The 72,089-nt window shown below is 25.5% G+C and overlaps 1 protein-coding gene and 1 pseudogene across 1 annotated transcript; both read left to right on the forward strand.

Moving 5' to 3' along the window:
• The first annotated feature begins 19,376 nt into the window (after window positions 1-19,376).
• Window positions 19,377-31,938, forward strand: LOC145829128 (mRNA-capping enzyme-like; annotated as a pseudogene).
• A 17,794-nt stretch (window positions 31,939-49,732) lies between these two features.
• LOC145829879 (histone H3.3 type 1-like) lies at window positions 49,733-50,628 on the forward strand. The gene is made up of 2 exons (XM_082937754.1): window positions 49,733-49,865; window positions 50,351-50,628. Exons 1-2 carry the CDS (start codon window positions 49,733-49,735, stop codon window positions 50,626-50,628), a joined length of 411 nt encoding a protein of 136 aa, XP_082793880.1.
• The last annotated feature ends 21,461 nt before the right edge of the window (window positions 50,629-72,089 follow it).

The following is a 72,089-nucleotide window of genomic DNA, read 5'->3' on the forward strand; positions in this document are numbered from 1 at the left end:
ATTCAGTGGTAACTTCAGGTACTTCAGTTACTTCAGTTGTAAATTCAGAAACCTCAGTAGCTTCAGTGGTATCTTCAGAAACCTCAGTAGATTCAGTGGTAAATTCAAAAACCTCAGTAGATTCAGTGGTAACTTCAGAAACCTCAGTAGATTCAGTTGTAAATTCAGAAACCTCAGTAGATTCAGTGGTAACTTCAGAAACCTCAGTAGATTCAGTGGTAACTTCAAAAAAACTCAGTAGATTCAGTGGTAACTTCTGAAACCTCAGTAGATTCAGTGGTAACTTCAGAAACCTCAGTAGATTCAGTGGTAACTTCAGAAACCTCAGTAGATTCAGTGGTAACTTCAGAAACTTCAGTAGATTCAGTGGTAACTTCAGAAACCTCAGTAGATTCAGTGGTAACTTGAGAAACCTCAGTAGATTCAGTGGTAACTTCAGAAACCTCAGTAGATTCAGTGGTAACTTCAGAAACCTCAGTAGATTCAGTGGTAACTTCAGAAACCTCAGTAGATTCAGTGGTAACTTCAGAAACCTCAGTAGCTGTAGTGGTAACTTCAGAAACCTCAGTAGATTCAGTGGTAACTTCAGAAACCTCAGTAGATTCAGTGGTAACTTCAGAAACCTCAGTAGCTTCAGTGGTAACTTCAGAAACCTCAGTACATTCAGTGGTAACTTCAGAAACCTCAGTAGATTCTGTGCTAACTTAAGGAACCTCAGTAGATGCAGTGGTAACTTCAGAAACCTCAGTAGATTCAATGGTAACTTCAGAAACCTCAGTAGATTCAGTGGTAACTTCAGAAACCTAAGTAGATTCAGTGGTAACTTCAGAAACCTCAGTAGATTCAGTGGTAACTTCAGAAACCTCAGTAGATTCAGTGGTAACTTCAGAAACCTCAGTAGATTCAGTGGTAACTTCAGAAACCTCAGAAGATTCAGTGGTAACTTCAGAAACCTCAGTAGATTCAGTGGTAACTTCAGAAACCTCAGTAGATTCAGTGGTAACTTCAGAAACCTCAGTAGATTCAGTGGTAACTTCAGAAACCTCAGTAGATTCAGTGGTAACTTCAGAAATCTCAGTAGATTCAGTGGTAACTTCAGAAACCTCAGTAGATTCAGTGGTAACTTCAGAAACCTCAGTAGATTCAGTGGTAACTTCAGAAACCTCAGTAGATTCAGTGGTAACTTCAGAAACCTCAGTAGATTCAGTGGTAACTTCAGAAATCTCAGTAGATTCAGTGGTAACTTCAGAAACCTCAGTAGATTCAGTGGTAACTTCAGAAACCTCAGTAACTTCAGTGGTAACTTCAGAAACCTCAGTAGATTCAGTGGTAACTTCAGAAACCTCAGTAGATTCAGTGGTAACTTCAGAAACCTCAGTAGATTCAGTTGTAACTTCAGAGACCTCAGTAGATTCAGTGGTAACTTCAGAAACCTCAGTAGATTCAGTGGTAACTTCAGAAACCTCAGTAGATTCAGTGGTAACTTCAGAAACCTCAGTAGATTCAGTTGTAACTTCAGAAACCTCAGTAGATTCAGTGGTAACTTCAGAAACCTCAGTAGATTCAGTGGTAACTTCAGAAACCTCAGTAGATTCAGTGGTAACTTCAGAAACCTCAGTAGATTCAGTGGTAACTTCAAAAACCTCAGTAGATTCAGTGGTAACTTCAGAAACCTCAGTAGATTCAGTGGTAACTTCAGAATCCTCAGTAGATTCAGTGGTAACTTCAGAAACCTCAGTAGATTCAGTGGTAACTTCAGAAACCTCATTAGATTCAGTGGTAACTTCAGAAACCTCAGTAGATTAAGTTGTAAATTCAGAAACCTCAGTAGATTCAGTGGTAACTTCAGAAACCTCAGTAGATTCAGTGGTAACTTCAGAAACCTCAGTAGATTCAGTGGTAACTTCAGAAACCTCAGTAGATTCAGTGGTAACTTCAGAAACCTCAGTAGATTCGGTTGTAAATTCAGAAACCTCAGTAGATTCAGTGGTAACTTTAGAAACCTCAGTAGATTCAGTGGTAACTTCAGAAACCTCAGTAGATTCAGTGGTAACTTCAGAAACCTCAGTAGATTCAGTGGTAACTTCAGAAACCTCAGTAGATTCAGTGGTAACTTCAGAAACCTCAGTAGATTCAGTGGTAACTTCAGAAACCTCAGTAGATTCAGTGGTAACTTCAGAAACCTCAGTAGATTCAGTGGTAACTTCAGAAACCTCCGTAGATTCAGTGGTAACTTCAGAAACCTCAGTAGATTCAGTGGTAACTTCAGAAACCTCAGTAGATTCAGATGTAAATTCAGAAACCTCAGTAGATTCAGTGGTAACTTCAGAAACCTCAGTAGATTCAGTGGTAACTTCAGAAACCTCAGTAGATTCAGTGGTAACTTCAGAAACCTCAGTAGACTCAGTTGTAAATTCAGAAACCTCAGTAGATTCACTGGTAACTTCAGAAACCTCAGTAGATTCAGTAGTAACTTCAGAAACCTCAGTAGATTCAGTGGTAACTTCAGAAACCTCAGTAGATTCAGTGATAACTTCATAAACCTCAGTAGATTCAGTGGTAACTTCAGAAACTTCAGTAGATTCAGTGGTAACTTCAGAAACCTCAGTAGATTCAGTGGTAACTTCAAAAACCTCAGTAGATTCAGTGGTAACTTCAGGAACCTCAGTAGCTTCAGTGGTAACTTCAGAAACCTCAGTAGAATCAGTGGTAACTTCAGAAACCTAAGTAGATTCAGTGGTAACTTCAGGAACCTCAGTAGATTCAGTGGTAACTTCAGAAACCTCAGTAGATTCAGTGGTAACTTCAGGAACTTCAGTTACTTCAGTTGTAAATTCAGAAACCTCAGTAGATTCAGTGGTAACTTCAGAAACCTCAGTAGATTCAGTTGTAACTTCAGAAACCTCAGTAGATTCAATGGTAACTTCAGAAACCTCAGTAGATTCAGTGGTAACTTCAGAAATCTCAGTAGATTCAGTGGTAACTTCAGAAACCTCAGTAGATTCAGTGGTAACTTCAGAAACCTCAGTAGATTCAGTGGTAACTTCAGGTACTTCAGTTACTTTAGTTGTAAATTCAGAAACCTCAGTAGATTCAGTGGTAACTTCAGAAACCTCAGTAGATTCAGTGGTAACTTCAGAAACCTCAGTAGATTCAGTGGTAACTTCAGAAACCTCAGTAGATTCAGTGGTAACTTCAAAAACCTCAGTAACTTCAGTGGTAACTTCAGAAACCTCCGTAGATTCAGTGGTAACTTCAGAAACCTCAGTAGATTCAGTGGTAACTTCAGAAACCTCAGTAGCTGTAGTGGTAACTTCAGAAACCTCAGTAGATTCAGTGGTAACTTCAGAAACCTCAGTAGATTCAGTTGTAACTTCAGAAACCTCAGTAGATTCAGTGGTATCTTCAGAAACCTCAGTAGCTGTAGTGGTAACTTCAGAAACCTCAGTAGATTCAGTGGTAACTTTAGAAACCTCAGTAGATTCAGTGGTAACTTCAGAAACCTCAGTAGATTCAGTGGTAACTTCAGAAACCTCAGTAGATTCAGTGGTAACTTCAGAAACCTCAGTAGATTCAGTGGTAACTTCAGGAACCTCAGTAGCTTCAGTGGTAACTTCAGAAACCTCAGTAGAATCAGTGGTAACTTCAGAAACCTAAGTAGATTCAGTGGTAACTTCAGGAACCTCAGTAGATTCAGTGGTAACTTCAGAAACCTCAGTAGATTCAGTGGTAACTTCAGAAACCTCAGTAGATTCAGTGGTAACTTCAGAAACCTCAGTAGATTCAGTTGTAACTTTAGAAACCTCAGTAGATTCAGTGGTAACTTCAGAAACCTCAGTAGATTCAGTGGTAACTTCAGAAACCTCAGTAGATTCAGTGGTAACTTCAGAAACCTCAGTAGATTCAGTGGTAACTCCAGAAACCTCAGTAGATTCAGTGGTAACTTCAGGAACCTCAGTAGCTTCAGTGGTAACTTCAGAAACCTCAGTAGAATCAGTGGTAACTTCAGAAACCTAAGTAGATTCAGTGGTAACTTCAGGAACCTCAGTAGATTCAGTGGTAACTTCAGAAACCTCAGTAGATTCAGTGGTAACTTCAGAAACCTCAGTAGATTCAGTGGTAACTTCAGAAACCTCAGTAGATTCAGTGGTAACTTCAGAAACCTCAGTAGATTCTGTGGTAACTTCAGAAACCTCAGTAGATTCAGTGGTAACTTCAGAAATCTCAGTAGATTCAGTGGTAACTTCAGAAACCTCAGTAGATTCAGTGGTAACTTCAGAAACCTCAGTAACTTCAGTGGTAACTTCAGAAACCTCAGTAGATTCAGTGGTAACTTCAGAAACCTCAGTAGATTCAGTGGTAACTTCAGAAACCTCTGTAGATTCAGTTGTAACTTCAGAGACCTCAGTAGATTCAGTGGTAACTTCAGAAATCTCAGTAGATTCAGTGGTAACTTCAGAAACCTCAGTAGATTCAGTGGTAACTTCAGAAACCTCAGTAGATTCAGTGGTAACTTCAGAAACCTCAGTAGATTCAGTGGTAAATTCAGGAACCTCAGTAGCTTCAGTGGTAAATTCAGTAACCTCAGTAACTTCCGTGTTAAACTTAGTAGATTCAGTAGTGACTTCAGCAACTTTAGTAGTCTTTAGAGCTTTAGTAATGTCAGGGACTTCAGTTGTCTCAGGTACATCAGTAGTTTCAGAATCCTCAGTAGTAACTGTAGTAACAGTAGACTCAAAAGATTTTTGAGTCATCTTTTGATGAACTTTATCTGAGAAAAAAAGTGTTATTAAATTTTCTTTTTTATTTTATTTAAAACTTTTTCGGTGTTAAACTGCTTATTTGATCATTGAGATCAATTTAGTATGGTATAGTACAGGGGTCGGCAGGCAGTTGATGGTCGCGGGCCAAATTTCAAGTTTCCAAAGTCTTCGCTGGCCGCAGTTTTAGTTTTAGTGACATTTGAAAACTCGTTTGGTTTTAGTCTTAGTCACACTAGAGATAAGTTTTACTTTTATTCAACTTATTGTTTTAAATGACTTTTAGCTATACGTAGAATGCCTATCTAAATTAATATTTATTAGAATAGAATTTACATTGACTAATAACCTTAAGTGTTAATAAACTATGTACTTTCAGAAGCACTTAATAAGTTAAACTTAATATTCTTACAACCTAACTCTCTATAAAAACCTAACTTGAAAGACAATTTATGGGTTACTTTTATACATTTGTTACATTATCAACCGTTTTTTCAAGAATATTAACTTAAAAAAAATTTTTGCGTGTTAAATAATTTACACTTACTAAAAATTTAATGATCAGTTAACTTAATTAAATTAATACCTGTTTGTATTTCAGAAAGCTAAAACAAATTCTTCAAAATAATTAATTCTCGAATACTTTGATAAAATATTTTATTAGTAATTAGTCTTTTAAATAGTTGCTATTTAAAAAGCAAAAATCTCTGACTTGTATCAAACCAGCCTAAGTTTATTAAAAGTTAAAAAGGCTAATAAATAGTTGTTATCAACCTAAAATACCTAGTTAAAATATCATCATTATTAAAAAGTACACAAAGTGTAAGAAAACAAGAAACAAATACAATTAGTAAGCTACACTACAGTCATAAAAACTATTCTGAGAATGGGAAGATTTCTTTAAAGTGTTTGAAATAAAAGTTTCACAAACATTTGATATTTTAAGCTTTTATAACAGCCTGTTTGTGTAGCAACCAAATTCTAAAAAAGTTCACAATATATAGAAATAACGAAGGTTATTAACAGTAAATAAATTACTTGCCAAAAAACATTTAAGTTAGCTGGAATGGATAATTAAGTTTCTTAAACAAATTTAACAAAAGTATAAAACTTTATTGAGTCATTAGCGAAGTAGAAAAACTTATTTTCTATTAAACATTATAGCAATTCTTTATCTGCAATATAAATATTTCATTTAAAAATAGTAATTGTAAAATATAAGACGAGCTTAAAATAAAATTAGTTTGGAGTTATTGCGAGAAAAATTAAAATCAAATCACCAAAGTCAGTTCCAACAAAGCACATGATTACCTTCAGTAACTACAGAATGATCAGAAAAAAATGTTAAGTTATAAAGTAGCAAAATTTATTACTTAAAATGAGATACCGTTTATAGTTGAAAACTTTTTAAAAATTAATGTTGGCGGTAAGTAAAAACTTTTGTTTATTTCTTTAATTACAACAAGAAGTGGTGTTTAGGAAATTCATTAAGGTTATAAAGTCGCATAAATCAAATTAGGACTTTAATCAATCTGTTAACATGGGAGCAGAGATAGAAAAACTATTGCTCATCTGAAAATGTTAATTAGAGATGTTTTTACTAAATTCGACATTTTAGTAGAATTTCTTGGTTTACTTCCAACACAAAGCACAACAATCGGTGAAATTTTACAAATAAAGGTGAAAAGCACCAATACAAAGTCTTTGGAAGTACAATTCCTTCTTTTATTTTTTTGTAGAAAGTTTAACTAAAGTTTAAAAAATGTCTTAAAAAATATATCTATATTAAACAATACTGTTAAGTTACTTTAATATATTTTTTAATTTAAAAAAATCATTTGGTAATTTTTTTTTGCCAAATCGAAATTTTATTACTTTACATGTAAAAGTTGTTTGAAATTCCAGGTTTTTCAAAAATTCTCAAATTCAATTTTTTTTCCAAAATTTTAACATAAATTTTGAAATTCAAAGCTTTTCCGAGATTCAAATTTTATGGCAACACTGATTGTTCACACTTAAATGTACATAATAATATAAACAATATGTTGAATTATATTAGCTGCAAAACTTAAAATTTAACATATATTACAACTCAAACTAACACTGTGGATTGAAAAAAAACATACATCATAAGTTTAATTTGCCACTCTTTTAAGCAAAAAACCAGTCTGAGTCAACAAAAACTTTCCTGATATTTTTGTATACAAAAAGAATTCTAGTCAAAAACTTAAAAAATGACATAGTTGGCCTGAGATTTGTAGTCTTCAAGTAGTGATAGTCTGAGTGTGTGGCAATGTTAAATTGTTTATGTGCTTGAATTTGAACTATTTTGATTAAAAATGTACAAACTTAATAAATTTACCATCCCTAAATCTAGTTTATATTAAATAGATAGCTCCAAAAAACAGCAATTGTGTGAATTGATATGCAAGGCATTAAAATTAACTTAGTTTGACAAAAACAATGTTTGAAAAATGAAAATGTATACATAAAAAAAACTATATTAATTTCTGTCAAATATATTGTTTTAAATGTGTCTGTACAAATTTAGATATTACATGTTGAAACAACAATGTAGAAAATTATGCATAAACTAGACTTAAACTAACTAATATTAAAGTATTAAATAAAAAGTGGTTTAAAATATGAGCATTTTTTTAAGTTGGTGTGCATAGAAATTAATTTAAAGTGCAAAAAAAACTTCTAAAAAGTTAAAATGTGTCGAAACAAAAATTAAATAAACCTTATTTCTTATTACTATGTTTTTTTTTATATGTTTTTTCACTAAAATATAACATTTACAAATAAAAAATCTACAAAAGAAACTTAGGTATAAGAAATATTGAAAAAGAATATCTAAGATATAAAGAAATGACACTTCAGTTAATTACTGTGCATTACTTTTGTACAACATTGAAAACACTTGCATTTAGTTTGTTCAAAAAATAGGTATTATGTAACTAACTTATTAATCCCAAGCACTCTTTACACTCATTTTTCAGATAACTACTTGCTGTTGTAAATAAGAAGTTATTATGAAACTGAGAAAAAAATCCTGTTAGAATGGTAATCTGTCTTTTTCTAATTTTTAAACTAAAGCAGTAATTTCTTCTAAATATTTTTAAATGTTATACAGAGACTTAAAACCAAGCTAATCAAATTAAGTCGAATTACCGAAAAAAAATTAATTTGAAATATATTTTTGCTCAGCGGGCCACATTTACATGCTCACAAGCCACAAAAATTTCTTTCACGGGCCGCATTCCATTAAAAAAAATAACGTGCTCGCGGGCCGCAGATTTATCCTTCGCGGGCCGCAATTGGCCCGCGGGCCGCAGTTTGCCGACCCCTGGTATAGTAGTTAATTCATTTAATTCAATGGTTTTAATCAAAAAAATTGATTGTTTAAGCTGATCTCATATATATTTAATATAATGTGTACATATACTTCAGTTTAACTTTAGTTTACAATAAGTTAAAGACTATAACTTGATATTTTTTACAGGTAACTAACCAAACACATCAAGGTCAACTCTTTTAGTTCTGGACTTGACTGTTCCGTGTATATGCATTGTTTGTTTTAAAAATATATTCTGTAAAAATTTTGAAATTTAGCTTTTAATAATACTTAATTATGAACAGTTTTTCTTGTTTTTCGTTTGTTTGAAGTTGATATGTTATAATAATTATATTGGTTTACACGATTTTGACAGAAAATTTAATGATAAAAATACATAATATAGTTTCATTTATAGTATGTTTTTGTTCAATGCTACATCAAGAAAAACTAAACAAGAACTTCACCTATATTTGTAAATATTTTAAAAACTCATAAAAAGCTAAACTTTTGTTAACTCGTAAATATCAAAATTATTTAAAAATAAATTTTATTTAAATAAAAAATAAAACTTACTCTGCTATATGAACTAAATGTGTACTGTTCAAATTTTTATAAACTTATATAAGTGTATCCGAGTTTTAATTTAAAGCAATATTTCATTTATTTATTATATTGTTTTGTGTTGTGGTCGTTTAAATGTCACGATTTAAACATTTGCACTTTGTAACGTTATGCAACTAAAACTTTTTAATTTGTTTAGGTTTAGAGCTTATAATAGTTTTTGTTTAACTGGTTTGAATTTTTTTATAACTTATTTTTAATATGAATGCATATTTAATTTTATTAAAACTTTTTTAACCTTCATATAGGTTTATATTCACAGCACATTAAAAAATTAAACTATTTCTTACATTCAAATTTAATTTAAATTTGTAATCAGTTGACAGATAAAATATATTTGTCTAGTTATGCTTATCTTCTTATTTCAAGACAATTTTTAAGTGGAAATAATTGAAGTTTGTAATAATTAAATTTGATCACATAAAATCTAAGTTAATCCCAAGCTTAAATGTTTAAAACTTATTTTAATAAAGCTTATATTTAAACATAAATCCTTTTAAAACTTCATAAGCTCTTAAAACTATAAACAGTTTAAAACTGAACAGATAAATTGAATTCAACAGACTTTCTAAACAACTGAGAAATATAAAACAATTTAACCATAAAGAATGAAAACTTTGTTTATTTGTTGGACTCTACAATCAGTGGTTACATATTATAACTTAATTGTATTATCACATTAAGTTCAAATGAACTTAAAAAGTTAGTTAATGAATAGTCTTCAAAAATAACAATTTTCAGTTTGAATACAGTTAATAAAATGCTGTACATTTTTTAACGTACAACTTTTACTGATTTTTTTTAAAATAACAATTACTACCAATATTTTTTTTTTATAAGCATTATGTTAACTTAATTCTAACAAACTTAAAAAATAGAAACTATTATACTAATTAAAAAATAACTTATAACTAAAACTATTACTTATAGAATTTTTTCAGTATTAGCAGATGAAGTTACTTTTAATTATAGTCTTTTCACAAATTTTCACGATCTAGTTTTGTAATTCTAACCGTAATATAAAGACACATAATAACTTCCTTTATCGTGAGCTTATTTTAAGTTCAATGCTTTAAATCTCTCTAATGTTCAAAAAAAGTCTCTAAATAACTTAGTGTTACAACTACAAAACAGAAATTAAACAAATGTTTAAAAAAAAAAATCTAAGCAAATGTATTTTTCTATCAAAAAATATTTTAGAAAAGCAAACGACTATTTTCCGTACTAGTGAATAAAACTATAGAAAACATACAACATTTACTCTCACATTAGATGAATAACAAGCTTCATTTAAAGTGGGCTTTTAAAATAGATAAGAAGCATGGTTTTATTACTGAGTTGTTATAATTAAGTTACATAGTGTAACTGACTTTTACTACTGTTAATATTAATAATAATAAATCATATATATATTGAAACTAGTCAGTTAGTTTAAGTACTTCAATTAAGTTATTTACCATTATTGTTCTTTTTTACTCTAATTTTACTAAGTTGCTGTTTTTTAAAATAATAAAACACATTTTTTAACTTTATTCAAATTTTATACGTTTAAACACAACATTGCTCTTACCCAGGCAAACATTAAGTATAAAACAAAAAACAACTACCAAATTAAATTGTGATCTGAATTTTTACAAAAATCCTTACCATGAACTACACACATATTTGCAACAAAATTATACATAGTTTATAAAAGAATTAAGTAAAAAAAAACTATACGCGACGATTTTTATAAAAACAGCGGTAAATTAAAAAAAAAATGCATTAAAAACATCAATGGTTAAAATTTTACAATACTTTTAATAACTTTAAGACACAGACTTTTTACTTAATTTTATTATTATTAATGTCTTGTATATAAAAACCATAAATAACAATAAAGCTTAAAGTTTAACAGCGTATATTTACAAAAAATACAAAATTACAAAATCATCAGATCAATTAGAAAAAAAAATTCAAGAAGTAACTGCAGGTAAAATTTGTTATGATCTATTGCAAATCCTAAAAAAAATATAATTCTCACAAAATACATAGCAAATACACTGATTAAAAGTTAGCATTTATAATTTTTAATTATCAGATGAGAACAATATAAAAGTTTTAATGGGTGTTGCAAGATACAGAAGAAGAAAAAAAAAACTGAGATAAAATAATAATAAATAAGAAATAAGTTCTTCCAGGTTTTTAACATTACAGATTTTTGGGTCTATTTTTAGTTTAAAGTTAAGTCAAAGGTAAGAAACTGTGTGAAACAGTAAAACAACAATGAAAAGATACTGTAAAGCTACTTTAAATGTGTTTTAAATTAAAAAATTGATGATTACAAAAATAAATTAATTTTATGATAGAGTTTTTGTGTCATATCGAAATTTTACTACTTGACATGTTAAAATTGTTAAAAAATACAAGTTTTTTTTTGATTTTGGTGCAAAATTCCAAGTTTTTTAGTTTTGTTTTCCAAAAATTCTCAAGGTCCAGGTTTTTCAATGATTTCAGGTTTTTTGGCAACTCTATTAAAAATGTTTAAAATTCCAGTTTGTTTTATTAGGAGTCACTCTTTTAGCAGAATTATAAATATTTATTCTTATTAAATTGAACAGTTTTTATACTGTATATAAACAGACTTTTCAATTGTAACACTAGTCAACTAGAAAAATTCGAATTTTTAATTTTAAAATTGTTTACAACTTTTAAATATAGAAAACAAAAATTTTCAAGGTTAATTATTATGAAATATATTTTATAGAAAACCAATTTACTGTATTTATTTTCAGGTTTTCTATGTTTTCGAGTTAATAAACTATACAAATAAATTAAAAATCCACTATCAATATTACCAAATTACAAATTAAATGTTAAGCTGGTGCATAATTTTTCATTTGAACAAAATAATCAAAACCGTCTATAAAAAATTACAAATATCACCGTATAGTTAATATATTTGAAATTGTCTGAAATATCCTAACTTTCAAATGAAGATTGAATATTGTAAAACCTCAAAAGTTTAGCTAACATTTAGACTTTTTTAAGTGTATATCTATTTATAAACATAATTGAAATAATTCTAAAGAGTTACACTCTTGCTGGTGAAAAGAAATATTGTAAAAACGTCTTTTAATTTATCTTTATCCGGCATTTTGGTTAAATTGTGTCGGTTTAGATACAACCATAATTATCAACTCCATATAATTTAAATAATAATAATAATAAAATGACTGCAACTTTCAATTGGTTTATAACTTTTTACATTTATTCAGTTATCTATAATGTTAAATATATATTTTATTTTAAGGGATTAAAAAAAATAAATTAGAATTGTAGTTGTAAATTATTATAACAATAATAGCTTTTATTTTTTGTACTGCACTGCATAAAATTACTTTACTAAGTTATTGATTTCTAAAAGACTGATTTTTAGTATATAATACCTAAAAATAAAATCCTTACAATGATTGAAAAGTATTTAGATTAGTTACCAATTAAAATCATATAACATATTTAGTTAGTCACTAATAAAACTAAAACTTTGAGATTATGTTCATGAATGCATCAGTTCAATAACCATATAATAAGGAATTAATACATAGTCAACCAATAAAACATAATTTTTAAACTTCTTAGCTGCATGTGTACATAAGATAATATTTCACATATGTATTGTTTAAAAAAACTGAACATTAACAATTAAAAAAAAAAGTGTATCAAGATTTGTGAGACCGTGTTACCTAAAAAACTAGAATATCTGTTTATGAATTGAAACTAAAAAAAAATTAAAACTTTGTATTATTTTATTTAATCTTATTTTGGAATTATTAAACAATGATAACTTTATAAGCTATAGTAATTACTTTTTGAATATTTTTATGTTATTTGCTTTAAAAACTGAAATTTATTTATTTTTTTTAAAGAATTACCACTCATCTAGTAAAAAAAAACTATGTGAAGTTAAACGCCATTTGAGTGAGTATTGAGTTGTTATAAACTTATTAATTTTTTTTTTAACAAAAAAATTAAAATAAATCATCTAAAATTAATTAGATTTAATTTTTATAACAAAATTGACTTTAAAACGTCAATATATTAATATAGTATCCAAATCCCATTTTATAAAAACTTAAAACTGGCCTTAGTTATCCTAAGAAAAAAATATTTAACTTCTTGAGTCATCCTGAGAGTTTTTCTTATACCAATAAGTTCTACTTTTATCACAACAAACATCCCTTTACTAAAGTTTTATCAATTTAGATTTTTGTTCTGTGCTTTAACCGTTTTCTTTTTTAATTTGTTGTGTTTAAAGTTTAAAACGAAAGAACACCACACAAACATATAAAACACAAAAATGGTATCAACAGATATTAAAAACAGAAAGTTCCAAATTTCATTTAAGATTTAGCAAAAATAAGCTTCGATATACTACCAAACATCATTTAAACCATCGCTTCCTTCTATACATATTAAACAGTTTTGTCTTCAAATTTGGCTACTTAACTTATTATTTTAAGTTCAACAATTTAAACAATCTTACATTCTATTGTTTTTTAAGTTTTGAAAATAACATATTAGACAGCACACAGTTTTTAACTACGTGGACTATGTAAGTTGGTTGATTATTACATATGAAACAACTTAAACACAAAACACAACTTCGTAGCTTATTTATAATTTAGATTTTTATGTTATAAGAATAAAATAACATAATCAACTGATTATAAAAAAATAAGCATTAATCATTATAACTACAAATTTGAGCACTCGTTTATTAGTATAAGAAAAATTAAATTTTATTTAAAATCATTGTATTAATATATAGTTCTATATTTGATCTTCATCAATCATTTACTTTAATTTAATAAGCAGTATTTACATTAGTAAAACTACTAAAAATAAACTTATCATTAACAGGGTTACCACTCGTTTTTTTCCAAATTTTTTTCCGGTTTTCTAAATTTTTTTAACACTTTTTTGGGTGTATTTTTAGTTTAAATAACTCCAATTAAATTCCAATTTTTTCCAGGTTTTTTTTAGTGATTTTGTTCAAAACTCCTGGTTTTTCCAGGCTTTTTTTGTGATTTTAATTCAAAATTTTAGGTTTTTCAGTTTTTACAAATTTTCAAACTTTTAGGAGTTTCCTGGTTTTTTATCGATTTTTGTTTGAAATTCCAGGCTTTTCCAGGTTTTTTTTTTCGATATCCAGGTAAAGTGGCAACCCTGCATTAAGCAATTGCTTATTTTTGATAATAATTCAAACACTTTTAATTAAAATTATTCCTAAAATGTATCAAGTTATAAACATATTTACCTAATTTTTAATGAATTTTGTTTGAAACAACTATTTACAATGATATTAAATTAAATTAAACCAGTATAAAATTGTTTTCTTTTTTACATGTTCTAAATTAACTAAATAATAACTTAAAAGTTTCGACTCTAATAGGAAATCTACATGTTAAAAATAAATACTATAAAAACTCTTGTTTTTATGTCAAACCTAAACACAGTAAAAAAATACGTTTCTTTAAATAATAACATTAAATAATAATAATTACAAGGTTACCAAATGTTTGTGGTAAGTTTTCTGTAAGTTTACAAAACTTTTCTTCAGATTTTAAAGGCACATATTTTTGGTCTATTTTTATTTAAAGTTAAGTCTAAGTTACGAGACATTGTTAAATAGTAGAAAAATATTTAAAAAGATACTGTAAAGCTACATTAAATATGTTTTTTAATAAAAATAATTTTTGTTGATGACAAAACAGCAAAATCTATATGATAGATTTTATATGATAGATTTTTGTGTCAATTCGAAACTTTTCTACTTAACATGTTAAAAATTTCAGGTTTTCAAATTTTTTTCTAAAGTTTCTCAAAGTCCAGGCTATTTTCAGCCTGGAATGACATATTACAGGTTTTTGACAACCCTGAAATTTATGATCAAAATTTTTGTTTGAGAGAAAATTGTAATGGTTTGAGAGAATAAATTACAGTTTTAGTGAAAAAAAACCAAATTTGTAATTATATATACTTATTTCAAAAATTCAAGTCAATACGAAATACTTTAATTACACATATATTTAGAAACTATAATTGATAACCTGGTTTTAATGAAGTTGTTTTAAGTATTCCTTACAAGCTGTTATAACTAAATATCAACATTTGTAATTTATTAAATAAACTCAGGGTCGCCACCTTACAAGCGTGAACTTAGCTTGAAGCGTTTTTTAGGAATTTTATATAAATGTCCAACCTTAAGACCAAATTATGTTCCTATCTTAATAGCTAATTAAAAAACTATTTTTTATAAATAAAGAACGGTCCTTTGTCTTTAATTAAAAAAAAAATCCATTGAATTGGGGTTTTAATATTTGAATGGGGCCCTTTAAAATTGTTTTTGTTTTTTTCTTTTTTTTTTTATTTATACAACCTTTTCTTAAAAAATTAATATTTTTTTTCGAAATTATTCTCTTAAACATACTTATTAAAATGAGTTTAATAATGCTATAAACATTTCTACAAAATTTTTATTTATACCATAAGCCTGAATAAACTTTTTTAGTAAAAATTCAAATTTTGCACGATTTTTGTTTTTCAGATATACAACCTTTTATGCAAAAATAAAATATTTTTTTAGTAATATTTATTTTTAACAGACTTGTATAGTTATGTTTTATCATGTCGTGATATTTTTTTCTCAGATTATTATTGCTTTCAAAATATATGACCGATATAAGTTTTATCTAAACTTTTAGCACTTGAGCAAGAAATCCCTTAAATAGTGTTGCTAAGACTTGAGTATAACTTGTATGGGTCATATATTTTAGAAGCAATAATAAACTGAAAAAAAAATATCACAACACCATAAAACATAACTATACAAATCTGTAAAAAATTAAATTTACTAAAAAATATTTTAATTTTGCATAAAAGGTTGTATATCTGAAAAACAAAAATCGTGCAAAATCGGAATTTTTCTGAAAAGTTTATTCAGGCTTATGGTATAAAAAATAAAAACTGAAAAAAAAAATACTACATCATTAAACTCATTTTAACATGTATGTTTAAGAAAAACAATTTGACAAAAAAAAAATTTAAGAAAAGGTTGTATAAATAAAAAACAAAAAAAAAACACAAAGTTTTTAAAGGGACCCCATTAAAAACGTCAAACCCCAATTCAATGGATATTTTTTTTAATTAAAGAGAAAGGACCGTAATTTAGAATAAAAAAAAAAAGTTTTTATTTATCTGTTAAGATAGGGACATAATTTGGTCTTAAGTTTAGACATTTTCAAGAAATTCCTCAAAAACGCTCTCAAGCTAAGTTCACGCTCGTCGCCATCTTTTTTAAGCAACAATAAACCGTCCTGACTTCTGAGTCATACTAAGTTTAGATAAATCATTCAAAATTATCTTTACAAACTTTAAAAATTTAAAAGTAAATAAAATAAGTGTTCAAAAAAAGAATTCTAAAAAAATTAAACTATTTAAAACAAAAAAAATAAACCTCATTCAAGCCTACAAAAACTTGACTGAGATTAAGAAAAAATTAAGACTACCTAGATATTACGACGAACAAAACAAACAAACCTAGAATTTTTTTTTTCACATCAACCTTAGTCATTTTGAAATTTGAGATTTTAAAAATTATCTTGAATAATTTGAAAGTGTGTGGTTCCCTGTAAAATGCTTAAACAAAGTTAAACTTCATTTAGTTCTAACTTTAAACGATAGTTACAATCTTAAACATACAATATACTTTTGTATTTTACAACATAATCTTCTATCTATTTTATTTAGCTGGAAGATGTAATGTATAAAAATTAAAATTTAAATAAACTTGTAACAAAAAAATCTAATTAAATTTTGTAATTGAATAAAAATTAAAATTCATAAAATCATAAAATTAATGCTTGTCTAAGCAAACTTTCTCATCATAAAATCAATCAACCATAAAAAGAAGTAAAGTTATTTTTGGATATATTTGGAATAAACTTATTTCAACTGACACCTTAAAATTACTAACTAGCTATTTTTGTTGTCAGATTTTGACAGCAAGTAGTAAATATTTAAGTTAGAAATTGCTATCTGAAAGTTATATAAGAAGTCTATTACAAATAACCTTATCAAATTAAATGATTTTAGTTAATTTCTATGTTCTGTAAATTTATGAAAAATTGTAAACAAAAATTTCTAAAAATAGTTTTTATTAAGTATAAAAATAAGATTAGTTGAATAGATTAGAAAAAAATAGTTAATTCTTAAAACATGTTAAAAGTAACCTATGGAAATGAAACTACCAAATTGTGAAAACATAAAGTTTTTATTTCAAAGAACAAATTAACAATATCATACTTATAATTTTTTTTTTATACTTTACTATATTTTAATTCTTAATTTCTTTTTATTTCTCATTAATTTTTAAGTATTATCAGATTTTTTTAAATTTAGTTTCAACAAATATAAGTTTGTACTTTAAACCCAAAAAATTTTGTTATATTTTAGAGGAAGTTAACTGTAAATTTATTTTAAACTATAAGGTATCAGTTTTTATAATCACAATTTAATTCAAACAGTTCAATATTTCACTCATGTATGAAATATAAGAGATTATCAGTTATAAAGGTAATTCTTAAAAATTTTTTGAACAAACAAATGGAAGGTATCACAAATGAAAATATGTAAAATAATAAAGTGCAAAACTTAAGAATGTAAAAAATACTGAAAAGCTTGTGGTTTTAAAAACTCATCTTTAGAAAGAAAAACATACCACATAAATAGAACTTTTATATTAAAGTTTATAGTTTGTCTCTTTAAAGATACTTAAGTTTAGAACATTTTGTTGTTAAATTTAAGCAAGTTACTACATTAACTATATAGTATAGCAAAAAAGTTTTTACTTTAAGTCATTAAGCCTCCAAAAACATTTAATTTATAGCACTTTAAACTATGTTTATTTATTTTTATTTAGACAAACTTGTGTAAAAGCTATGAGTTATAAAAATAATGAACAAAGTTTAATACCACCAAGGTGGTTACATTGCCCAAGAAAAGGACAACCAATATTAAATATTTTTCTTCCTTTTAAAACGCCTCTAGATGGTAAATTTGAAGTCGAAGATCAATACAAGTAACTAATTTGGATTTTTTTTTATTTTTCTATTGTTAAAGTTGCAACTAAATTCTGCTAACTAGTGTTAATTTTTTTTTATATCAAATTATTTTTCACGAAAAATTTAATTTTATTCTCAGGGTTGCCAAAAACTCTGAAATCCTGGAAACACCTGGAGTATGACAATTTAGGCTAGAAAAACCTGAAATTTGAGAAACTTTGAAAAAAAAAACCTGATTTTTGAACAAAAATATCTTAAAATCTTTATTTTTTAACAATTTTCAAAAGTAAAATAGTAATATAAATTTAATACTAAAAATCTACCATAAAAATTAAAAAACCAAATTTTGTCATCGTCAAAGGTTTTTTTATTTATAAACACATTTATTTTTGGCACTTTAATATTTAAGTTATTCTAATGTGGATAGACAAGTGTTAATGTTGCATTTTACTATGAAATTGTGCTTAAATATGTTTTTAAAATTTTTTGTTATCAGTTTTTTAACAACTTTATTTTAAGTTATATAGGTTTGCTACGTAAAATAAACTTTTTAATCAAATAAAGTTACGTATTAGTTTTATTGTGTGAACAGTTTAAGTCTTCTTGTCAAAATTACTAATTCATTTATTATACGACTTTAATCAATCGCCTTTGGTTTTGTTTGTTTTTTTATCAAAAACTTGAAGCTGTTCAGTATCCTCATAAAAAAGTAAGGTAAAAACTTTAAAAATAGGTGATTTCTGGTTACTCTGATATAAGTATTTGTAGTTATAAATTTAAGAAAATATCACATACTAATGAAACAGGTTTGACCCTGGGATGTTGTCTAGAAGTAATTGCAATTTAGGTTTAGTGATTGATCTGACCAACTCAAAAAGGTAATAATATATAAGTTTTACTAGCTATTACAAAGCAAATTTTTACTAAATCTACAAACAAAGTTTTATTTATGGATGAAAATATTACTAATATACTAATTAATTTTTTTTTTAAAGTTAACGTTTGTATTAATTTTTGCAATTAAAAAAAAAAGCTCACTTTATTATCTGGTTTATTAAGTCTTTTGAAAAATACGAACTATTTTTATAAATATTAATTATTATAATTTATAAATGATAAATCATAAAAAAAGGGTAATGTGCTAGTATTGTTTCAACAAAACGGAATATATATATATTAAATTGTTAAAAAAAAAAAGTATGTTTAACTTCCGTCGAATAATTTCAGAAGATAGTATTTGTTTATATTATCTAACTTTTATAATTAGTATTTACTTAACATTTGAAAAAAAAACAAAACGAATATACTTAAAATATGAGTTTAACTTGCCTAATTTTTAATTTCAAATAAACCTATTTTTTAGTAATAAAAAACAACATATTTATATAGTTTGAGAAGTAGCACTTGAAGTCCAATAAATTTTACTTCAATACAAATGTTTCTATTTAAAATTAAAAAGTCATATATATATAATTTTTGGTCACATTAGCATCATCAATTTTTTTTAAATTTTAGTTTAAACGAATTTAATACATTTATTGTCAGCTAAACATGATTTTGGCTCATTGTATGATCAGTAAGTTAGTTTTTATATCAGTAAATAGCATGGAAATTACTTTTTCAATGTTAAGCACTTTTTTAGACATTTTTTTATATGTAGCTTACAAATAATCCTATGTGGTTTGAAACGCTAAAAAAATTGATTAAACTTACTTCCAATGTCCGCGCATCTAGTGCACTCTACTGTACATAATTCTACAACACTTATAAATAACTTTAGTTATTAGTTTCACGTTGTACAATATAAAGTTGCTTACGGGTAAGTAGGTATATAAGAAGAAAAAAACAATTATAGGTTATTAGTACAAGATATTCGAGTTTATTATTTAAAAGCTAAAGTAATGTTATAACTGAAAACATAAAATTGAAGATTAATAAGCGACATAGTTACTTATAAATATCATAGAATTTAAGACCACGATTCATCTTATTACATATAATATACAACAATGTATACTTATTGTAGTTGTTTCCACAAAACTTATCAAAAATAATAGTCTTACTTTGCTGACTGCCCGAAACAAAAATAAAACCCTTTTGATAAGCACTGCAAAAATTATAATTACTTTTAATATAATAGTTTAACTATATTTAACAGGTTCTTTAGAACAAACTCAGAGATTTATATTTTATAGATAATTTTAGATTTAAACTAAATTTTTTATCTACTAAATCCAAAATTAGGATAAGTTTTGGGCTGTTTATTGATTAAATCCGGTTCCAGTCTATATAAAAGACGTAGCATTCCGTGATGAGCTATTTTAATTAAATAATTGTATCTTTGTTTAAATTTTGTTTTTAAGGAATATTTACTGATTTTAAATACCTGATTTTATGAATTAAAATTGTTATTATTTATAAGCATTTATTAAAAGGACCAAAAATTCAAATATGAAATGAACTTATATTTCAAATGTTTTTGTAATTAAAAAAGAACGTCTAGTAATAATTAAATTAGTAATAAAAAAAAAAGAACTGTGAAATTTCGTAGATTTTTTCCATTAACTGATAACATTAAAATTAAAACAAAAATAACTACTTTTTAATTTTGAGTACACAATAAAAACTTGATTTTTGCTTGAAATACTAGCTTTGAAAAGACTACAAAACTTAAAACAAAGTGTCCAGTATTACGTGGTTTACAGTGAATTTGATTCTAATTTTACTGTTACATCAGAAGAATGGCAGCTTTTTAGCTATTAAGCTGCTTTAACCTTTTGTCACAGTAAAGTAGCAGTGCTGTAGAAACAACGCATTGCTGTCAAGTCCATTTATGCATGCAGAACTAATGAACTTTTTTTTTTCATTTAACGCAAAAAGTCAACAAGGTCAATATGGTTCTACAACCATAGCAACCTTAGCAGAAAATATAAAAATAGCTTGTGAAAAAATATTTTATAGTACAAACAATAGCTCAAACTTAAACCTTCATGACAGCAGATTGCTGTTAGTCATAACAGCTGTTGACCCACGATATCAACTTTACTTTTTCCTTCCTGTTTTCTAACAGGAGGTTAAAAGGCTGTTCAATTTATAAGTAAAAAAGCATAGTTGTCGCTAGACTGATCAAAATAGTCACTTTACTTTAGTACTGCCTAATAATCCTAATTAGGCAGTACTTTATGCTCTTTTTCAACTATCTACAAATAATTTTCTTTATGAATTCTAACATTTTATTTAAAGTTTTAAACAGAATTTAGTACAACTACTCACGAAAGTGAGCAACAAGGTTCGGTTAGTCAAAAGATTAAAACATAAATTAAGGTTTTTTAAGAAAGCTTAATGATGTAAATTAAAGAAGCTGAAGTCTTTATCTTGATGAAGTCTAAGCTACGTTTAGCCAAGTTTGCAAAGAAGTATCTTTCGGCACTTCTATCTTCTGTTTAATATTGAAAACTGTTATCTGAAAATATTAAACAAAAGAAAAATCAACTGCTTTGAAAGACCGGCGAAAACTTATATTTCATTATCACTTCTTTAAAAAGCTGGACTTTAGTAATTTTTTTTAGGAAATACTTAACTTTGTATATCTTAATAGTTGTTAAAAAAGTAAATATTCATCTTTTAATTCAAATTTTTGTATATAAAACTTTTACTTTAGCTTATCAGAAAATCATATTAATTAAAGTTTGTTATGTTAGTATTTTAACATTTAATTTAATTTTCTTTTATATAATACGAGGTAAAAAACTCAAGTTTAATCTTAGAAGTAGCTTGAAATCATGTCTTAAGTTATTAACTGAGATTTAGTATCCAAACACTTTTTCGTTTTGTTTTTAAGACGTTAAGTTTTCTGAATGTTAGTACAAAAAAAAAGAATAGTTGAACAATATCATTGTGTTTCTTGTTTATAAGATGTATGATTAAACATTGAACAAAAAAGGAAAGAGAAGAAAAAATTTGAATGAAATATTTTAATTTTTATTTTTGGTTTGTGCTTTCTATAAAGAACCTATTGAGTTTAATCGCTTACATGTTGAAAGTATCTTGTAATTTTGCTAAGCGGTTGAAATTATCTCGCAGCTCAGATAAAACTCTACAAACTAAGATCAACTTGTAAAAAAAAAGATGTACCTTCCTAAGCCCTTAAATAACTTTATTAGTATCTAATAACTTAAGTAATAAAAGTTCTATAGTTAATAAATGAAAATGGTGAAACAAATATAAAGTAGTTAAAAGAACAAGAAATGTTTATTTAGTTTCTTAAAAGTATATTTTTAATAGTTAGTATGTACACTTTTGAAGATTAGTTAAAAGAAGAAAGCTCTTTAGAAATATTTCTTTTTATATACTTGTTGATTTACATTGTAGAATAATACGTCTAAGTTAAAACGGTTTTAAATACAACTAATAAGTTACAAACATTTTATGTAGATTTTTTTAATTAATTTTCTATGTAACAATGCATTTTAGAAATATTTTTTGCTTTTTAGATACTATTCACCGGATAGTTTTCAATCAGAAGGTATTCTCCATAAAAAGATTGCTTGCAAAGGGTAAGTGTTAGCTTAAGTTAAGTTTATTAATTAATTGTCTTAAGTTTAATTGCATGATTTAGATTATTAAAATTACTACCATTGAAAATTATTCTGATTATTAGCTAGATAATAATTTTAAAACTTAAATGGTTGATGCTTGAGAAAAAGAATTTTCTGTAGTAAACTTTGGTACAGGAAATCAGAATTTGTTGCAATCTTTGTAGAGTATTCATTAATATATAGTTTAAGGCATTATACCTTTTATCAGTATACATTTTAACATTTAAGGCATACAAAGTACAATCTTAAATTATATATAAGTAAAGTTTTTTAAATTTCTATTAATAATTGTCGATTACTTAAATGCTTAAAATTTATTTCACACGTTTAAGGGCAGGTGCGGAAGTAAATCATTTTTTTACAATTTAATCTTAATCGTACAATTTTAACTAACCTACAAAATCCAGTTAATAAATTTGAAAAAATCAAAATAATATTTCGGTGTTATTCTGTCAAACTAAATAGTAATAGGTATATTATAAAGTTTTAAATTTAAAAGTTTTAATATTTTATAAGTTTATTAAGACAATTTTTTATTATAATACTGCAAGGAACTTTTCCTGAAATTTTGAGATATTTCTCCAAAAACGTAGCAAGAGATATTTTTAAACAGACTTTTTATTCGCTCTTTTAGTTTTTGCTTCCCATAGACAAACTATTTTATGGTCAAAATTTAATAACCTCTATCTAAAAAATATATTAAGTTTTTAACGCCTCCTGTATAACCCTACAAAATAAGGCTAAGCTGTAAACAAATATTTATCCTTAAGTTTCCCTTTAAAATCCTTAATCTAATCATATTAGAATTAAACTTGTAACTATATGAACACAAATTTTACAGTTTAAAAAATTGTAAGTTAGCTTTCTTGAACTTAATTTATTTTATTTGATTATTATTTTTTAATATTTACCTAAAGAGTTAGGTTAATATGTTATTGAGTACTTCCATCTGGTCACGTGTCTCTAAAGAACTAAAAGCTATAGATAGCATAATTTTCGACGTTAGTAAGTACTTATAAAATTGTTGTTGTACAAAAGCTTGAATAGTTTGTTAAAAATAATGAATTATTCTAAGATTTTGGTATCATTTTCAAATTTTAGACATGGTGAATGTCCAGATGCTAACACAGTGCAACTATTTAACCAAGTTGTGGATACTTTTAGAAGAAATAATCCAGGCAAAATAATAGGAGTGCATTGTACCCATGGCTTCAACAGAACAGGATTTCTTATTATATCATATTTGGTGGAAAGACTCGATTGGAGGTAGTTTATAGTGTCTAAGCTTTTTACTAAATTTTATAAAGAAACGCATACAGTCATCAATAATCCCGTAAGGTACGAACCTAATTTTAAAATGGTTCGGATAAAAAGAAAATTGATTTAAACAAAAGAAGTGAGATCAGCGTTTCTCACCATTTTTTTTTTCATATTTTACCCCTTTTCGAATATTAACACCGAATTTACCCCTTTTAAAGGGTAATTAATTAATTTATCCCTAATACACGAATTAGTGTTTTATTTTGATGAAAATAAACTATATTTTTCGATCTTTAAGCTTATTAAATTTTAAAATTTAACTTTAATTACAAATATTAACATGGGCCCTTCTTTTAAAGCTTAAAATATATACTACAACATACTTATTACAGATTAAAAGAATCGATAAAGTTTTGAGACATAAAAAATTTTGTAAAAAAATCCAGTACAACCGTAAAGAATCAAAAACTTTCAAAACCGATTTTCTCAAAATGTTTAAAATTTCCCTAAAATATTATCTACTCATTCATTTTTAGAGAAATGTAATTAAAATTTCAAAGAAATGTACTTTAATATTACAAGCAACTTTTAAAAGCAGAAATTTTCGATTAAACTTCATTATAAAATAATTATTACCAGAATTATTAAAAAATCATTTTTTTTTATTTCAATTTGTTTTTTACAAAAACAAAAAAACTTTTTATATAACAGTTTTTTATTTTTTATTTATAATTTACCTTAAAACTTAAAAAACTTGCTCAAAAACTGAAGGCTGAGTTAGATTTAAATTGAAACAGTCTACTTTTGCCCATTTAGTTTGCGCCTCACATAAAAAACCTATTAAATATGCTATCTTTGATCGCGTATGTCTTAAAATTTACTAGAATCTTCAATAAACGGTAAAAACTAACAAGTAACTTACACTAGTTATGTAAAACATGAGATTAAAATTCAAAATAAAAAATATTTTTATCTTCCCTATGACATTTAAAAAAATATATAACTTTTTATTTTGTATTCAGTGTAGAGAGTTTCATACACAAAGCACATATTAAAATCTGTTATTAAACTAATTTGTTTACGAAAAATCCGAGAAGAAATTCACTCAATTTTAAACAATGTTTTTATTTTATTAAACGGAGTTGTAAATTGAGACACGTCCTGACAATTTGTTTTATACAGTCTGGATGCAGCGTTTGAAGAGTTTTGTATGGCGAGAAAACCAGGAATATATAAAGAAGATTACATAACTGAGCTGTACGGAAAGTACTGTCCTGGTGAAGACATTTTGCCGGATCCCCCTCAGTTACCCGCGTGGCAAGCAGAGCGTGACGATGAAGACGAAGGTTCGTAAAACTTTTCAATAACTTTAAATAGTTTTGATTATAAGATGAACCAGTATTTAAATGCTTGTTTTGATGCTTATATGTAAACAATTAAAGCAATAAATACTAATCTAAACGTGTATGACTTAATTAGACGACTATTCTGATTATTAAATTATATATTGTTTTCAAGTTTTTATTTATAGTAATAAAAATTAGTTGTAGAAAACTGATTGCTGTATAAATTTACCAAGTACTTTCAGCGATTATTTTTTATATTTAAACGTATACGTAGAGATAAAATTTTATTTCCCTATTGTTTAAAAAGTACTAGTCAAAGCATTTAGTATGAAGTATATATTGGTAACTTTTAGATTTATAAATTTATAAGGTAATTGTATCCATTTTTTAATTATTCCAGTAAATTTTTCTAAGTAACACTTTTATACATAACAAGCGTTTTTTATTCAGAAGAAGAACATGATGAGCATGGTACGCAATCAAAAATTCGAAAATTTAAAGTAAGTTTAAAGTTACAGTATTTAATTTTTTTTACAATTAATTATTTTATATCCAGATCCTTTTTATTGTCTTTGGTAACCAAGTTGCTGAAAAAATGTAATAGAAATATTACTTACTATATGAAATACAGATAGTTAAGAAATCGTTCATTGATGGGATTCAGATTTCCGGTGTCGATCAAGTTACGAATTGTGATATAGTTTTTGAAGTTCAAAATACAGTGCAAAAAATGTTAAAGAACAAAAAGTTAGTTGAAATGGCTCGTAGCTATAAAGTAGCTTTTTAGATATTAATATTTAAACTTTTGTTTTGAGTGATATAAAAAATAAGTTATATGACAACTCAAATTCTGACAGCTCAAATTATTTTAAAAGTAACTAAGAGGCCTTATATAACAAACATTTTAATTTGAAAAAAAAATGCATACAGGAAAAGTTGATAAGATTATGATGGTCAAAAAGTACGAAAGAATAATAAACTAACAATAATTGAAAATTTTCATTACTTTATAAACACCTTATTCACCATAAAAAAAATCATGTAAATTTAAATGTTAACATTGAAATCGTTAACCTTTTAGTTATTAAAAAAAACATTTTCATAAGAAAGTTATATGTTTTGATTAGTCGGAATTTGAATTGTCCAAAACGAAATCATCACGATTTAATAAAACTTATACTCTTAATTAAATGCTAAAGCGCCACCTATAAAATTATGCAAACAATGAGTTGTATTTATTTTTTTAATGTGTTTTTTGTTTGGACTTAAACCTTGAGTGTTTAAATTTTTCAATTTTTTTTTTGTTCTTAAAGCATCAAAGAAAGTACATTAATACAGCTATCCTAGAATATTTCATTCGCTATATACAAGTTTGCCATAAAACTTTGATTTTTGAACAAATTTCAATGAAAACTTTGAAGCAACTTAAAATTTAAACAATTTTCCCATGTAAAATGATAAAACTTAGATCATATTAAAAAGTGTTTTTATATATATAAACATTTTCTGTTAAGAATGTAATTTAAACAACTTTTTTTTTCAGATTTTATTAAAAGATTAATATACTTATAACTTTTTTATTTAAAAATTTTTTAAAAATAGCCTAACAAAATATTTTTAATTTATTTTGATAATTTTATATAAGATTTTATGTTAATTTTATACTTTTAAGAAACTCAATTTTTTGTATGGCAACCCTGTATATGATAAACTTAAATCTTTATTTTTTGCTTAAGGTATTTAAGTTTTTAAATATGTTTTTTTATTGTTTTGTTATACGTCAAACTACTAAAAATGAAATAAAAAACTATAAAACTGTGTTTTTGATAGAAAAGGGTTTCTAGGAGCGCAACCGGTTTCTATGACAAGAAATAACTTGGAACTTCTTTCAAAAAAGCCTTACATGGTCAGTTGGAAAGCGGATGGGACGCGCTTTCTCATGCTCAGGAAAAAGACAAAGTTTACATGTTAGATCGCGATAACGCGGTTTTCAAAGTAAGATGTTTTTATTCATTTTAAAACATAAGGAATTACTTACATAGTACTTTAATTATTAGTTCAAATAAATATGTGAAAAATAAATATTCAAAGAAAAGAAGCTTAAAATTATCTTTTTAATGTCAATTTACTATTCAACATATTTTTTTTACCCTAAATTTAGTTTTAAACTAAAAATAGACACTAAAAAGTGTAATTCTAAAAACCTGGAATAAATTTAAAAATCCTTTGGATAATTTTCCAAAATAATTTGGCAACTATCTTTTATAGAATAGAGACAGTTATTTCCATATTTTTTAACGAACCTTTTTTTTATCAAACTATTTAAAAGCTATTCGATTTTTGTCATAAAATTTTCAGAACACCTACATACCATCCATCTTAATTTTAGTTATGTAGATTTTCTGATGGTTAACATAAAGGCATTATCATACTAATTCGGTCTACAGACCACAATCTTTCGGTAGAGCAAAAACTCGGGTTTAGTTCTCGTTAAAACTCGTCAGTCTGTCTTTACGGAAAAACCTGCAGTTGCCATCAACAAACGGTTTTTCATGTTTCACGATAAATTCACTGTTTGCTGTATGATAAGTGACGTCATTTTTGTACTTTTGCCTTTGTACCTTTATGTTAATTAAAGATAGTCTCTCGTCATAGGAAAGTCCAAGCGTATCCTTGTAGACTTTTGCTATCTTTTTTTAATTTGATGGTGAAAAATACTCAAAAGTACTGATAATTTTTTTTAAGATTACAGATAAGTAGTTTTTGTATTTAGAAATCTTAAACCTCTATCCATTATTATCTTTTCAACTGTTTCTTGTCAAAAAGCTGTTTGACCGATTTCTGAATTAAGTTTTTTCATAAATTTTAACATTTTTATGAATTGAAACAGTTTGTTTTCGATATTTTTAAGTATATTTTTAAAGTTTAGGCTAGACTAAAAAGTTTATATAATAAAGGTATATATTAACGCAAGAAAAACCCTTTTTTTTCATTTTTAAAATATCAATAACTAAATAAGTATGAATAAATCTAAAAATTGCAGGTAAGTAACTTGAATTTTTTTCATCGAAAGTCTGAAGGTATGAATAGTTTTCTAGAACAAACGCTTGTTGATGGAGAACTCGTTATAGATGAACATAAAGGAGTGAAAATTCCTCGTTTCTTGATATATGATATCATCAAGTTTCAGGTTTACTTACAGAAAATTTCAAATATATTAATCTTTGTTAGACTAAGAAATTAATAAAAAAAATTATGATAATTAAAAATTACTTCTAAGTTTAATAGAACTATTATTTTAGTTTTATATCAAAATTTAATCAAGTCTTTTATTTAATTGTTGAACTGAATTATTCTAAAGTTTAATTTCTGTTGATGATACTTAGTTTAAAACGAAAAATCTAGTAAGTGTATATAAATTGTTTTTTAAATAGTTTAAAAGTTACCTTTCTTTTCAGTTTTAAGAGATATAAATTCTCGTAGTTTTTTTCTTTCGATTCAAAATCTAAAGACATTATTTTAGTTATGATATGTAGCATGGTTTGTATATTTTGGTATTTTAACAAGTCAGCAAGTCTTTTAAACATTGTTTTGTGTTACAATTATAATAATGCGTAATTTGAAATTTTGGTGAAAAAAATATTTTTATTAGAAAGTTTTAGTAAAACTAAGATTTTAAGAAACAATTAGTTTTAATTGAACAGTTTAACTAACAACTGTCTATTTAAGGGTCAAGATGTTGGGCAGTGTCCGTTTGGAAGGAGAGCCTTGTGTATAGATAAAGAGTTGATTGGTCCTAGAAACAAAAAGTTCAATGATGGTAAACTTGATAAAACTTTAGAACCGTTTAGTGTGAGAAAAAAGGACTTTTGGAAGCTTAGTACAGTAAACGTACTGTTAGATAAAAAGTAAGTTGTGTTTGTACTTTAGTAAACAGATGTTTTTTATTTCTCTGATATACATATAATATATAATTTTTAATGTTTATGGCTTTTTGTTTAATTTTTGCATAAGTAATCCCCCTTTGCTCTCGATTGACGAGAAAAAAATTAAATACTATTTTTCTTCTAGTTATTACAAGCAATAAAGCTTCTAAAAACTGTTAATAAATAGGTTTTTTTTGAATTTTTTGACTTTTTAAGCCCTTTTTTAGTTTTAATATATGTTTAAATCTATATGTAATGTTTTGGTATAAACGAAAAATATCAAAACAATTTTAAAATATCATTAAATTTTACAAAGTTTTTTTAAGAATGAGTAGCTCTGTACACATTACATGTACTTATCAAATTCAATAACATGTTATTATTCTTTTTTTCAATTTATAACTTTACAGCTCAAGTTTCTGTAAAGGACTTCCTCATGAAATTGATGGGCTTATATTTCAACCTTCTGGACCTGAGGATGTAAGTTGAAAAGTATAGTTGTTAAACCTTATAGTATTCTTGAGGCTGGTTATCCTGTAAAATCAAAGAATGGCCATTTTTCTAACATTTTATAAAATTCATTTAAAGTTAGTCTGTTTTAAAATTATAATGTACAAGCGTTATGATTTGGTATTTTTTGTCGTCTTTTATGTTGATTATTGAATATTATGGAACAAATGCTTTGGAAATTGAGGCAAAGTTTTTGTGTTTTTTTCTTTTTAATAGTTAGCTAGAATAGCTCTTCTTTTATATTTCTCTACATAAAATTATATTAAGCTGCATAATTTATAAGCTGCGTAATTCACTTATAAATTATAATTATGAAACGCTAACAGAAATGAATCATTTTAGATTTTTTGTTACATGCTGCCTTCGTCTTACAAAGAAGCATTGAGATTTACAACATATGTAGTCTTTTCCGCAATGTCAGCACAAGCTAACCACCCGCTTAACCGAATTATTACAGATGCTATACCTACCCACGAGTTAAATAATGCAACGCAATATTCGTTTTTGATTGTCATTGCAAAAGTGACTACGTTTTTACATCTCAACGATGTCAGTGAGAGCAGCATGTTACAAAAAAGCTAAAGATAGTTCATCTGTAATGAAAACCAAATAAAAACAATTAAATAACTTTTTGAAGTTTTAAAAAGAGTAATGTTATATATGTTATAGTTATATATGAATTCTTTTACAAAAGTCAGTACTAAAACAAATCTTTTATAAATATTAACATTGTATGTTTTATAAATATTATGAGTTAAATCAATTTCTAGAGTTTTTAACTTAAATATTTATACAAAAATCAAAACAAGTGTGTCTTATAAAATGGATAAATTATTTTTGCTATAAACTGTTTTTAGAGTAAAACTGTGGTAAACATAATATTGAACATGACATATTTTTTTTTGCAGTTTTATAAGTCTGGTAGATGTGATGACATACTCAAATGGAAACCTGCGAGTATGAATAGCATCGACTTCCGGCTGCAGATAGGAATGCAATCCGGAACCGGACTACTACCTACACTTCAAGGGAATCTTTATGTTGGTCATTATCAGTTTCCATTCGGTCAGTTAAAAAAGGTAAGTGTTTTTATTAATCTGCCAAAAATAAAATTTAGAAATAAACTTGACAACTTAACGAAAAATTTCACTATATTAGCTTAACTAAGTATAGACATCAGAAAAGCTACAACATGTTAATAATAATAAGATAGTTAGTAGCACTTGAAAATTTCAAGTTTTTATTTTTGAGTTTTCAAAGGTTTTAAACCAAGTTATTGATAAAATTTCAATTGTTTGTTTAATATAAAGTTTTATTTTGTAGCAAGTAATATACCAATAAAAATTACTGCTTAGAATCGTTTTAAACTTAAGTGCAATAACTAGCAACTTTTTATATGATATGATACGCTAGTTGTTTTATCCTTTAAAAAAAATGTAAACATAACTTAAAATAAAACAGTGCACAAAGAAAATGCGTGAGTACGATGGAAAAATAATCGAGTGCGCATTGGACCGTAACGGATGGGCGTTCATGCGTGAAAGAACCGACAAGAATTACCCTAACTCTTTAAATACAGCAAAGAGTTTGTTTATTAATGTTAATAAAAAATAATTAAGTTTGTTAGCTTTTCATAAAATTATGCACCTTAAAATAAACAAGCAACCAAACTGGTAATGATTAAACTGAGACTAATAATGTTTTTATAGCATTTTTTGTTATACCTTGACACTCAAGAAAATTTTGTGCAAGTCTGTAGTTTTGTGAAGTTTTTTTTAGCGAGACGTATACTAATTGTAAATTTATACAGCTTTTTCAGTGCATAAATTATTTAAGATATATAACAGTGTTAACAAACATTATATCTACTAAATTAAACTGAATTGAAATTGATAAAAGAATAAATTTAAGTTTTAGAACATAAAATGACGTAATAATTCAATGAAAAATTTAACGAAATGCTTATACTGTAGAACTTTGTTGTACTAATAAAATTGATAATTTAAAATCAAACTAAAATAAATCAGCGATGAAAATATATAAAACTGCACTTTCAAAGCTGCAATTTTCTTAACAACTTTTGAATTTTATAAGTTACATCGATATAATAAATAAAAATAGAATTAAATAAAATTAATCTTAACTTGTAATATTTTTAGGTATAATGGAAAGTATAAGAAATCCAGTCACTAAAGAAATACTTTTACAACACATATTTGAAAAAAGTTTTTGGAGTAGAGGTATTTGTACTACTTTAAATATATTTTAACTATGTAAACTTTTTAAACTTGTTATATCAGAAATCTGTATAAATATCTATAACACTTTTCATTATTATAAGTTCAAAGTTTTGTGACTTTCTTTGTACAGTTAGCTTATTTTAAAAAACTAATTTTTAGAACAAAAAAGAAAGTCACAACAAGAAAAACTTATCATACCCCCAACTAAGAAAAGTAAGATGTCAAGAACCTGATAGTATTATGAAACTTGATGTTTTTTATTTTTGATAATTAGATATAGATGGCTGAGTGTTTGTCACTTGTATTTTTATAAGTAAGTTTTGATTCTTTTAAATAAAATGTGTTTGAATTTTCGAAGTCTTTGTTTTTACTGTATTGGTTCTAGTTTCACTAGTTATTTTTTGTATAAAAAAAAAGTTGAAAACTTTATCATAAATACATATTTCTTTTTTTATTTCTACGACTGTTTTTGATACTTTAGTTTATTTGCTGATACTTTTTGAAGTATGTGTATGTTAACTTATTCTCTGAAGCTGGTAATTTGCACGAATCGTTTACTTTCAAAGACCGGCGAAAAACTTTTATTTCTCCTGTACAAATTGAAGAAACAAGAAAATTCTTTTGAAGTATAACAAAGATATATTTTGCAACTTTAAAATTAATATATTTTTTAAAGTTCGTTTTATATTTTTAAACAGTTGCTTAAGTTAATTTATATATTTCTTTATTGTAATGGTAAAAGTGTAATTCAAAGTAAAACTTAAAATTTTTTATAAAAACAGTAATTCCTATTCTTTTTTAGACCTTTACTATAGTTGGTATTATTTTCAATTTATTACGGGTCCATGTTATTTTTAGTTGCACTTTGTGTTATGAATATGAACACTTACTAAAGTTTATGTTATAATTAGTTTATGTTCACAATAATAACTAACTCTTAGATTAAATTGTTTAAAACATTGTTTGTGGTTTCTTTCCTTTCAGCATTTATTAATATCAATAACTTATTATTTTGCATAACAAAAATAGAAATAATGTTGTTTGCATGGATATGAAAATATTAAAACTAAGTTCTTGTGTACCTAACTTTTTTTTGCAAGACAATTGTCTTTTTTGGTCGCTTTCAAAATGAATTATTCTTAATTAAAAACATGTTTAATTATTAACCACCTGAAAATACTGTTTAAACTTTTTTACCTAATAAAGAATATTACTATAAGTAATTATTACCTATAAACTTTAATTGTGTTTACATCACAAGCAGCTTAAGTTTTTAGGATTTAAATTATTTAAGTCGGATTCGGGTTCGGCAGGATCAAAAGTTCAACGTTTAGATTTGGATCCGGTTTCGGCCGAATCCTAATTTGAAAATAAGATTTGGGTTTGGATTCAGCCGAATCCTAATTTAAAAGTAAAACTCGGATTCGGATTCGGTCGAATCCAAATAACTTATACCTATCATTCATTATAATATTTTTCATAACAATGTTTTGTTTAAAGCTATCAAAACTGTGCTTTAACTTTTTGATCGAAGGAATAATAACTCGTATGAAATTAATACAAACTTATGTTATTGTATTGTAAAGTGGTGTTTTGCAAAGTACAAAGTTATTGTACAAACAGTTTAAAAAATTTATAAGTATTTAAATATATACTTGTTTTTGTGTTTTTGTTATAAAATAAGGATTCTGTGACATTGTTGTACTATGATGTAAAAATTTTTGAATTTATGTTTAAGTATTTTTTTGCTATTTTTTAGTTTTAATCGTAAACTTTTACTCTTAAAATTAAAAAACTGCGTTAGGTTATAAAAAAATTAATCAACATATAGAAAATAATAATTTTCGTACAAAAAAGTAATATCAAACTTAAAGTATTGACCTTTTTGTCCGGAAATGTTTATTTTTTTAGACACGCTAGTATAAATTTAAAAACAAAATTCAATAAATTACACAAACTTATAAATAAATATGACCAGTTTAGATCACTTCAATTACTTACCTAAACAATTAAAGTACTGAATTCTGCAAACTAAATATTTAAATAAATTAATAGTAGTATTTTTTTTATTATTAATAGTTTGGGTATAGCCCGCCAGTATGCAATTTTAGCCCGAGAAAGTTTTAAAACACTAGCCACTCTGAAATTTCACACAAAATCAAAACAAAGGTCGTAGGTACAATTTTCAGCAAAGCGGAAACTTTCACCAAACATTTTTGAGTTATTACAAAGAGTAAAATGCTAATAAATTGCGGCTCGAAACCAATAAAAGCCTACTGAACCCTGCTTTTTGACTTTTTCAATTTTTTTCATGTGTTAGACTAGTCTATAACCTGTCTAATTTAAATAAAATTCAACTAACTATTTATCTAAACTAAAGCTGGCTATTTTTGTAAAAAAAAAGGAAATTTGCTGAAAAATTAACAAAACTTGTAAAAGCTGCTAGATAATATTTAGGGTTTATAATGTTTAGTATATAAGAATTTTAAAGAAACTTAAATCAGAAATAAACTGCAGAAAACACTATATTATAAAAAAATATTAATTAAAATTAGATGTAGCTATGACAGCTAAAATTAACTTTTTAAACTTTTAAGCAAATAAATCGTAGTAGTAGGAACTATAAATTGACTGATTCAAGTTAATACTGCCCAGCTTAAGCTAGTAAAATATTTTTGAAAAACTCAGCTAATTTTGGGTAACCTTGAATATTTCTGAAAACCTCAGTTAAAATATTAAATAATTCAAGTGTTCAGATTAATTTTTTATCATTAAAAAAATTTGTTAATTTTAATTTTTTGTTATTATTTAGATATCTGAGATTACTTACATCCATAATCAAAGTTTAATATTAATTGTTTGATTATTTCATTTTACTAAATGCCCAGGCGAACTTAGGTTAGTTTAATATAATTTGGCTATTTTGTGCTAACTAATGTTTTTGTTTTGTTTCTTGAAGACTTGTAGTTATTGGAATTTGATAGAATAAATAATATAGAAAATAAAGACCTACATTTAACACGCAAATTGTATAAATGTTTAACAAGTTTATTGACAACTTACTTAATATTATATTTTTTATCTAGTTTTGTTTAAATTTTATAATTATCCATCATAATATGTTTAATTTAATTTTAAAATTATCTACTTACTAATTATTTTAAACTTTATATAGCACTTGATAAAAACGTTTAGTAAAGTTTTAATAAAATTGTGAATTAAAAAAAGCAATGTAGTAGTTTAATGGTATTCATATGCAAATGGTATATAAATAATAAATACCCAATTTTAAATATCTCAGAAAAGCTATTTCATTTTAAGAATAGAAGAAATAGTATAACATGATGACAAACGTAAAGAACTTACTAAGCATTATTTTGATCCTAAACTTTAAGTTTATTGGAACTAAACCTAAAACTAAAAGTAAGAAAAAAAAAAAAAGACTTTAAATAAAAGTCTGATGCTGCTGCTGCTGACAAATTATTGGAAATGTTTTACTGTTTAATTCTAGGTCAGTAATTAAATCCTTTTTTATTTACATTTAAAGTAATACTCCAATCAGAATTAAAATGCAATTATAGAATAAAGTTATTTAAACTAGTTTATATGATTTGTTGTAAATGATCTTTTTAAAAATGAAAACTTAAAAATTATATTATAGTTACTGTATTTAAACTAAAAATTTGTATAAACATTTATTAGAACAATTAAACAGGCAATTGTATTGTAGTGTAGTATTTTTAATGCAATTGTACTTTATTTAATCAATAATGGAGAGGTATTGCTTTTGTTTTAATTTGTATGATTCATTTACAAATAATAAAAAAGAAAGTTTGGTAAACCATTGTAAAAAATTTAAAACGTTTTTGGATAAACTTAGCCCGGCATTTTAATTCTTTAATCATATAAATAAGGAAGACCAGCTTTCAAAGTAAAAAAAAATTTTTAATAGTTTTGATATATGAAATTTTGATTTGTATTAGTATTTTGGTAAGGTTTTAAATTGTTTCAAATTGCTTTTAACTTCTTGCAGTAGTTTATAATAAACTATTTACAACTTTAGTGAGTTTTTGTTAATTTTTTTTTAAATGCTTTAACTTAAATCTGTCATTTCTACATTTTTTATAAAAAAGGATTATGGTTAAAATAAAGTAAATAAATACTAAAACAATTATAAAAATAATATATTGTTCACAAAAATACAGTTACGGCTGTAATGTACAAAAACTTATGATAAGTTTTTGTATTATATAACAGTATATAAATGATGAAAAATGCTTTGAATTTATTTTTTTTACGTTCGGATAAAAACATTTTTCTTAGATTATAAAAAATAATACTCTTATTAACCATAAACGCTCGTATCAACTTAAAATGTCATGCTCTAATAAGTGTTGCGATTTTTTATAGAAATCTAATATAATTAGTTAATAGTAAGGGTTCATTAAAACTGCAGAAAATTTAATTAACAGATAACTTTTCACATTTTTGGCTTTTTGTAAAGCAAAAACTGTTAGTTTATATTTTTACTATCAAACGATTAGCTTGGAACTTTAAATATTTATACCACTAGTATTAATTGAGATTGTATTTAGTTATTTAACATGGTTGCTATATTTTAACATGGTTGCTACATACTCAAAACAGTTCAGAATATCTCAGGGTAACTCAGAAAGTTATATTTTTAAACTCAGGATGACTTAAATTAGTTTGGTTTTTCATCAAAAACCTACATTAGTTTTAGAATTTTCTAATCAGTAAGTTTTTTAAATTTAGAGTGAGATTTAGTTGTCCTAACTTCTATACTTTGAAATTCTACAGCTAAAGCTGTGTAAAATTTGGTTTATTAAGACAGTTTAATGTTCAGAATTTCATCAGAATAATCAAAAAACTAATAAAATAAAAATAAATTAGATTAATATCCTATATTATAATAAAATTAGTTCCACTTAGTGTTTTTATTTAAATATATAATTGTATTAATAGTTAAGGTTTATATTTGACTAGTATTAACAGCAAAGTTATTAAAACTTAATTGATTATAATTTTTTATACATATTTACACATATAAAGAATTACAAAATATTTTTTGTTTGTTTATAAAGCTTAATGATAAAATACAAAACACAAAAAACAAACGTTAACAAAGTATTTTTTTAGAAAAGTTAACAAAATGAGAATACTTGTGGAAATTCTTATGTTATAGTGATTTTAGTAGTTTATGCTAACTTTAATGTATTAATTGTATCTTTATTTTGGGGTAGCTGTCAAATTGAACGAGGAAACAAAATTGCACGAAGTCACTTTTGTACAAAGGGTAACTTTTGCACTAGCAGACATTTTTGCACAAGTTAAATTATTTTTATTATTATAAATCTTTTTTTACTATCACTGTTACCCCTAACCTTTACCCTCGGTCGGTAACTTATTTGATGTTTATTAGTTGATTTTTTTTGTTTAACTATTTTTTCTATCACTGTTACCCCTAACCCTTACCCTCGGTCGGTAGCTTTTATCTATTATTATTTTTTAATAATTACAACTAACCCTTACCCTCGGTCAATTACTTTTTTTTTTTATTAATTTATCTTTTTGTTCGTTTTTTTTCTTTTGTGCTAAGTTGACCCTTGGTGCAATATTGTCTTCTTCCAATTTTGTCCTCTCCTGCAAGTTTGTCTTTGTGCAAAAAATTATACGTGCAATTGTGTGCCCTCGTGCACAATGAAAATAAATAAGAAAAAATTAACAACATAACAAAAAAACACCGACCGAAAGGTATAGACTAGGGGTAATAATGATAGTGAAAATAAATAAAATTAAATAAAAAGTTTGCAAAGCTAAATAAATTAAAAATAATTTTAACCCGTGCAAAAGTGTCTTTGTTACAAACTAACCCTTCGTGCAAAATTGACGCCGAGCAAACGTGTCTTCGTGCAAAAGTGACAATACGTGCAAAAGTATTCTTTCGTGAATATTTGACTCATACCCAGAAAATTAGTCTGAGTAGTAAAGTTTTATAAAAGTCAGTTTATGTAAAATAAATTGATTTTTGATAGATACAAACAAGTCTAAATTACTAAATTTTGAGAAGTTATATAAAATATTATGAATCACATAGAATATAATATATTATGAATTAAGACTTATAAAGAACTAGTAGAAAAAGTTTTACAATTAAATTAATTATGTAGGTTTGCCAGAGTTACCAAATCTTGAAACAGCTTAGTGCAAATTTAATAAATGATTTATGCAAAATGGGTTTTTTGAACCTACTAATTTTTTTATTAGAAACAATGTATTAATATTTTTCTAGTAAATAGGAAAATGTAGAATGTTTTTCACTTTAGATTTTTCCTGTAACTGAGTAGTATAAAGAAGTATTAATTCAACTATTTACTAATTAAATGAATAGTAAGATTTGATATAGCTAAGATACAGATGTATTTTGTATTGGGATTTATGTGTCATTTGTTTCCATTTATTTTAAAATGTTTAAAATTTAGAATCAGTCAACCAGATTGCAAATTGATCTTAAGAAAATTCTCATTTCTATGATTTATCGAAATAAATCAACCCATCCACAGATAGTATGTAGAGATTATAGTTAAGACCTTCCAAATGTAGTTCTAGAACTGAACTTAGTAGTTATTTTATTGTTTAGTGTAATTTTTTTTGTTTAAATAATCTGTTTTGTTTTATTGGTTTAAATCCAAGTTAATTAGATCTTAACTTATTTATACAAATCTAATTACACATAACTTGATTATACTATTTTAATAATACTACTGTTTTTATTATCATAGCACAAAGATAGCATACTTTTAGTTTTACATTGATGAAATATTTTATATAAGTAGAAAAATATAATTATATAAAATGCTACAAAAATATTCTTAAAATATTTAGATGTAATATTAATAGTATACTTAAGACCACAAAAATCCATTTTGTATCTAAAATATTTATTTAGTATTTCAACAGCTATGAATTTAAATTAAGCAACTAGCTTTTACTATTCTATTTCAAGCACCTAAAAGGCCAATGACAGACGAGGGTTAATTAATGATCAAATACTCCATAAAAACCACAACAAATATATCTTATATGTGCAGTTAGTTATGTTTTGTGTAGCTGAGTGTAGGAAATACTGTTACTGTTCTTATCTATAACTTATCTGTGTAATCCTGTATAAGTGTTGTTTGAATATAAAATTAATATTTATACTGGAGTTTAATTCCTTAAATGAATGATTTATATGTTAATTAGTTTATTTCATCTTTTGTAGTTAATTGCTAATGTGTTGTTCTTTAGTATAATAGATACACTTACCAAAATGTCTTGTTAAATTTATATAACGTAGTCTAAGACAGTAATTAAATAGAGTTGTGATCAGTAGTACCAATAAATTGAGTTTACCATAATCTATATCTTATATAGTGAACCTTTTTCAGTTCAAATAATATTTTGGCTTTTCTCCTGCAAAAATATAAAAAATAAGTATTCTTGTAGGTAATCTATTTTATTTCATTTGAGTGAGGTTTTCCCTAGGTCACTTATGTTTAGTTAAATCTTATCTGCATAGCTTAGGCCTAACTAGATTTTTTTCTAATTATCTCTACTAAGGTTATTTACAAAATTTAAGACATATATTTTATGGATAGATTATTAGAGTATAAGTAGTGAGGACTCGTTTAAAAAGACCATGTTGTTATTTTAAGTATCTTTTTGTTTCTTTAATATAGCTTTCAGTCTATACTTAGATGCTATTGATTGTTTATTTAAATGTGTCATCAATGACTTGTGATAGGGATTAAAAAGATTTTTAGAATTTAAAAATATTATGTTATTGTGTATGTTTTGGAGAGCCTGTAAATTTTAGTAAAAACATCAGTCATAACAAGGTTGTTTATTATGAGAATTTTGAGTCTTTTTGAGAATGAAAAAGCTAAATTCTAACTTCTTGTAGTTTATGGTAGCAAGTAGTGTTAAAAACCATTTTTCGATGTTTACTACATACAAAGTTTTGAAATTGTTTTTTTTCTGTCTAAACAGCTTTATCTTAGTTTAAACTTATTATTTCAAGTTGGTTTATGTCAATATACACTTAATGTCTGCATATATTTATTATTTTTAAGTAGATTAACAATCTAATATTAACAAAACGAATTCAAGCACAAGTTTTAGCATTACTTTTTTTTAAGGTCCGAAAAAATTTATATGAAACTTATACTCACATTTTCTAATATACTAAATCATAACCTATGTATTAATATTCTAGTATTGATTGTTTTTCACAGTTTAGCTCACATTTAAAAAATTTATTAAAAACAAATCAATTTAGATCAGCTCAAGAACTTATATTACCATAAACTTTTCTATAAATTTATAATGACCATTTAATAAAAAAAAAATGAGATATACTTATAAAAAGTTAAAATTTACTCTAGTAATTTCTATCACTATAAACTAGTTTATAGTAATTCAAAGGAGCTTGTATTTTACTTAGGGTATAAATGGATCTTGTTTTTATAGTTAATACTTATAAATATAGATATATTTTATTAACATCAACTAAGGTATAACCTTTGTTAGTTAGAGTCATTTATGTTAAACTAACACGCAATTAAATCACTTAGACAATTCAATGGCCAGTTAGGATTAACTTAAACTATTTAGACTTATTTGCAATAAATTAAGACAATAATCAACAATTTAAACATTCTTCGATAAGATGAAATAAATTTTAATAAACAGCTAAGACTTATTTGTTTCAGTTAAAAGTAAAGACATGTATTTTAAACAAAATTAAAGCATAAGTCTTCAAAAGCTAGTGCATTTTTAAATCTGTCAAAATATTATTTAAAAAATTTTCAAGTTTGTCTAAAACTGAGTAGATAAAATAATTTTTTAGTAAAATAAGTTATAAATAAAAAGATAAACAAAATTTCATAAAAAATGTGGAATTTGTTGAAGCAACAAAATATATTCGCAAAACTTCATTAATATCTAACTCTAGTCCAATAAACAGTAGTTGCATTTAAAATGATTTTCTACAGTTAGGACAGGTTTTGTGTTCAGCAAACCATCCTTCAATGCATTCTTTACAAAATTCATGATTGCAGTCGAGACGCATCATTTTTCTACCAACTTCAACATCTTGAATGCAAACTGTGCATTGAACGCCTAGAGTTGAATCATCAGCTACATAATGGTGAAATTTCTTGATTCTTTTCGGGGTGAGTCCTTTGTACAACAAGTGTTGTTTCTTGTTGTAAATTCTTCGATGTGTCGTGTGAATGTACCGACCAAACTCCCTATTAAGTGCCTTAAGTTTATCGTAATATCTTTTATCTCTAATGTTTAAGTTTGACGTTTCTATTTCTATAAATATTTGTCGGTAGAAGTGTGTATTTAATTGGTAGTTTACTTCAATCGTTTCTAATTGGTAAAGATTTGTAGCATTTTGAATTTTGTTTACTATTCGTTGGTAGTAACTTTGAATATGAACGCTCAAATTTGTCAAGCGCTCAATCTGTTTATAATTTAATTTTATTCAGCATAACTAGCATTACAAATTAGATAAACGTAAAAGTTATAAAAAGTTGCAATTCTGTAGATACTTGATGAATATTTATTAAATGCAACTTATTTTACCTGTATTTTTCAAACCATTGTTTCGAAATATCAAATTCATAAAAAATTAAACATATTAAATACATTATAGTAACGTTTGATTTGTATTTTACAGCTATATAAAAAAAAAAAACTTTAAATAAAAAAATGTCTAACACTTATTTAGAGACGAATAAATAAATACACTAGTCTGTTATTTTTACATATTTTTCTCAAATTTTTTAGCTTTTTTTGTTTAATTTGCTTTTAAATTACTATACTTAGACTTCATTCGACTTGAAACTAAGGGTTGTTTTCCATTGTAATTGTTATTATACTTTTTTAATTGTAATAATATAGTCGTATTATTAAATTTTTGTTTGAATTATAAATTTTTTTAACAAAAACGTTTTACAGTTTCTTATCATGTTTACAACAAAGAAACAAAACGAAATAAAATAAATACTTGTAAATTCTAATAGTACTTATTTTTTTTTACAAAAGTGCAAGTTTCTGTAGTAATTTGTAACAAATAAATTACTTAAAAATATTTAAATTAGTATTTTTAAGTTTGTACACTTAAAAGTATAATACTTAGGTTTTAAAATTAAAAGTATCAATCATAAAAAAACATTCTGTAATTATGTCACACAATCTAAAAGTTTAGGTAAACTAATTTCTTATCTTATTGTGTCAGAGATGGTTAGAAATATATTAAATATATTTTTTATTGCTGCAAGTAAAGGGTTCAGGGTTTAATGTTTAACTTGTAATTAAAAAATTTTAAAAATTTAGTTTTCAGTTAAGTTCACTTTGTACTACAAAGTTTCACCGCCAGGCAAATATTTAGAAATAAATATTGATCTGAACATTGTGTTTATATATATATATACACTAAAACCTCAATTGAATTTTAACTTAAGTTAAAACTAAATGATAAATTAAGCTATTCGATACTAAATATAACCCTTGAGTGACTTTTAATGGTTATATTTTATATTAAAGAGCTTATCAAACACTACCTTTGAAAATTTTATCGGTAAATAAAGTCTTATCAATTTTTACTAAAATAATTAACTGATGAACACAAATCAAAACTTTTACAATAAAAACATTTACAAAAAAAATATAATTAATACAATTACCTTTTACAGGTGTTATGCACTATAAATATAGTGATGCTTTTGTTTAACTATTAAACCTTTAAATGTAAACAAGTAAAACCTCTACAAGATCTGTTGTTTTTTAAAGATTAAGAAGAATAACAACTTTGATTTAAATTAGTTAAAGAATCATTTGGTTTTTTGCAATCTAGCATGTTTTACATGCTTTGCAAATGCTATTTTAACACCTTAAATACTTTCTATATACCTGGGTTGCCATTGGTTTTTCAAAAATTCATCTATATGTTCTGAATTTTTTGCAGAATTTTGAAATTACACGTTTTTGGGTCTATTTTAAGTTTAAAATTAAGGTTGGGGTTGAAAACTATGTTATGTAGTATAACAACATAAAATGATAGTGTGAAGCTACTTTGAGCTATTTTAAACATATAAGAATATCTTTATAGCTATTTTTGAATGAGCTATATTTTATCTTTATGATAAGTTTTTCGTGTCAAATCAAAGTTTTATTACTGCTCATGTAAAAAACTGCTTAAACTTCAAGGTTTTTACTTTATAATTTCAAATTTTCACTATTTACAGGTGTTTCTATGTTTTTTAAACCTAAGTTGGCAAGTTCTAAGTTTTTCCAGAATTTAATATTTCGTGGCAACCGTGATATCGTCTTATTATGAATTTTTAAAGTAGTTTCCAGAATATTTAGGAATACTTTTAATGACCATTTAGTTAATAAAAAGTGAGATATAGTTATAAAAACTCACAATAATTAAACTTTGATTTTAAGTAAAATTAGTTTTGCTTCAAAGTTTAAAATAAAGTTTTAAGTATTCAGGAAGTTACTAGTGTAAATTTTAACATTTTATAAGTATATCTCACTTTTTTTTTTATTAAATAGTCATTATAAGTTTATAGAAAAGTTTATGGTAATATAAGTTCTATAGCTGATCTAAATTGATTTGTTTTTAATAAATTGTTTAAATATGAGCTAAAAATGTGAAAAAAAATCAATACCAGAATATTAATACATAGGTTATGATTTAGTATATCAGAAATTGTGAGTATAAGTTTCATATAAACTTTTTTTTGGACCTTAAAAAAAGTAATGCTAAAACTTGTGCTTGAATTTGTTTTGTTAATATTAGATTGTTAATCTACTTAAAAATAATAAATATATGCAGACATAAACTGTATATTGACATAAACCAACTTGAAGTTATAAGTTTAAACTAAGATAAAACTGTTTAGACAGAAAAAAAAAACAATTTCAAAACTTTGTCATGTAGTAAACATCAAAAAATTGTTTTTATTACTACTTGCTACCATAAACTACAAAAAGTTAGAATTTAGCTTTTTCAGTCTCAAAAAGACTCAAAATTCTCAAAATAAACAACCTTGTTATAACTGATTATTTTAACTAAAATTTACAGGCTCTCCAAAACATACACAATAAGATAATATTTTTAAATTCTAAAAATCTTTTTAATCCTTATCACAAGTCATTTATGACACATTTAAATAAACAATCAATCGAATCTAAATATAGACTTAAAGCTATATTAAAAAAAAAAGATACTTTAAATAACAACATGGTCTTTTTAAACGAGTCCTAACTACTTATACTCTAATAATCTATCCATAAAATAAATGTTTTAAATTTTGAAAATAACCTTATCTTAAATAATAAAAAATCTGGTTAGGCCTGAGCTATGCAAATAAGATTTCACTGAACATAAGTGACCTAGGGAAAACCTTACTCAAATGAAATAAAATAAATTACCTACAAGAATACTTATTTTTTATATTTTTGCAGCAGAAAAGCCAAAATGTTATTTGAACTGAAAAAGGTTCACGATATAAGATATAGATTATGGTAAACTCAATTTATTGGTACTACTGATCACAACTCTATTTAATTACTGTCTTAGACTACGTTAAATAAATTAAACAGGCCATTTTGGTAAATGTATCTATTATACTAAAGTACAACACATTAGCAATTAACTATAAAAGATGAAATAAACTAATAAACATATAAATCATATATTTAAGGAATTAAACTCTAGTATAAAAATTAATTTTATATTCAAACAATACTTATACAGGATTACACAAATAAGTTATAGATAAGAATAGTATCAGTATTTCCTACACTCAGCTACACAAAACATAACTAACTGCACGTACAAAATATATTTGTTGTTTTTTTATGGAGTATTTGATCATTAATTAACCCTCGTCTGTCATTGGCCTTTTAGGTGCTTGATATAGAATAGTAAAAGCTAGTTGCTTAATTTAAATTCTAGCTGTTGAAATACTAAATAAATATTTTAGATACAAAATGGATTTTTGTGTTTTTAAGTATACTATTAATATTACATCTTAATATTTTATGATATTTTTGTAGCACTTTATATAATTATATTTTTCTACTTATATAAAATATTTCATCAATGTAAAACTAAAAGTATGCTATCTTTGTGCTGTGATAATAAAAACATTAGTATTATTAAAATAGAATAATCAAGTTATGTAAAATTAAATTTGTATAATTAAGTTAAAATTTAACTAATTAGGATTTAAACCAATAAAACAAAACAGATTATTTAAACAAAAAAAAAATACACTAAACAATAAAATAACTGCTAAGTTCACTTCTAGAACTACATTTTAAAGGTCGAGAACTCTTGACTACAATCTCTACATATTATCTGTGGGTGGGTTGATTTATTTAGATCTATCAAAGAAATGAGAACTTTCTAAAAATCAACTTGCAATCTGGTTGACTGATTCTAAATTTTTAACATTTTAAAATAAATGGAAACAAATGACACATAAATCCCATTATAAGATGCATCTGTATCTTAGCTAAATCAAATCTTACTATTCATTCAATTAGTAAATAGTTGGATTAATACTTCTTTATACTACACTCAGTTACAGGAAAAATCTAAAGTGAAAACTTCATTCTAAAGTTGCTTACTTACTAGAAAAATATTAATACATTGTTTCTAATAAACAAAATAGTAGGTTCAAAAAAAATCATTTTGCATAAATCATTTAATAAATTTGGATTAAGATGTTTCAAGATTTGGTAACTCTGGCAAACCTACAAAAATATTTCACTTGTAAAACTATTTCGACTAGTTCTTTATAAATCTTAATCTATGTGATTTATAATATTTTATATAACTTCTCAGAATTTAGTAATTTAGACTTATTTGTAGCTATCAAAAATCAATTTCTTTTACATAAACTGACTTTTATAAAACTTTACTACTCAGGCTAATTTTTCTGGGTATGAGTCAAATATTCACAAAACAATACTTTCGCACGTAGGGTCACTTTTGCACGAAGACACGTTTGCTCGGCGTCAATTTTGCACGAAGGGTTAGTTTTTGACAAAGACATTTTTGCAGGGTTAAAATTTTTTTTAATTTATTTAGCTTTGCAAACTTTTTATTTTATTTTATTAATTTTCACTATCATTATTACCCCTAGTCCATACCTTTTGGCCGGTGTTATTTTGTTATGTTTTAAATTTAAATTCATTTTTATTGTGCACGAGGGCACACAATTGCACGTATAATTTGCAAATTTAATGTGCACGAAGAAAAACTTGCAGGAGAGGACAAAATTGGAAGAAGACAATATTGCACCAAGGGTCAACTTAGCACAAAAGTAAAAAACAAACTAAAAGATAAACTAATAAAATAAAATAAAAAAGTAATTGACCGAGGGTAAGGGATAGTTGTAGTTATTAAAAAATAATAATAAATAAAAGCTACCGACCGAAGGTAAGGGTCAGTGGTAACAGTGATAGAAAAAATAGTTAAACAAAAAAAATTAACTAATAAACAACAAATAAGTTACCGACCGAGGGTAACAGTGATAGTAAAAAAAATTTTTATAAAAATAATTATAATTTAACTTGTGCAAAAATGTCTGCTTGTGCAAAAGTTACCCTTTGTAAAAAAGTGACTTCGTGCAATTTTGTGCCCTCGTTCACTTTGACTGCTAGCCCAAAATAAAGATACAAGTAATACATTAAAGTTAGCACAAACTACTAAAATCACTATAACATAAAAATTTCCACAAGTATTCTCATTTTGTTAACTTTTCTAAAAAATACTTTGTTAATGTTTGTTTTTTGTGTTTTGTATTTTAACATTAAGCTTTATAAACAAAAAAAAATATTTTGTATTTCTCTATATGTGTAAATATGTATAAAATATTATAATCAATTAAGTTTTAATAACTTTGCTGTTAATACTAGTCAAATATAAACCTTAACTGTTTATACAATTGTATATTTAAATAAAAACACTAAGTGGAACTAATTATATTATAATATAGGATATTAATTTAAATTATTTTTATTTTATTATTTTTTGATTATTCTGAATAAATTCTGAACATTAAATTGTCTTATTTTGTTAAATTGAATATTAAATAATTAGGTAAAAAAATTTTTTATTAAGGTTAAAAACTCTAAAATGCTATTTTAATTTCAATCAAGGTTGCCAATTTTTGAAACAAAAAATATTTTGAGTGATCTTGAACTTTCCTGATTCATTAGGAAAGTTAGAAAATTTTTACAAAAAAACCTCTTATACTTTTGTGTATATTTCCAATAAACTTTACAATTCAAAATAAACCAAATTTTACACAGCTTTAGCTGTAGAATGTCAAAGTATAGAAGTTAGGACAACTAAATATCACTCAAAATTTAAAAAACTTACTGAATAGAAAATTCTAAAACTAATGTAGGTTTTTTATGAAAAACCAAACTAATCTAAGTCATCCTGAGTTAAAAAATATAACTTTCTGTGTTACCCTGAGATATTCTAAACTGTTTTGAGTATAGAGCAACCATGTTAAAATATAAAATTAAAAAGATTAGTGCGTAGTCTAAAACCATTATAGACAAACTACTAATTAAAATATGTTATATGTTTTATTTGATCATTCGAAAAAAAAAAACAACTATAAAAATATTGTCTCCATTTTATATCTCAAAAAACTGAGAATTGTGTAATTTAAAACTAGTTTAACAACAAAATTTCTTAAAATTTATTATTAGGTTGAACCTTTAATGACAAAGGATAAAAAAATATGAAATAATAATATATGGTATTAAGGAGAAAATTTTACTAACATAATTTACTAGCTAACAAAACAATCGTCATTTGTGTATAGCCTAGAGCCACACTGTAAAAAGAACTGAATGAACTTAAAAAAAAATTTGAGGAACTTTTACTACTTATAACTTCAATTCTTAATAAAATCCAGTAAATTAGTTAACAAACTTGTTTTTAAAGCATTTTTACCTCAACTGATTCTTTTTTTTTAATATTTTAGTGTTAAATTGAGTTTTTTTAAGCTATTGTTGAATACTAGGTCATGCGTGATTTATTTTAATTATGGCTTTGTTATCAAATGCCAGACTATAAGTTTTTTGAATAATAAATAAATATTTGTTTGTTTCACACATAATTTAAAGTTACCAAACACTTATCGCAAAAATGGTAAATTTAGTGTCGTAAACTTAGAAAAATTAGTTGTCGTTTTTAAAATTTTGAATTAATACCCCTGATAGTGTAAAAAAAGACCTAATGGTTTTTTAATCCTTAAACGTAAGGTTATGTTTTATTCTAACATTTATTCCAGTCATTACAGTATCCAAACATCGTAGTGGAATAAGCTGTTGTAAGTTTGTAGGAGTATTTAATTTTATAATTTTGTTATATATAGGTATCATAATAACATATTTTCTGCTTGTTTAATCTCATGTTTCAAATTTGTTTGATAATTTAGTCTATTTACATAAAACTTTCTATTACTTATTGAAGTTGTAAGAATTTTATAGCTAAAAACTTTAGACAATTTTAATTTCTAATAAAGTTTAGTAAATAAGATGAATAAAACAATAGAAAAGTGTGAATGGTTGTTCTAGTCTTAAATTAAAGTGTAATAAGACAATGTCAATAATAACTGCTATGACAATTAAAAAGACCATTTTCATCTACTTACTTACCATTTTGATTTTAACTTAACTTTTATTTGAAAAAAGATAACCTTTGTTTTGACTTACAAATTACATTCAAAAAAATTTTAGGCTGTTTAATGTCATTATATGTTTATTGTAATCTAATTAGGATAAAATTCAACCATTTAGTTTAACTAAAATAATTTGGCTAAGAAATTATACTTAAATTACTTAAAATTTTCTTTGGAAATTAGTAGTATCTCATCAGGAATTTAATATGTACCGGGTGAGAACATGAACACTTAGTAGCATCAGTTAACTCAGACTGTGAATAAAAATATTTGATTTGTTCAAGTTAAGTTATCTTTGACTAACTCAGGCCAACTCAGTCTAGTTTCACAACATTTAAAAACTCAGACTTTTTTCTATTAACTTTAAATTTTTAAAAACCTAATTAGATAACCAGACATTTATTAACTGACATGATTTTACTCAATTACTTAGGTTATTTGTTTAATTTTGACTAAAATAGTGAGTTACAAAATATTTATAATATAAGATTTTAATATTTTCTTCAAAAATAAATAAATTGCACTAGAGTTTCTAAATTATTCAGTGTTTAATTGGTTTTGCAGAAGAAACAGTTGCTTTATAGTGCTGTTATTTGAAGTAAAAATTGTTTTTAAATTTTTAGTATTTTTAAAGTTAAGTGTGCAGAAACTATTTAAAAATTTTTGACTAGTTTATTAAGTCCAATACAACACTAACAGAAAAATTGAAAGTTGTACTAAAATTTTATAAATAACTATTTAAAACATAAGATTATTGAAAAATTATTATCATCTTACTGTAATGTATTTATCAAGAAAGGATAAAGTTATATTTTTTTTTATTAAACCTTGATTATTAAACTATAGTTGATTTTTGATAATTCATTAAATAATAAATATTTATAAAAATAAGAAGTTTCTATGCAAGGTTTAGCTGATTACAATTATTTTAATTTAAATGTTTTATTAGAGCTATGTCAAATAAATTTCAATTACTCAGATAGTCTAGTATCAACTTAAAGATAATTTTGTTACTTATTCTTCTAAATTGTTCTAACTGGTATTTAGAACAATTTCATTTACTTAATCACAATTAGGAATAATAATAATATTGAGTACAACTAGGATAAGTTTCAACATCAGAGACTTAACCAAAAAGTTTAATAGGCATCATAACTGTTGCTAATTGGTTTTATAGTTTCTATACTAATATTTGAGAAATTTCACAGACATAAAACAAGAACTAATTTATAAAATGGCACGTACCAAGCAAACAGCTCGCAAATCTACCGGAGGAAAAGCTCCTCGCAAGCAGCTCGCCACCAAGTCTGCACGAAAGAGTGCTCCAACAACTGGTGGAGTAAAGAAACCTCATCGTTACCGCCCAGGTTAGTATAAAAATAATAGAGTGTTCATTAAAATAGCTAAAATTTTTAATACGTTAGACTATGTTAATGTTGTAGTAAATGATAGTTAAAAATACAGCTAATTTGTCATAAATTTTATACAGTATTCCTTATCTTAGTTAAAATAAACCATGGTTTCCAAATTATTTTAAAATGCCCTTAAAATAGTTATAGCCACCTCCAACAAGATTACTTAAACAGATACAATTAAAATCACCTACCACCTTTTTTTTATCACCATCTCCAGAATATTTAATGTCAATTTTAATTAATGACCTCATTGCATCCCTTTACTGCTCATAGCTAAACTAAACTTGTGTCATAGCCCTGCCGTTGACCCTAATATGTTTTAGCTGAATTAATTTCTTAACTAAGTAATTTTCATGACAAATTAGACAGTTTAGAAATGTTTAGAAATTGTTAAACAGTTTAGTGTTTTAATTTACTTAACATGATTAACTTTTTAGGTACCGTTGCTCTTCGTGAGATCCGTCGTTACCAGAAGTCTACTGAGCTCTTGATCCGCAAGCTTCCTTTCCAGAGGTTAGTTAGAGAGATTGCCCAGGACTTCAAGACAGATCTTCGTTTCCAGAGTGCAGCTATTGGAGCTCTCCAGGAAGCTTCCGAAGCCTACTTGGTCGGACTCTTTGAAGACACCAACTTGTGTGCCATCCATGCCAAGAGGGTCACCATCATGCCAAAAGACATTCAACTTGCCCGTCGTATCCGTGGTGAACGTGCTTAAGAAAATAGCCGCTCCAGAACACTTATAATTTGATATTCAATATGTTGATTTTTAGTGTTCAATAAACTTAAAGTAGAATTATGTTGTTATTTATTTTGTTTAGATAATACATTTTAGTCTAAACTTTTGATAGGTGGATCTAAAATTACTATCCCTTTTTAAGTAAGCAATATAATCTAATGTCTAATCTAATAACTTCTTCACAAAACAGCTGGAGTTAAGTAAAGGGAGGCCAAATTTCTAAAATAAAATCATTAGTTAAAATTACTACCTAAGAGTATCAAATCCTTTTTAGGTATCTTTTTAAGAGTATCAAATCCCGCATTACCTAGTTTTTATTTTTCAGCTCTGCAACTATATGCTCTCCTAAGTCTAACTTAAACTTTAAATTAATGTAGCTTATGGGTCTGATAATTTTGTCTCTTTATAAGAGACTCTTAGAGTGTTCAGTGAAGAACATTAACTTACACGTTGCGCCCATACTAGTTACTTCGAGTCCCACTTAAAGTATTTACTAGAAACCCCAGACAAAATCGTAAGTTTATAATCTGTTGTCTTTATTATTATATACTTTTTGTTGTTTTTATTATATGAATATTTAGTGTAAGTTAGTTATTCTCTAAGCTGTTTAACGATCAAATGCAATTACATACTATAACATACAACAACAAACTTACATTAGTAAAATAGCTAATTTAATATTTTCAAATTTTATAAAATTGATCCTCTTCCCCCAACATTCGTTAACACCCTCGACTGTGATATAACTATTAAGTATCTAATTAGACTTTATTCACAATTTTATTGTAGTTTTAGAAACTTTCAATTTATATTAATATAAAACCAATCTGAATAATAAAGCTATATAAAAAAAAAGTAAGCATTTAGTATTTGTTTTCATTTTCATAACAAATCCCGATAGTATCTAGCTTTAGTTTAAAATGTTAAGAACCGCTGACCTAATGTAAGTTTCCGGCCTAACGAGTCAATTTATTTTAATCATTTTTAAGCAGAAAAATAATTAGTAAAAGTTCACTAAAAATTGTTCCAACGTGAATGTATTTAGTTTATAAATAAAAAATCGCTAAAGCTAGATGAATCTCAGAAGCTCAAAGAAAAAATCGTTGTTAGTAAGCAGTAAAAGTAAAAGCAAATTTTTATGGTGTTTATTACATTTGGTCTTTGATGATTATTCCAGTTTAATCAACAACTTAGCCTTAAAATTAAAGTTGTAATCAAAGTAGTTTAAGACAATACTATCTCGAGTAAAAAGCTAAGTAGTTAATAAACTCAAGAAATAATTTAATATAACAATTTACTAGAAAAATATTGAATTAAACTGAGAATAAAACTATGATCACAAAAAAAACAATTTTTCAAAAGTGCTTCCTTTTCTATAAATAGAAAAAAAAAAGTTTTTGTTCCTTTAATTTAGAAATTATTTGAGGTGAATTCAACAGAAAATACAACAGTATAAAGTGAAAAAGACTATTATAAAAATAAAACCTTATTTTGATACTATTAATGATAGATTGTATGAGATCAAAGCGATTGGAACCAGTCAGATTGATGATAAAAATTATCTAAACATATATTGAAACATAAAGGACCACAAAAAATTGAAAACTTTACATGAAAATCAAGACTAAAATGTCATTTTCTCAGATGTAAGTAACCATTTAATTAAAAGCTATTAAAAATAGGAGCTGGCATTTTAATTTTGATCACAAATATCTTAGATAACTAAAAAATTGCAAAAAAAGTTTAATTGCTCAAATTAAAGTTGGTAGCTTTGCAAACCGAACAGGAGAAAAAGATGATAACGCCTTGACAGAAAACAAAGATCCTTCTAGATCACAGATCAATGAAGACGCAATCGAAAAGAAAAAATTCTGCGAAAAAAGTAAAGGTAAGAAAAGAAATTAAAAGATTGCTTAAATGGATGGTGCATGTTTGTTGAAGCTAAGAAGAAAATAGCAAGCTATAAAAGATAAGTGAAAAAAAAAATTAAAATTTGAAGGATGGTAGCCTCGCAAGCTGGATAAAAAACGAAAACTCATTGAGTGATCTTCTTTTGGCTCACAACAAAAAAAAGAACTTTAAGACCGTCGAAGAAAAACAGGCGTTAAAATATTTCGGAGCTGGCTGGAAGGTTACAAGTTATCATAATTAAAATTATAAATTGTGTGGAATGATTGAAAAGTTACAAAGGTCCTAATCATCATGTATTTTACATTTCAGCTAAACTTACTAAACCGGCTGATTTGTATATTTGGTAGATAGTTGATAAGCTTAAGACCAACATTTTTCCAGAACTTTTGACTCCATTGAATTGTAAAAAGATAAGCTAGAAGACATAATATAAGAGAGTTTCTGCAAGAGTGAAGAAAATAAAAAACAGGATGATAACACAAGCATTGAAATTGCGATTGAAAAACAACTATAATGTCAACAATTATTATATGGAATAAATTTCCATCAACAAAAAATACGGCGAAAGTCTGCAGAACAAAAGTCCGGACTTTCGTTTGCCGTGAGACAAGCTCAAATTTAACAAAAGGGTTGATCATGCCAATTCCATCATCAGACCACAAGTTTTTGTTGATTGTACTAAAACGAGCGTATACCAGATGTCTTGCCTAGTGGACAATGCTTTAAACGTTGCACGGCAAAGACAATGCTGACGTCGATAATCATTGCCAGCAAATGGTTGCTTCATGTGAAAGCATTATAAGCCAATTGTAGATTGACGACTACGAGTTTTTCGGTTGTGACTGACTGATGAGTCCTAATAAGGACGAAACTGGTCTCAGTCTACCGAAACTTGTGGTCTGATGATCGAATTGGCATGATCAACCCTTTGGATAAATTTTCAGATAGTGCCAGTTTTTAAAACAAATATGGTGTATATTAGTCTGACCGATTTATCTTTTTTGGCAAGAGCAATTAAACTTGTACATATACAACTTTTGTCTTGGTCTGGTATCGGGTCCTTCAATTGCACTTTTAATAAAGTTTTTGGAAGAAATATAACCCTTGGATACACTTGATTGTAAGAAGCTTTTTCAAGTCATTTACTTTGCTCTCGAACACACGTGATTTTTCCCAATATAAAGTAGTTTCAAAATTGCTAGGAGCTTCTCCAGTCCGTATATCCTGGGTTGATTTAGGTTATTTTGCTGTGATTTTATCACCTTCTTAATCAAATTTGGTGGGTAACCATTTTTTATTAAAATTCCTTTTTTACTCTCAACCTCTACATTCTAAATAACTTTAAGCAAATATATTACTTTTCACAATTTTTAACAACTAATTTCAAACAAATAGACTTGATAAACAAAAAATTTTATAAACAAAAGCATCTGTCTTAACAAAGCAAAGTTGTTTACCAAATGGCTGCGTTTAAAAGACAAACGTTATGAAATACAACATTTCAATTTTATGTCATAATGTAAAAGTTGTACAACTTTATCATTTAAATGTCATTAAGGACAAAAAAAAATAAACTCGAGGAAATTGTAAAGGAGGAATATTAGCAACAAAAAACTGTTATTGTAAAAAATTTAAACTCCGATCTCTAGCAGAGGCTACATATTCAGAAAAAAAAAACTTGATTTTAAAAATGAAGAGCAAATTAAAGAGATAAAAAAGGAATAATGCTTCATAGACAGACAATAATCAAGATAAAACCAAAAAATCAAGAATTTATATCATAAAATATTTGTCTGTTGAACTAGCAAAATAAACTTGTAGGAAGTTTCTCCTGAATATAATAAGTAAAACACAGGGAGACTTACCGATGACAAAGTTAAAGTTTCTTTAGAGACTTTGGTTACTTAAGCTTTGGAAAAAAAAAATTGTCAAATGAAATTACCAACAACGAAAGAAGTAATGCGAAATTCATGGCTACTTAATAAAAACATATAAGTTTGGTTTTTACTTTAAAAAACGTGCAAACGCCTTAGGGTGAAGATAAAAAGTTTTAACTTAAGAACTAACAGCTGTAGAAAAAAACCGAGTAAAAATGGTAAGAAGTATCTCCTTTGTAAGCTAAAAAACACTCTGAAAAGATTGACTAACTTGTGACAAAATTCAGTTTTTCTTTTTAAACCTAACCAAAGTGACATAGTTTCGAAATATTGATTGATATTTAGATCATTATAGAAGAAAATGTTCCATTGCGAATGTAAAAATGTTGTCGACAAAAGTTATTAGAAAACTTTGACGAGATAAAGAACACATTGTTGTTTAAAAAATAAAACTCCAATAAATAACTTTTAAAGCAATGAAGTTGCAGCTTTGTCAGATAACTGAACTAAAGCAAGCTTAAAGAAATATAATAATTCCGCATATTATAGTTACATGAAAAGTTGTACAAGCTGCTGAAAAACCAGACATGGAAGTGAAGGAAGTTTCAATCAAACTTAAAGTCCAATGAGTGGCACTTTCTCAAATGTAAGAAAAACAATTTTGCTTACAGACAATTTGTATAAGTAGTTATTTATGTTTAAATTATGCACATATGTTTCTATAATTTGTTTAAGATTGATTGAATGAAAAGACGGTTCAAAAGTTAGTTTAAACTTAATAATATTTAAATGAGACTGTCAGTCTCAACCAAAAAATATTTTTAAGAAATTGTTGCCTTCCGAAGATAGAAAAGGTAAGAGAGCAGCAGCTTGATGCAGTAAGAAAGAAAGTGGAGCTTGAACAGACAACTAAACTCGAATTTCAACATTCCAAGCGGAGAATAAATATGAAAATCAAGGTAAATCTGCAAAAATGAAAAGATACTAACGAACTTGTTGCACTATAAAAATAAAAATAGCAAAGTAAGCAGCAGCTGCAAAATTATTGATAAATTTAATGAGTTGTGTGTTTTTCGAATGCTTTAAATTTCTGCAGCCAAACAGCCAAGTTCCATTTCTGATTAAAAAGTTTGTCCAAACACTAGTAACAACAATTGCAAAACAATCAAAAAAGTACAAAACATCACCAGTTTTATAATAATTTTAACTCAAATTAAGAAAAATAAATGAGTTCTACAAAACTATGAAAGTACGAAAAACAATGAAAATGTAAATGCAACTTTTCAGAAAATTTGTATTAGTAGCGAATTAAGTTTCCCTAGGTTACTGATGTTTAAAGATATATTTAGATACATTAAACTTAAAAAAGATGTCAAAGTATATTTTTGAAATAAAAAGTTTAAGGTTCAACTTTTCTAAAAAATAAACATCAGAAACATTTTCATGAACAACAACTAAAGCCCTTTTGTTTTTAAGAGTTGGCATGATTCTTTTTTTCGTTATAAACATAGAAGATGTTTCAGCATAAAGATTCTTGAAATATGTTTAGTAGTCGTTTAGACAGGAAAATGAAAAAAAGCAAATACAATTAAACCACAACTCAAACTATCGACATTCTCTAGAGTTTTAAAACATTTCTTTTTTATAAAAACCAATGTGATTCTAAACAACTTCTGAATAAATAAGACTTAAAATTAAGGTATTTTATAATAAAGCTTTTGTTTGAATAAAGCAAAGATGTTTACTTAATGACTGTTTGAAAGTGCAAGCATTTTTAAACAATTCTTCGATATTACATGCGAAATTTAAATATATTACGAATTTTTATCATTTCAAGGTATTGCTCTGAAAAAAATCCATGGTAAACAAATCGAAATCTGTGACCGTAGGAAAAAAAAATTGAATCGAATTACTCAAAGACTGTGGTTGTAAAAAATCTAAAGTGTTATATACTGATAAAATTTAAACCACAAACCTATCACAAGTAAAATTTGTCTTAAGCAAAGTTCGGAAGACATTTGAATACCTCATGAATTAACATAAAGACTTAAGATTCAAAGATTAATAAAAATAGATCTCAATAATAAACTTTAAGACAGTTACATAGAAAAACAAGAAATAAGAGATTGAAAAAAAGATTAAGACAATCAGAAAAAAATTAGACAAAGTGTAGGAAGTGCTATTAAAACTAGCTCAAAAAATATATTTGAAAAACTGTCAAAAAATTTGAATCAGTAGAGATAAGGTTTTATTTTTACTAAATCAGTTATTGTATATTGAATGAATGATAAAGGTAACATGGGCTTAAAAGTATTAACCTTGACAAATAAAAATGCAAAGCTTCAACTCTCAAGCAATATGAATAACAGATATCTTGATAAATCATTTTGCTTTCTGACTAATCGAATCAGTAGATGTTCATGTTTTAATTATCTACATACGTTTCAATATAGCTTTACAAGATTTACTAAATGAAAAAGATAGTACAAACGTAACGTACAGACTTTATGTAAAAAGATTTAAAAGCTTACACGTTTTTCAAATTATAAAGATTAGACGACATTTTAGTGATTTTTGAGTCAAAAAATCATAGTATAAACAATAACTCCGCATCACAAAATAATCTACATTCTACAAGTAAATGTATTACATTCCACATACCAAGAAATTTTTAAACAGATTTTGAATAAAACAGACTTGAAATCAAAAAGTTTTATAAACAAAAACTTTTGTCTTAACAAAGCAAAGTTGTTTACTAAATGAATGTTTTAAAAGACATAGTTTCCAAAATACAACATTTCGTTATTACGTCACACTTCAAATATCGTATAAATTTAGAATAACTTAATTGCAGTTATGTTTTTTACAAAATTAAAATTTATAGCTTATTTTTAGTCTTTTAAAATCTTACGTGTTTTTTGATAAGTAAAAACCAACGTTAAAGGACAAACTGAAGTCAGCAGTTTTAATCGACGGGCCAAACTTACCAGCAAAACCTTTTGCGGACTAGACTTATCAAGATTAACTGATAACAGTCATAAAATTATGTTTTACTTAGCAAGTTATATACAAAAAAAAAAGATTCACTTCTATGGTGTTATATACGAGGTCTTCAACTGTATACTAAGTCTTAATTCTATTTAAGTGCAAGTTTGATTATCAATTAAATAAAATCTACTTGTTTCCTTAAATGTTATAAACCAACCTTGTAAGTTGAGAATTAGTTATTGTTCAACTAAAAAAGAAATTAAATACATTAACAAAAGTGAAAACTAAAAAAAACTTTACTAGTATGATATTTAATCGCTGTAATATTTCAAACTCATCATATTAAGAAACACTATCTAAATTTTATTTAAAATCTCTATAGTATAAAAGATGCTAGTTTGACTTAAAATAATTTTTTAAATTGCAAATGGTACACATTAGGTATTTTTTGATAAATTTTTAAATATTAATAGAACAATGTATTAAAGGAAATAACAACAAAATAAAATGTTCTTTATATTCTACTGTGTTTGAATAAAATTATAATAGATTGACTATAAAAATTAATGTCGCAAAAAAAATATATATTTTATAAATTTTATAACACTATACTTTTTTAAGTAATATTGATTTATTACCTTTAAAAAACTATATTTTGAAAATAACTTAATACCTCAAAAATATCCTGATCTAAACTAATCCATGTGTACTGTTTAATTTGTTTAAAATCTATACATTAAAAAGTTTTTTATTAATTTTACAAAAACTTATCATATGTATTTTTGAAAATGTTTGATTGTCTATCTTAATCAACAGCTTCTATGCAGAAATGTGTTGATAGCTACTTTAAGAAGTAGCAGCTAAAAATTGTCAAAAATTAAATAATTATTTATTCTAAGCTTTCAATCGTAAGATAATTGTACCAATGTAAAAACAAGTTTTGTTTACCGCACAATAATCAAAACCTAATATGTCACAAGTTAATTTTCTAAATAAATTGTATATTTACTTCAAGTGGGAAACTTTAAAATGTTAAAATATCAAATAGAACAATTATTGAACAGTTAAATAATGAAAAGTGTATGATAAACAAAAAATTCTTAAAGCTGTTTACTTTGAATAAAAAATGTTTTAAAATACTGATTTGTTTCTATATTATTGTGGATTTACGGTTATCTTATTATATGTTTACAGTTTAACGTCTAGCAGCATGAAATAATTGATATTAATAGACTAATCTTTAAAAGTTTTAAAGAAACTTTAAAAAATTTAACTTTAAATTTTTTTCTCATCAATTTACTTATAAGTGCAATTGCATTGAGCAACAACTAATAACCTTTGTCGCAAAAAATTAATAGAATACCCTTTATTAATAATTTATTAATAAGTAAATCTGCAGTACATTAAAAATACAAACTTATAATTATAAGTTGGCTTTTATTCAGCATAAACCCTATACACAATAAATCAATGTTCTAACTAGTCCACATAGATCAAAATAACTGACAGTCTAACATTTATTTGTCAAAACAAAAAAATATGTTGTTGTTTTTAAATGTTTATATGCAAAAAAAAATAGAGAAAGTTTGGAAACTACAAACTTTGAGAAAAGGAAAAACTAAAGGTTAAGGTTGATTTAGAATTAAGAACGATGAAAGTTTAATTAGTTCGTATCAAACAATTAAAATGCACTTTATTAGAACTTTAATTTTGTTTTAATAAGTTTTAACTTTTGATTAATAAACTTTACAAAATCTCAGGTAAGGTTTGAACCATTAATTAGAGCATGAAAACTAAATTTTGATAAAATGAAAAAAAAAAATACTGTTCAAAACGTGTAGTTACTAGTGAAAAATAAATAAACAAACGCCTTAGAAAATCTAATATAGACTTTAAAACTAAATAAAGTTTTCCTTCGAAAATGTTTAAGAAAAATAAATCAGTTTGAATGTGTGACGTTCAAAAATCTCAAGGTCCTAATTACCAAGTGATACGCATATTAAACAAAAGTTCTAAACTAACTGAATTGTTAACCTTCGAAGTTTTTTACAAATTGTGAATTAATTTATTAATTTTGTGCATTCGTGCAACTTTGACAGCCACCCGGCATTTGTTTCTCAAAAAATCAAGATTTTTATTTGATTATTTGAATAATTAGAGGTTATTTTTGATAAGTTATTAAAGTTTCAATAAATTAAAAATATGATAAAAAAATTATAGTAGTGCTCTACCGAATCAAAAATTAAGACGAATCCGGGCTTTTTGGACTCAGATTCGGATTCGGCCAAATCCGAAACTTTGGATTCGGTAGATCACTTTAAACTTTTTTATTCAAATTAATTGTTTGTAAAAGGTTAAACAAAATGTAAGACTAGTTAATGATTTCTAGCTTAATGTACTAAAAACATGGTATTTCACACTTTTAAAAGTCTTATCTATGTCGATTCAGAGTTTAGCACACAGTTTTATAAGTATAAAATATTATTCTTTTTAGACTCTTAAATAAAATTAAGAACATATTTAAGGCGTTTAATCTTAGATTTTAGAGTAACCACTCTTACTTATTCATCATATGTTTGGTTTTTTATGTTTACTCGTTGTAATAAACTGCTGTATTATTAATACAAAGGAAAAAAAACAACTTAAGTATGTAGCATTAAAGCAGATGCTTGCATACTTTTAAATGTATACTTTTTGTTAATATTCAATTATTTATTTCATTGACAATTATAATATATGACATATTTCTTATAACTTCCAACATTTAATTTTTTTTCAAACAATGTTTTAAAGAAAAATCAGTAAACAATAAAGTTTAATTAATTTGTAATGAACTGCTGCAACTACTTGCATTATTTATTGTTGAACTCCCAATATTAAAAAACTATTAGACGTTGCTGCAGTTATGAGAAATAAGACATAAAATCAATAAGAAAACATTTAATCAAAAATCTTTTGCCTATATATTTATAAAAGTTTTAAAAGCAGCTCGTATTTTTTAAATAAGAAATTTTGTAATTTTGTTGTGTGCCTCTTTTGTGTTATAGATACATAACCCGAAATATTATTCTTATATTGTACAATGTAGTCTACGGTAGTCTTTAGTATTGGTAGATAAAACTAACTGATACATTATAATAAGTTAGCATAAAAGCATTCTATATTATAATGTCCAGTTTAGGAAATACAAATAATAAGCTGCCTGCAGAGGTTCCTAAGCACAAGCGTGCTAGAAAGTCACCCCGTCTGCAGAAAAAGTATGGGCAAAAAGGTCAGGTTGGTTCTACGATTGATATGGTTGATTGAATAAATATAATAACGCTGCAAAATAAAATCTAGTAAAAGTATGTGAAATTTTAGCTAAAAATTATAACAAAAAAAACTAATAAAATTTCGAAATAAAAAACTCTCAAAATAATTGAAACAAGGCGTTGTTCAGAAAAAACTTAAAGAAAACAATAAACCAAATAAAGTTTGAAAAATATCAAAACTTGCTGCAATTTCAAAACAAGAGACTATATCTAAATTATACAGAAATTTATAGAAAAGGTAAAATAGTTTGTGAAATCTTTACGGATATAAAGATAATTTTTCTAAACTTTACCGCACAAGATGATTTTCATCAAATTACTTAGGTGAAAGTTTTGACCACATTTAAAGTGTTTTATAAAGTATGGAGACTTTATATACTTTTTAGTGTTTGCAGCTGTGGCATTATTATTATATTGTTTATTGTGCAATGTTGGACTTAAACATCAAAACCTGAGTCCAAAACAGGACACACAAAAAGAGAAAAAGAAAATATACTTATATTCAAAACTTTAAGATAAATTTTAGATATATATATCAACATAACTTAAATGAAAACACAAAGTTAAACACAATATGATATACAAAAGAACTAAATTAAAAATTCAATTAAAAAATTTCAAACTTAAACATTACTTAGTACACACAACAAAGAAGTTTGTCTAAAATCATCGCTTATAAAACAAATTCATAATTACAAAATAAATAAGTAAACTAACAGTTTGTAGGGGGGAGGCGTAGGGAAACGAATATTTTATTTTCTGTTTATAGTGAAAATTAGTGAATTTTACTGGTATTTATTGTATTTAAATCAAATCTTTTTAGCTCCAAACGAAATTGTTCTACTCCCTCACAAGATACTATATCCTGAGGTAGTCTGTTCCACATAGCTTTTGCTCTGTGAAAAAACACGCCTTGCCACGTTATAAAACACGTTATGGTTTCTAGTGTTGTTGTACTCTACATTATAACCCAAAATTAATTTTTAATAGTAGTGAAATCTGCAAATTGAAAAACTTAGAAATGAGTTGGAGATTTTCTATTTTAAATGAAAAACACCAATTTTTTTAAGTTTAAATTACTTTTTTCAACAAACAAACAAATAATTTAGGATTACAATTTAAAGATTTATACCCATATATGTATGATAGTTAATTTGTTTTTAGAAAGAAAATAAAGGGCTTTATTTGAACTAAAAATAAAAAAAAAACTATGCTTTAAAAATAAATTAATGTTTTACTATTTCACACTAAAAAGTTCTTAATATGCAAGTTTGTAGCTGTTGCAAATTCAACTAATTTTTATAATTTAAAGTTCTTTTTTCATCAAAACTATAGGGTCAGTTATTAATTGTCCATATACAATATTGTACCCGCATTTTTCGTAAAACTCCACCACATCATTTGAGGAGCTCACCACGCAACAATTGTACCCTCTTTTCAACACCCAATTCTCAGCAGCCAACATCATCCTTTTGCCGATCTGATTTCCTCTAAAAGCTTCCGATACTGTTACTAATAAATTGGAAAATAATATTTAATTTAAGGAATTAGTAATAAGTTTATATTCTTTTTATGAACTTCAGTTAAGAATTTTTATTTCAGTATATAAGCTTTGGAATTTAAAACATTTTTATTTCAATTATGACTATGTTGTTATGATTTTAACTTTCTTTAAAAGTAACCCATCTAGTTAACTTACCCATGTCTAACTCAACAGTGTTGTTTATTTCAATTAATTTTTCACCATCTTTTTTATTAACATCTATTAAGTATTTATTTTTTTCTACAAGCACATGTCCCATTATTTTATGAGGATTCGAGGAAGTATCCATGTAAGCAAGTGAAGTTGGAAGTTCATCACTACAATTTGCTAGTGAATTCATCCTAGAATAATAAAGTTTTATCTTTATTAAACAACATAGAATTACTTTAAACAAACAATTGACAAGCAGCATAATATAAAAACAGTTAAACATTTTTAGTAAGAGTTTCACGTACTAGAAAAAACTAATTTAATTTAATTTAGATTTTAAAAGTATAACACAAAACTTTAAACTTTATACAAAGTTAGCATTCTATAAATTAATTACAGACATTATAAATTTGACAGTAACTCACTTAAATTCAAAGTAGCCAGGAAATTCCATTTCGATCAGTTGATAGCAATCTTCACGAAATTGAGGTTGCAATTTATGTATAGGAATCAGCTCGTATTTGCCCTCACAAACTTTCACTAATTCTTCATTTTCACCTACTTTGCTCATTCTTTGTTAGATTTTATAGTTTTCTATTAAATATTTTTGCTAGGTTTTTTTGTTTTTATTTTTAATTTTTAGAACTACTTTTGATTATTAACTATATTGTAAGAAAACAAGACACATAATTCAACAAACATCAGTTGATTACAGAGCAAACCTGAAATTGGAATTTTTAAACTTATACACTATATATACCAGGCTTTTCCAAATTGGACGATATCTCCCTCTGGGGTGATATATGTAAGTTGGGAAGCAATAAATAGTGAAGGGGCAAAAGGCGGGGAGGGAGGGATGTAATTTTAATGTTATGATACATTAGACAGTCTTTAGTTGTAGATGAAGAGCAAAAAAAAAGGCTATAAGTGTTTTATTATAAATCTTCATACTTATACTAGATGTTCTTGAGTTGCAGATGAAGGACAAAAAAAAAAAGACAATTTTATATAAATGATAGCTTTTTGAATGAGAGCTTTTTGTTGGAGGGTGTAACAGGTTTTTAAATTTCTTTAAAGGGGGCAATTTGAAAAAAAATTGGGAAACTCTGATCTATACAGTAACCAAGTAATCATACTGTAATGTAAAGATTAATAAATGTAAAAGGCAATATGAACCAATTAAAACTAGATAAATTTACTTACTAATAAATAACTTGTAGTAAAACTGCACATCAAAATAATGAAAATAACAAGATCAATTATAAATTATTACGAAAATAAAGAAGCAGTAAAAACATTTTTGCTTTTAAGTTTTTCAAACATAACGATAATCTAAAAACTTTACAAAAATATACTTAACCACTTAAAAAACTGTCATAAACTTTTATAAAACAACAAAAAAATTATGTTGGTTTTTCAGCTGCTAAATACAAATTAAACATTCATTAGCTGTCTTGTCATATTTATACTAAAATTATAAAGAATCATCATTCATAAATCATGATTTGCTACATATTCTAAATAATAAACCACAAACAGTTTTGGTAGTAAAAGTAGAAAATACTTTAGGTAAAAATAACAAATTTATCTTAAAAACATTATGTCAAAAGAAATATTAAGACAATTAATGATGATATTTAAAATTTAAAATTTCTCTAATAAGAATATTAGTAATACACTAGCACGTTCTAAACTTAAGTAACTTATAAATTCTGTTGCGTTTTAAACATAAATAAGTACTTTCATACTAAATGCACAATTTTATATTGAATGTTTATTAAGCGTTAATATTTATCGTATTTTTAATTAAATTTATTAAACAATTAAAGTATAGTAGTTATTGACTTACACAAGTAATTATTAAATTCAAAAAAAAATTTTGATTACAAAAAATAAAATTTAAAGCTCAGTATTGCAAAGTAAAATACTAACAGTATTGCAAGTTGACTTAAGTATTAAACAGGGTTGAGCAACTCCAGTGATTAGTGATATGGCATTTAAAATATTAAGAAACAGATTAAGTATGTAAAATATGGCACTTTATACTAAATTTTACGAACCGTGCTCTTAAATTAATCTATAAAACTCAATAGTTGTAACAAAACGATAGTGTTTAGTTATTTTTAAAAATAGGATTTTTTTTTACATTTTACATTTAACTGTTTAAAAGTAAGCGGCCTTTAAAGACTTTTATTTATGTTTGCAAATTTTTTTCTAGACTGCCAAATAAAAAACGTACGTCTAATACAAACTAAAAAAAGGCTTTGTAACTAATAAAAAAAAAAGATTTATTTAACACGAATACAAAATAATTTTTGTTTTTGTAATTGTTTAAGTACTTATACTGCATGAAAATTGTACTTTATGTTTTAGAAAAGTTTAAAGCTTAAATACTCTAGAGTTTTTTCAAAATTAATTTCACCTTTCTTGCAAGTTATATTTAAAACATAATTAATTATTTATAAAATATGTTTAAAAACTACATTATAAACCATAACAAGTAAACAATAACATTAACCTAAGTAATACTGACATTAAAAGCTACTTATAAAAACTAGGCATAACACTTATTGGTTATATTTTATAAATATAACAGATGCAAACACCAATAAGTGTATAATGAAAATCATATTTTACAAACTACTTTAAATGTTGTCAAAACTTTTACACAAAAACTAAATCTAACAGAAATATACTTTTATAAATCTAAAAGCTGCACCAGGAATTAACTATTTGAACTTAAAATCATAAAACATTTTCAAGAAAAGAGCATTGTTTGAAAAATAACTTTACAATAAACAAAAATAATACAAATATCTAGTTGAACCACATGTTAGAAGCAGCTAGGTTTTCCAGAATGATTTCTTCTTCAACTGATGAGTATTTATATATGGCTGAAATTTAGCCTATAAAAAGTTTCATCAGACTAATTTTTTTATTAAAAGCTTGGATAAACACGAGTTTTATTAAAAATTTAAAAAAATTATATTTTGCAGATTGATATCTTGTAACAATCAAACAAAAGCAAAATATTTTACTTTTTAAGGCATTGGTAATATTTATTTAACTTAAAATCTCAAAAACTGTAAATAAAGTTCAACTATTTTTTCTTGGACAACAAGTTGATATTCATGGTAAAGCTAAAACATTTTTAAAACACTACAAAAAAAACAGGTTTTTATTTTATATAGAGTTTTAAAAATTATGAGTTTTCAACTTAAACGTACTTTAACCTTTGTTAGTTTTTTTGAAAAATGAAGATTTATTGTATTTTTTATCGTATTATTTGTAAATGCTGCAAAGTATCAGGTAAAGAGACTAAAAGATTGCTGCACTGGAAGGAGATAATGCATTTTAGCTGATTCTAAGAGTAAAGTAGTTCTGCAGTCTACTTATAATAATCTTGGTAAAAGAGCATCTGCTAGTTAAACTCATGCTCTAAAGTCATAGAATTTTTTTTTCAAAAATTGAAAACCTTTTGTAATAAAGAACATTGATCACATTGTATAACATAGCTGTAAAGAAAAAGCACGCTATTAGAATGTACCTGAGAAATATGAAATGTTAGATAATTTTACTATTTGTTCATTTTTCGTCCAGACAAATTGATTGATTAGAAATTTAGGTTTTAGTTTTCAATGAGTTATTTATTGCTGACATTATCTACATTAAATTTGAATTTGACGTTAATAGGTTAAAAAAAGCTCCTAACTAAAACTATAATGGAAAACCAATTGAAGCTTTTACATTTTTTTAAATGTTAAAACTAAACAAGTTAGCAAGCTTAATAATAAAATTAATTTTCCCAGCAAATATTGAAAAGTAATACAAGAACGTACAGCAAGTTAAAAATTATAAACAAAAAAACACAAAGCTAAATTTATTAAACGTAAAGTAGAAGATATGCTATCCAAAACAATGCTTGAAAAGCCAAATTATTACCAGGAAAAGACCAGCAAAAGCAATGTATAAAGTTTTCGAATATTGAGCTTAAGAAAATCCAAATGAAAAAAATCAAAGAAATTGTTGCTCAAAGAAAACACCAACCGAATAAATAGCAAATAAAAGCAAAAATTACAAAAAGTTGTTAATAACATTTTTAAATGTACGTTTACATCCTTATTAACTAGCTTAATTTTTTAATAGTTGTTTTTAGATGCTATAATTATTTTAAACTCTACTAAACTAATAACTTTATTCAAAGAACTAATACGTTTAGTTACTTGAAGTAAAAAATTATTACACAGAACTAAAGAGCGCTTAAATTTTAATAATAGAATGAAACATACGTTTAAGATAAAAAAAGTTATAAAAAATGATATGCTGTATAACCACAAATAGTTATAATGAAAAAAAAAGTATATTAAGCTAATAAAAAGTAAATTTATAAAAGTAGTTTTAGAAAACTTTACTTTATGACTATTTTTTTCTAGGTTTTAATATTTTAATTGAAACTCAAGTTTACTGAAGTAGTTATACTGAAGTTTGTATAACTGTAATCGGTTAGAAAAATAAACATTTCATAATTCGTAATTATTCATTATGTAATCAAAACGTTTATTAACACTATATCTACTTATTTTTATTATATTAATTACTAGTTTTAATATTTTAACCGCTCAGTTTGAATTTGAAGATAACAGTTTATTTGAATATGTACAATTGTATTAACAGTTTTTCGTATTAATTAAAAATAGTTATATAGTTAATATAAATTAAAAATAAAGATATTTTCAAACTAGAAGATGCTCAAAGCATCACATTAATTATGTTACTGTAATAAATATTTTTTTATTTAACTTAATTAACCGCTCAATGCAGACCAAACTCAGTTTTAATAACCATAGTTAACAAACAGTAGTTGATGTATATGTATGCAAATCTTTTAAAAAATTGTTTGCATTCATTATTTACGACGTCAACAAAACTTTATCAATTAACTTAGCTTAATTTAATATTTTCAAAACTAAAGGTTGCTTGAGAAATGAACCTAGTTATAATCTTATTGTTAAAATCAGTCGCCTCTTTTCAAAATTTTCTATTAATATCTTTTATAAACTTCAAAAAACTTCTTAAAGGAACCTTAAACTTTTTATTTTTGTTTTTTGTTCATCATTTTAAACTTCAAAAACTCTAGGGTAAGTTTAAAGTAAATTTAATACACTTTTAAATGTTTTGTTTAGTATTATAGAATTCTAGTACACCTTAAAATAAGCTTTTGCACACCGTTTTGCACTTTAACACCACTGGTTTGAAAAAAACTATATAATTACTATTATTATATCAGTTTAAAATATTTAATCAAACATAGTTGCTCAAATTTGAATACCTTCACAATTTTCTGGTTCTTAGTTTTACTAAAAACTAATTAACATAAAAAAAAGATTGAGTGTCACTTTTTTATGAGCGTCACTTTTGCACGGTCGTCACTTTAGCACGAAGGGACATTTTTGCACGGCCACTTTTTTGCACGAGGGAACAATTTTGCACGGCAACTCTTTTGCCCGAGGGGTCACTTTTACACGCAGGGTCATTTTTTCACGGCGTCACTTTTGCACGGCGACACTTTTACACGTCAAAAATGTTGCATGACGTTACATTTTCATGGCTACATTTTGCAAAGTGTTATATTTTCACGGATAACCTTATGAACTGCGAAAATTTTTAACAATCAGTTAATTTTGAACGGAGCTTCACTTTTGCACGCTTCTAATTTTTATTTTCTAAAATTAAACTTAAATAACTGTAATTAATTTTTTTTAACTTAAATTATATTTGCTTTTAAACGCAAGTTGTTTTAAATGAATAAAATGTAGTAGTTTTTTATGGTATATTAATATATAGTTTGTATTTGAAGTTTTACGCAGAACGATATAATAACGTACCCCAGTTCATTAATTCATATTTATTATCTTAATGTAGAAAATAGATCGATACAGTTTTTTTTTTATTTAAAACAATTTTGAATACATCAAAAAAAAAAGAATTTGTTTTAATCTATACAGAATTATAAATTTATTCTAGTAAAGCTTTAAAACACGAATCTGTATGTACTTCAGTATCATCAAAATGAAACAAAAATGATCTTACAGTTGTTTAAAAAACTAGAATCATTATGCAAAAGTATTTCTTAAGTAAAATTTGAAAGTAAGATTTGAAGTAAAAATATTTATTGAACATAAGCTTACAACAAGTTAGTAAAAAATAAAAAGTATATGTGGTTACAGGAAAAAAAGCTGAGCTAATAATTTTTAGTTGTAAGTTAGTACAGAGCTTAGTCAGAACTTTTTTATTATAATTTGTTTTTGACAAAATTTATTTACAAACTTTCATAGTTAACAGTTTAAACAAAAATAATCCATATTTGTTAATTTTTTTTAAATATTTTTTTATGTCATAGAAAAGTAATATCTATTAGTATACCGGTAATTTGTTTAGATTTTAGATAATGTAAATTAAATAATTCAGAAAAAAGCTATCTGTTACCTGTAGTACATAATCTATTTCTAGATGAACTTCGAATCTATCACTAAACAAATAACAAGTTTTTACATTAGTTTATGAAATTTGAATACTAAAGTCTTCTTTAGTTAAACAATTCTAACTTAGCTTTAAAGTAACTATATATTTTTATCATAAGTTTACAATGAATAAGTATTAAAAGATATATATATATATATATTTGTTCAAATTTTTTTGTTTGATTTTTTAAAAATCTTACTTTCTTCTTTCTTTTGTTCTGAGGAGATGCATAAAGCATCGAAACTAAGTAAACGATTGGAAAACTAGTTGTTTTTTTATATTATAGATATATATATATATATTTATCTAATTATAATAAAACTATAATTTAAACAGCTGTTTAACACATTGAAATGTAAAATTCATGTGATCGTCAGTAAGTTACAGTTTATTATAACAGTGAACAGAAGTTTCAATTTTAAAGTTTTTATAATAATTGTGACGCAGTAATGGTACAGTTTATTGTACGATTAGCTGAATTTGAAATACGCTGTGAACGTTATTTTATGCTTTTAAGGAAATTTTGAAAATGTTATATTGGAAAAATGTTTTTAAGCTAATAGAAAATTTTTTTAGACTGTTGGGAAAAATGTTATAAAATACAGTTACCTCTCGCATCTTTACGCACTCGTGACGTTACGCACTCTCGTTTAGTTACGTATTTTAGAATTCTAAAACATTCAAAATATAAAAATCTCATATTTTTCAGTAGTGCACAAATTAGGTTTATTGTATATTTTTAATTTAAAATATGTTTTTAAATGCTAGCTAACTTCTATATTTTTAGACTTTTTAAATTTATGTTCCTTGACTAATTGATTGACATTTAATTTTACCTCAGTTTATCAGAAATTTTGTTAACAATAAGAGATTAAATAAAAAAAGTTGTAGTAACGTAAACAATTTTTATTATATTTTATTCTTATATTTTATATATTTTTGTTCAAAAGAAGAAGTCCGTTACAGCACCAAATGTATATTTTTGTAAAAGGCTAAAGAAACAATTTTTAATGTAGACACCATACCATTTCTTAATTGTAAGCAAATGCTTAATTATAGATTGAATTTGCTAAGTGGAATAGAACATAAATAAAGATAAAGATAAAATAATCTTATTATTAAAATTAGTTAAATTTTTCTACAAGTATAGTTATATATAAATAAAAATAAAAATTTTAAGTAAAGTTTTATCATTTGTTGTCATAATTATAAATAAAATAAACAAATTGTCAAAAGTGGGAAAGTCCCAAGTCTGCTTTTAACTAGAAGCAATATCAAAAAACAGCCATTACAGTAAGTATATTTGGTACATCTCGTATCTTTACGATCTCTCGTATCTTTACGCACTTTTTCTGTGGACACAATGTGCGTAAATATGCGAGAGGTTACTGTACTTGTGTTTGCCGCTTCGATTTTATTTTGTTTTAAAATTTAGTTGGATTTAATTTTGTTAAAAAAGTATTTTTGATAATGGATGTTTATGTTTTGTCTTTCGCTTTTCTTGTTTAGTGTTACGTTCTTATCTGATTTTTCGATTTCTATGTTTTCCAAGTTACAAAGTTTGCAGCCGAATTTAGTATTGAATTTTAATTTAGTCCTGTTTAAAATTTCCCATTTAATTTTGTAGTCTGTATTGTTATCTTTTATGTTCCATATGTAGTTCAATAGTTCTGGTGTGTGTCTTTTGTTAATATTGTTGAATGATGATTTGTGGTTTCTGTATCTTTGTTTAAAGGTATTTCCTGTCGATCCTATATACTGCTTTGTTGTTTTATTTTATATACTATACAACCTTATAAAACCACTGTATAAGTTTTCCTTTAAATTACGACATATCTCAGATAAATATTTTTACTTAACTTTATGAGAACTTTTAATGGAAACTTTTGTTTACTAAGTTCAGAAGTTATCAACAGAATTTGATTTATATTTAAATAGTTATAATGTTATTTTTAAAGACTACAAATAAGTATCATTAAAAATTTTTCTGTATTACCACATCGACATGTTATCAAATAAATAAAGTTATGTAAATATTTTTATATACCGCTCAATGCAGTCTAAACTCACTTCCGATGACCTTTGATAACTAACAAGCTGTTATAAACATAGATAAAGTGTTTAAGCAGCTGTTTAAGTTTATTATTTATTACGTCAATGAAGTTATTATATTTTTGAGTTATACTTTTGAAACTATAGCTAAAGTGTGCTTGTTTCATGTTGTTCTTTAGTTTAATTAAAAATTAATTTTTTATTGTATTTAATCTTTTACTTAAGATAACAATAGATGGAAATTGTTTTTATTTTTCTTTATTTAATTAAAAGAAATTTGTTTAAAGATATGCGTGTGTTTATTGTTTAGTTTTTTAAATAAGTGGTCTTTACAGTAGTTGAAATATATGCACACTAAAGTAAAGTTTAAAAAATCTGTGAACTCCAAATTCTTAAAAATTTCCAAATTTCTCGTAACATTTTTTGAAGAGTTTAAAACATCTCTTAAATGTAACTTAGATAATCTTTTTCTTTTTTTTGGCTTTTCATTATAAACTTCAGATTATTTACTTAAGTTTAATTAAACAAATCTTGCACCTCTAGTTGAGTTTTGTGTATTTTAGAATTCTTGTAAACCCTAAAATAAGCTAAACTTCATGAATACCACCGGTTGAAACAAAACTGAAGAAGTACTAATTAGTTTGAAAATTATAACTAAAAGTATTTCCTTAAATGTTTGAATATCTTTACGGGTTTTTTAGTACCTTATTTAATTAAATTATACTTTACATATTCAACTACCCTAACAGATTAAGTTAATTTTAATTGTGGTGTTAATTTTCTATTTTCGGTTAGAAATAAAATCTTTATTTAGCAACTTTTTAATTTTTTCTATCAGCTTTTATTATTTACTTGTAGTATAAACACCAATTTGTAGTGTATACTGTTAAATGCATTTCAGTAACAATATTAAAAGAAATAGGATTCTATTTTAAAATTAGTTGATAAATTACTTATATACTAGTACTATCATTTCTCACTTATTTTTACAGTAACAACTTCGTTATTTATCTAAAGCTTACAGAGATTGATTAAAAAAAGTTATAAGATGTAACCATTAAAAACCTTTAAAATAAGTTAAATTTT

This window comes from Thalia democratica, chromosome 2 (assembly GCF_965202585.1).
Source record: "Thalia democratica chromosome 2, ktThaDemo2.hap1.1, whole genome shotgun sequence".
Taxonomy (NCBI): domain Eukaryota; kingdom Metazoa; phylum Chordata; class Thaliacea; order Salpida; family Salpidae; genus Thalia; species Thalia democratica.

What these genes read in the sequence shown, in the direction of transcription:
- LOC145829879 (XM_082937754.1), top strand. Translation starts at nt 49,733, where the DNA reads ATGGCACGTACCAAGCAAACAGCTCGCAAATCTACCGGAGGAAAAGCT. An exon ending in ACCTCATCGTTACCGCCCAG is followed by an intron (nt 49,866 to 50,350) that starts GTTAGTATAAAA and finishes TTAACTTTTTAG; the next exon opens with GTACCGTTGCTCTTCGTGAG.